The sequence below is a fragment of the Paramormyrops kingsleyae genome, chromosome 3, assembly GCF_048594095.1.
Source record: "Paramormyrops kingsleyae isolate MSU_618 chromosome 3, PKINGS_0.4, whole genome shotgun sequence".
In the NCBI taxonomy this organism is placed as follows: domain Eukaryota; kingdom Metazoa; phylum Chordata; class Actinopteri; order Osteoglossiformes; family Mormyridae; genus Paramormyrops; species Paramormyrops kingsleyae.
The window spans coordinates 14,962,259-15,033,662 of record NC_132799.1 but is presented as its reverse complement, the minus strand read 5'-3'; the positions used below and the strand labels follow the sequence as shown (position 1 = coordinate 15,033,662).

Genomic DNA, 71,404 nt, shown 5'->3' with positions numbered 1-71,404 from the left:
GCCTCAAATGGCATGTTGGCCTGTGGGGGTTTTTACAAACAGTGCTTCAATACTAGGATATGAGGTTGTGAATGAGACCAATCACTGTCCTGTATAGATCCACCCAGACCAGAGAGCCGCTATGATTTCCTGAATACTGCTGCATACAGTACATATCATGTATAATGACACACATGACCAAAACTGACAGTGCAGTCCGAAATAACTACATTTTTATATAATGTATAAATATTTTACACTCTGTGGGAAAACGTGTGTTTTAAAGTGAATATCCTGAGTTATTCTGGCGTTTATTGCGGAATGAATATCCAGCTGAACAGTGAAAATAAACAATTAATGGACTCAGCTCAGCGGGGCTGTGAAAGTGTGCCTGCAGCAGAGCTTCTCAGTGCGGGTTGTGGACACGGAGATGTATGCCTGCTTCTGGCCCAGTCCATCACCCGCAACCTCTTCCTTTCCTGTCGTAACAGACTAGTTCCCCAGCAGGGGGACATTTCTGAGGCTGTCACAGGTTTCTGGTCCAACTGCAGGTCAGCAAAAGCACATTGGTTCAGCAGTCCTTCTTCTCCTGGGTCACCGGGCGCTGGCTCTCGTCCAGGTAGAACGTTCTGGCACTGGATGAAAGCACCATGTCCTGATCTGTGTGTCAGAACTGCTGATCATTCGAGAGGCAGACCAGCGCTGTCACATGTTCTGTCATGTGTCACCGCAGCTGACATTGGATATAAAAACAGTGGTGATTTAAGTGACTGCTTCACAGATACCGCTCTGACAGCGGGGCCCTGCTGGTACTACTGGGACAAGCCTCAGCACCAGTATGGTGCAGGGAAAAGTAGCTGTGAACGGAAATTATAGGAAGGAGTCTAGCTTTGACTTATAGCTCACTTAGCTAAATTCAAAAAGACGTTATCAGGTGCTGCTGGAACAATGACACTGAATGCTGTGTTCCGGTAACGATGAAGCTTTGTCTTATTGCGCCTTCTGGGAATTTACTCTCAGGATCCTTATGTCCAAGAATCCCAATTGGAGGCCTTTTTGGGAACATGGTTCCTCCAGCACACAGACAGATACCTGAGATTCTGACATATGTTGCCTGCTCTGGGTCCTTCCGGATGCGGTTCAGCGTAAAGTGAATTACAGATACGGCTATCTGATCGGAAAATACTGTCAAAGTCCATATGTTCCGAAATCAAAGAACAAAAAGCTATAGCGAAACCCAGAATGTAAATTATATGGAAAGAACATCAGAATGTTTGACGTTTGTTTTGACACTGATTTTTTGTGAAAGATGGATGTTCGGCTCTCATTGTGGCTTGTGGTACATCTATCGCTCCTAAAAAGCAGTTCACTTATGTGTTTGGCGGTGTTCCAAATGGCGCCTTAATTTTCTTATTATAAATGCTGAGCAAACGACGGCAGGTCAGATGGCCTGAGTTGCAGCTGTCAGCAGAGGAGGGCTACATCTCACAACGATACTAACAATTATGCTTCATGCATTTGCCTTACTGTGAGCCTAAAATCACGTATTTAAACAGTGCATACTGAGTTTCGTTGAAAGCCTACTACTCCACCACTAATGTAGTACATACTGTATACATGCATAAGAACAGTAACTGCAGTCATCACCTCCAGGGTCCCCAACTTTGGTCACCTGGCTGGAATTAGATTTTCAGTTCGAGACAAGTCTGCACACACATGCACACAAATTTACATTTATGTAACAGTTTTATGACCTTGTAGATAGTCTGCAGGATTTGTGAACTACCCCAATGTTTTTGATGTAGCTAATTTTAGGTTTATAATAGAACAATATAGAAATACTGTGAGATTTCTTGCGTGAGTGACCTGCCAGATGCATGAGAGCTGGCAGCCCGGCATCTCGCACATTACCTGACCTGGATGTGTACCAATAATGTAGCTTGACCCTTCCAAAAGTTGAAAACTCATATTCAAGTCAACTTATGTAACTGGGTATTGTTATCTACTCTTTACTTTTTACAGAAATGGCACTTCCTCTGACATCTTGACAAAATAAAGTTCGGAGCGAGCAACATTCTTTGTCACTGGACGTCGCTCCAGCAGCCTTGTGGGGCAGCGTAGTGACCATCGGTTGCACACTTTGGAATTTCACAGAATGTAGTACAGTATGTCATCTGGTTACCATTCACCTACTGTCTCAGGCATACTGAGGATTTGGACATCCTGCGTACTTCACATACTACATTTCGCCTACTACACAGTACACAAGAATGCGATTTCAGATGCACACGTTCATAGTGGGGTACCGCAGGGTTAAATTTTAGGACCACTATTGTTCCTAATTTAGATAAATGATATTGACACCAATACATACAGTAAACTGGTTAAATTTGCAGATGACACCAAGGTGGGTGGTGTAGCAGATACTGATCTAGCAGCGGAGAGGCTACAATGGGATCTGGATTTAATTAGCAACTGGGCTGATACCTGGCAGATGAAGTTTAACATAGATAAATGTAAGGTAATCCATGCAAGGAGCAGAAATATGAAGTACAGATATTTCATGGGTTCCACTGAAATAAAGGTAGCTGATTACGAGAAAGATCTCGGTGTGTATGTTGATGCTTCCATGACCCACTCTCACTAGTGTGGGGAAGCAATAAAAAAGGCCAATAGAATGTTGGGTTACATCTCTAGGTGTGTGGAGTTTAAGTCAAGGGAAGTGATGCTACGATTATATAATTCCTTGGTAAGACCCCACCTAGAATATTGTGAGCAGGTTTGGTTACCATACCTTAAGAAGGACATTGCTGCCTTGGAAAAGGCGCAACGAAGGGCTACGAGAATGATTCCTGTTCTTAGAGGAATGTCTGTGATTAAGCTGAGATGAATCTGTTTAGCCTCGAGCAGAGGAGACTAAGAGGGGACATGATCCAGGTCTATAAGATTCTAACAGGTCTGGATGCTGTTCAGCCAAATGGCTATTTTAATATTAGTTTAAATACTAGAACTCGTGGCCATAAGTAGAAATTAGCGGGAGAACATTTTAAAATGAATTTGAGGAAGCACTTTACACAGCATGTAGTTAGGAGTATGGAATAGTCTTCCTACTAGTGTAGCACAAGCTAAAACCCTGGGTTCCTTTAAATCAGAGCTAGATAAGATTTTAACAACTCTGAGCTATTAGTTAAGTTCTCCCCAAACGAGCTTGATGGGCCGAATGGCCTCCTCTTGTTTGTAAATTTCTTATGTTCTTACAGTATGTTCTCAAATCTCTCCAGCAGTAATGTATGTACAAATGGGTGATCTCATCCCATATACAACATCCTCCATCTGCTGGTCATGTGAGGGTGTTGGGACCTCCCACCAAGGTGCACGCTTCTGAAATAAGCAAAGCGTGCATGGCGCTGAGCTATGAGCTCCCAGAGCCTCGCGGATGGCAGTCGCTGTGCTACCAAATCGAGAAGGTGGGCGCCCTTCACGTTCATGTTCTGTTAGCTGGAGAAGTTTTTTCTTATGACAAATATTCATGCCAGTTAAATTACAGGTATGAATCTTGATGTTTAAGCTAGCTTAATCCAATGCTATGTTAATGTGTGTTCTCTATACTGTTTCAGTCACATGTCTAAAAATACTTGGTTCCTCACTTGAATTTGCTTGTTTCAGTCGTTGGGAGACTCTGCACACTGGCAGAGGTTGAACACCCCGGTGCGCCTTAAATCCCCGCGCTACCCTATGTTTGGTTTAGAGAACTACAAAAAGTACTTCTTCAATGTCACTTCTGTGCACAAGTATGTTAGTCTTTGTTATCCATCTTTGAAAGGCTGACAGTGGCAGGCTACTGTCAGTGTGGCAGTTAAGGAAATTAAACAATAACCTTCAGGAGGCCCTGATGTTCTACCCTTGAACTTTGGTAAAGCCAAGCAGGTCGCATGTGCGAGGGCAGCGACAGAGAGAGTGCTAATCCACTTAATTAACAACATAATTCAATTACAGCTACATATGACATTTTTCTCCAGAGGACCTGAATCTTGGGCCCCCCTTGTTGGTCACCCTGTCCACATTTCCCTCAAAATGCATGCTGGGAAAGTAAATCCCTCAGATCATCCCGTGATGGAATGAGTGTGGCTCGCTGTACTTTGTGGATCAGTACAAAGGGTTCCGTGGCAATCTTAAAGGCTCACAGTCAGAATTACAGCCCAGGGAGCTCAGATGGGCTCATTTTCCATGAGCTCGATTTACAGTCTTTACCTCTCGATCAACATTTCTGTCTCACCCTCCCCTGGCCTAAGTTTTTATTTCTTTTATTTCTTTCTAAATCTTCAGCAGCAGCATGAGGCATAAAGGTAGGAATAGAATGGGCTGCCTGGCCTGCTCTAAGGAAGAAATGGAGGCGGAGATGAAAGAGAAAGGCAGGGTTTGAGGGAAGGGGCAAAGCACGTCAGGCGGCCTTCTCTGAGCATGCGCCACTCCTGCATACCTGTCCAATGAGGGCCTGTTAGGGACAGACGGGGCGGGGCATCCCATGTCAGCCCTTCTCATTGGATGGCACTCAAAATCTATATATATCAGTCAGACCTAAATATCTAGATTATAGATATTCAATTGCAGTAGGCAAGTGGCAAATCAGCACAATCGGCGAAATAGTCTCTGCATCGCTATCGTCCTCTGCAAATCGATTCTGCTACTCCTCCATCATGTGGGAGTACTGAGGTGCATCTAGACTCCCTCTAGCTGTGACGGCAGGAAGTGACTCCGCAAAACAATAACAGCACAGGCCAGGCTGGGACAGGTGCCGCCTTCACGTGCCCTGCTGTGCTGTGATCCGCTACCTCCAGCGTTCCCTTTTGCTGCAGGTGACAGCACCAAAGGCACAGAAAAAAACAGTCACCACCATGAATCACACAATAAGCAAGCCATTATGCACAGTGGTGGGCTGAGCAGACTGCCGACCACCAGGGGGTGCTGTCCACCTTTGTCTTTGTTTCCTCACCTTTGTCATATTTGCCTTGAGGATTGTATGATGGTAACTTAGTCAGGCGATGCTCATGTCCCTTCATTGTGCCCTGATCCTGATGATTTGAGATTGGGTTATTTTTCCTACCAGCACCAGAAAACATGCCCCAACATAGGCTCACTACTCTCAATATCATTTGTTCTTCTCTTATGTTCACTGTTGTGTTGATGTGTTTTCACTCTTCCTCCCATTTTTGTCAAACCGACTCCCTTGATTTAAGTCCCTTCTTCTCTGTCCCCTTCTCGTTGTCCAGTCCTCTCTGTCCCCTCCTCCCATCTCTCTTTCACATAGTTTTGTTCTCCATCCTGCTGAATGTGTCTTACTTTTTTTTTTTTTTACTTATACCAGTAAGTATTGCTACCAGAAATGTTTGAAAAAGGTGACAGATACATAGATAGCTCCACTTTATCTAGCATTGCAACAAACTAATTATTGTACATTCCTGATTATTTTTCTTTCCACAAGTTTTCAGTCATAAAAGGTTATTTTAAAAGTCTCCATTATAAGCCATTGATGTCAGTTGCTAACACAGACATTCATAACTGTGTAATTCAGCAAAACTGGCATGTTATAATGAAGAACAAATTCATCCTGAAGAATACGCAGCCCCTGATATCACACTGTGATCTTCTATTCAAACAGGCATAGGATTTGTAATCATCCGCCTCCTTTCAAAATTTGACAAGTACGATGGCTCCCATTTAGCATTTGCCCTCATAATAGCAAAGGTCTGGCAGTACCATTTCAACAAAGACAAGACTTTATTGTGTCTATATTATTTATGGAAAGTCAGTTTTGTGCAGTGGAAGGCAGCTGTGAGTGGAGACATCCCGGAACCTTCCAGAACTCGCAAACAAGCACACATACTCTCTCCAGGTCCAGGAGAGCAGGAGGAAAACCTCGAGAGATGAGGCCCTTCACAGCTTCTTCCTGTAATTTCGTGGACTATGGATGCACACACTTTAAAGTGGTTTTTAAAATTGCATTTGCTGTTTATCTGGTAAATAAAAACGGCAGAAAAATGCGTTTCTCATCTCCCGTGGAGGAACCGAAAGCCGAGCTCTTTGATCTCTGGGTTAGGAGCTCGCCTGACATCACTTTGATGGTGTTGGCACGCCACAGCATCTCCTGGGCAGAAAGGTACCATCAGAAAGGGTTATTCTGGCCAGGGGAAGCCGATGGCTGTGGAAGGGGGTTCAAAGAATGCTATGGATAGTGGAGGAACTTTAAAGTGAAACACTTTTCTTTGGGGAGGGACACGGTGTCCAGAAACCTCTGCCATCACAGGATGCTGCATAGAAAATGATCTAGAGTGAATATCTCGCATCAGGCGTCTCGCAATGCAGAAGAGCCATGTGGTTGACAGGCTGCTCCCCGCTACGGCCGCCCACAGTCCGTGCATGACACATTACACAGAAGCAGGTGAGGGAGAGGCTTAAAGCCGTGCATGCTGGGATATTAACATGTGAGCCACAGAGGCACACACTGTGCCATAGTGAAAAGCCCGTGCCTCTTCCAGGACTCTCTGGCTTAGCTCGTTCCTCTGTATCTGCAGCGTCTGTTTTTAGTCACGTGCTGAAATGGGGGAGGATTGGGAAAAAAAAAAAAGCATGTACTGCGGTCCACAGCAGCGAATGGTAGTGCCAACCTAAATATAGCGTCAGAACCCCCCCTCCCTTAATCATGCTGTGGTCATGCAGAAACGGGGGAAGACTGGATGATTGGTGGGGTGGAAAAAGATGGAGAGCAACCAAGGTGACTAACAAGGAATTTACTATCACTATTGCTTTGCTATTACTTATAGTGTGTCTTTGCTTTAAATACAGGGAAACACGTGTCAGTCTCAATTCAATCAGAACATTGCAGTCACTTCCTGTTAAGCCTCACTAGGTGTGTGTGTCAGTTCCAGTCATTTTCTCACATAGATGGAGTGGTAAATCCAGGCAATGAACAGAGAGAATAGAACACTGATACTTTATTCATGCCTGTGGGGAAATTCTTTTCACATATCCCATCTCCATGAGACACACAGACAGGTGAGAGCATGTTTGGGTGCCACAGCGTAGACCAGTGTCCAGCACCCATGGAGCAATTTGGGTTAAGGGCCTTGATCAGGGGCCCAATGGTGGCGACTCTTTGCCAGCCATGGAGTTTGGAGTAGCAACCTTCTAATTACAGCTGCGGAGTCTTAACCCACAGAGCCACACCCTCCCCCCCGCAGAGAAGAGTGACAACTTGGGTGGTAATTGATTTCAGGATCTCCAGATCAGCTTATTTACCTTGTGTTGCCGGTTCACAACTGATTTGCCGTTAGGACATCAAGCAAGGTGATTTTGGGTTCAAATATTGACTTCATCTAGATGAGTGAAAAAGAAATGAAAGCAGCTAAATCCAAGCCCTACATCTCTTTTAAATTTGAAGCCGTTGATGTGCAGTCAGCTGTGTATGCAAATATGCAAATTACATATATGTTGAATTACATAGTTATGTTTACTGATATATATATATGCAGAAATACCAGGCATCTTATTTTTACAAATATTTAGTGGGGGGAAAAAACACAGTTAAGATCAGTAAATGTACTGAACTCACATCTCACCCAGGGTGCGTCCAACACTTTGTGCTGCATGGGATAGACTCCAAATCCACTATTACCCTATACCAGATGTAAAGAAAATTAATAAGAACATAAAATCATTAAAGAATCCCCAAATTATGTAAATAATAGTATGACACTACACCTGTGATTAATATACAGGTTCACTAACAATAAAGCAGTAATAATGGATGGTGGTGCTGGGTGTTGAAGCGTAACGTATATGTGCCGCAACAACGCCATCTGGTGGAATGTAGATTGCAACAAGTGCTTTCCCTTCATATTCCGTTCTACTTTTCCTCTTCTGATTGTCCCCTAATCTTCAATGCATGGCATACCAGTGATAATACTTTAATACCATTTCAGTCATATTAATTAGGCTGACAGTGGACGTGGCTCAGAAGTCCTCGTGGTTCTTATCCCAAGTCCCCTGAAGAGCAGGTACATTCGTGTGAACATTTGGATGGGGAGGCAAAATTTGACATTTCAACCTGCTGCAGATAAAAATGATCCTGATAGTACGTGACCCATTCTGCTTGCTGCCTTTGCACTTGCAATATAGTGTTAATGTAGTACTCTTTGTGCACAAATGGCTAAGAAAATATGTTACTAGTCCAGATGGAACTTGATGATAAAGTTATGGATAACATTTGTTTCTACTTGGAGTATTAAAGATCCTGGTGATAAGTTTATGACATCCAAAAAATGTGCATCTGAATTGCTTGGGGTGACTTCGTTGGAAGCAATTGCTGTTTTCAAGCCATCAGTTGGATAGTTTGCAATATACAGGCAGCATTGGTAGTGATCCAGTTTGGGTCCTGATTACTGCTGGTGCAGTAGAGTATAATCATTCTATTAGCTATCACTATTATTAATTGTATGACATTTGTTGTGTGACATTTTTTATATTTTTATTACTCTACTTTAATTTTGTAATGTAGTGAATTACTTGTCACACTAGGACCAGTTCTGCATTAGTTTTATGTGACGTCAGCGCCCTCGTGTGGAGCCCATATGGATTTGAGGAGTGTTCTCTAAATCTCAGTACCAGTCTGCTGCATACTGTCAAAGGGGTAGTTTGATCCGTACTGAGTTCCGTTAAATACTTATTGAAATGTGATTCAAGTGTAAACTATTTCTGTAAGGTTCTGTTATTTTTAGTGACGGACAGATGAAGGCTCTTAGGTAGCGCCCCTTCATCTGGTTGATTTATCATGTGTCAGTCCGCTATGTGCATTAAAAGCCTATGATCGCTAGGTGTGTTCATTTATGAATATTATAATAATAATAATAATCAATACTTTATTGATCTTTACACCTCCCTCAACTTGCTCTTTTTTTTGTAGGGTAAGTTGTCTGTGAAGGGCAGACAACTGTAGTGGTTAAGGGTAGTTAAGGGCCTTGCAGATGTGCTGAGGCCTGAGACTGGGTTTGAAATGGTGACCTTCTGATTACAGGCACACAGGCTTAGCCCAGTGAGGCACACACTGCCCCCCCCCCCCATTTAACAACACCCATTAAAATACTGCAATAGGTATGTCATTTGTCAATATTGTATTACATTGTACCAGTAAATAATGAGTCAGAATAGAATAGAATAGAATAGAATAGATCTTTATTGCCCAACCATGGCTGGAAATTTGCCTTTGGTCTAACACTATAAAGTATTAAAATAAAGTTGACAAACAGAAAAAAGTTGAAACCATTGAACAGTCTTGCAGTATTATCGTAGCACAGTAGAATCCGCTTATTGTGATCACTATAAGCAATTTTTTTCCCTTTTTCTTTATGTCTCAGGGCAGATTACTATCTAATTGACATTTGCATATTTATTCCATGAATATAAGGTTTTAGAATGGACAGCTTCACTATTTACAGTACAGCTGTTTCATACGCATTTCAAATTACAGTACTGTGCAAATTAAATTACTGAACTATGTATAATTCAAAAACGCTGTAAAAAAGCAAAAGGGCGCTCTGACCTTTAAACAATCTACTTAATAATTTGTTAGAAATACATATTTGTGAAATCTTATGAATAACATAAAAGCTCATTATTTCTATCTTCCTAATTTTTCTTAACATGGCGGACGAAAACAATTTTACTTTCCTACTAATGCAAAAAATGGTTTGGTCTGCTCTTTTATAAGCTTTGAACTGCTCATTTGTATGTCGAGGCATGGCGTCGATTAACTTGGTCGGAGTGGACACCCTGATCCCAGTTTGTGAACTAGGCAGGCTACCACTCAGAAGTACGAGAAAGGGAGGGGCCGTGGTGGGATTGATTTCAGGTCGCCCCTCTGGAAGCCCGAGGTGGGGGAGAGTCTAACAAATATCACAATATTTGTACAATATTAATGCAATTAGTAAAATCAGGCACAATATGAAATGCTACCAAAGCATTCATAACACTGAATATCTAGTGTCACCGGCATATGGTCCCATTTTTTAGGGCTGCATGGCACAATTGCGATATGTGCATATGTGAAATTAAAGTCAGGGTTTTAGCTAACGGGCATAATTTGACATAATTTGTTGTTTTTTTAGGTACTATCCGGGCGTTAATTTACGCCCACAATTTGATACGCAGATTAGCAGCACGCCTAAAATACAACCCCATCTCCATAAAGTAAAAACAATCAGCTCATATAAACCCGTATTTCACTGAAAATAGAACAAAGACAAGATATCAAATGTTGAAACTGAGACATTTTATTGCTTTATGACAAATATACGCTCAATTTGAATGTGATGCCAGCAACACGGTTCAAAGAGGTTGGGAACAAAACAAAAGACTGGTAAAGCTGTGTAATGCTGGTGAATATATCACAACTGATTAGGTTAATTGGCAACAGGTCAGTAAGATGATTAGGCATAAATAGAGCCTCTCAGAGAGGCTGAGTCTCTGTGCAGTGAAGATGGGGTAGTGGTTCACCACTCTGAAAGACTGTGTGGGCAAATTAGTGCAGCAATTTTAAGAAGGATGTTCCTCAATGTAATATTGCAAAAATATTTCATCATCTACAATAAATTATACATGGTAATATCATTACAAGACTTATAACATAGCACTAATTATTATATTATTATCTTTATTTGTATTATTCCAAATGTGTTAACAATGGCAGTTGATGCTGAATGGTGCTTTTTTTTGCTGGTGAAGGAGTGGAGGGAAGGAGAAACACACAATTTTTGTTGGTGGGGGATGATGAAGGGGAGGTTCTCCTAGGGTGCCATGTAATCTAGAACCTTCACTGGCAGCATGCTCATAAGATTTATTGCCTTAGGAATAAACATTTGGTGTTTTTATTTTTTTAATAAATTGCTCTATTTGCCAGAGTTGTTCTAGGTCCTCTACCTGAAGGGAGTAACTGAACTTCAGAATGCAGAGGATGTGATCTGTGCATAATTGTCACTGCCTTCCTGTATCTTGCAGATTTCCCTGCGGGTCTTGTTACCCTAAACAGCCCATTTTTGTTGCGCAATGTTAAATGCCCCCTAACAAACAAATTTTATATATATATATATATATATATATATATATATATATATATAGAGAGAGAGAGAGAGAGAGAGAGAGAGAGAATCATAATGGTTATTTAGGAAAGAACATGCTCTTGGAACAGGGTATTTATTAAAAGCTATAATTTAAAAACTGTATTTGCTCCGATACGCTGGGTTTCAGGCGACTGAATCTATGGCTCACAATTTCACCAGCCTTGGAGAAGATTCTCTCCATGGCACCTAACATGGTGTGCAGAGATACTGACACTGATGGGGATAGTAAGTCTTGTGTATGGGCCAAAAATAGTTAATCTAAACCTGTAATGTGTGGGTCTTTTAAATGCCTAGATATGAAGAAGAGATGTCAATTTCTCAAAATACCAGTAGCATACAATAAACTATGATCCCTGCAAAATGGCACTAGTTGTTGTAATGGACATTTGCTGCTGTGCGTCCATGTGGCTGTCATGCATGCCCCAGAGATTCATTGCCTGCAGATGAGCTGAGGGCCCAGCTGCGGCAGCTGGTACTGATTCCTGTACTTGTGCACGGATTAGTGTAGTACATTCTTTTGTCAATCTTTCCACTGATGCCAGAACTCTGCCTGCATTACAGAAAAATATTCTTTAAATCTTGGGTGCAGCAGCTTATCCAGAGCTGTCATCCTAAGACGGAGCAGTCACCCAATGGAGAACTTCTGTCAAGTTAGCTTTGACATTATTGGCCAGTTTGGCACCAAATGTCACGTTGGATGTTCACAGGCTATTGCTAAGATGTTTCAACATCTTCATAAACGGCATGATCCTGATGCCGTTTTTCCCGGACAGCTCCACAGTGGCTTGGTGGAATGGCTAGAGCACTCAGTCACTGGTCAGGTGTTTCAAACTCCTCAGCAGATAATGGAATAAGGTCAGTGTTAAGACTTGTGAGCACTGGTCCCAGTGGTTCCCTCTGGTCATGCAGTCTGTGCAGTATCTCAAAAGTGCTGTCAGCCTCCTGGATTAGCTTCAGCTGTGGCCTGCCCATGTCTGCTGCTACCTTATATGCTCCACAATTTTGTATGCACAAGTGCTGATGTTTTGCTCACGTGACAAAACGTGAAGCCCGCCCTCGTTTTCCTCCTCGGTCGCTAATTGGTCAACGTTAAAACGTCAGAATCTACACTGGACTTAAGGTTACTGTGTTAAATATCACAAGCTTGAAAAAATCGTAGCAAAGGCTGCAAAATACATTTTCTTCATTTGCCAAAAATGTCCCCATTGCATTCTCCGTAGTAGGCGGAACGCATATAAGTTACCCGGAAACATCCAGAGATATGGTGTTACCTATTGCAGTCACGAATTGTGGCATCTGGAACATTTGGTTTCACTTTAGATTAGCGGGCTGTATATCACTAAATTTAATTTTAATTTTGAAAGAAAGTTCCAGAAAATATGCCATTTCTAGTTAAACTAGCTGATATTCGAAGTTACCAAATCTGTATTGACATTGCAGCTTTTATCGAAATTCATTTTAATTTGTACCGAAGTAGCCCTGTTCCACAATTGTAATACACATATAAGCAGCAGTCAAATGGAGCCTTTGCTTTTGGATGCAACTCCGACATGCACGGTGATTTTCATTGTACTACAACACCTACCGCCTTTAAACAAAACGGCATCCGCCATATAAGTCATCGTGCTTTGATATATGGGTGTCCCTTCGCCGAACAAAATGCAGTCGATCGTGGAGATCAAAGGCGTGAAGTCGGGACACAGCTGTGGCTACTGCGGCCATCCCCGGGGAAAAGTGTCTTACGGTAAGTGGATCCCGCCAAACCCCGGAAAAGCCGGCTGATGTCGCCGGTCAGCGTGCTTCCTCACACACCATTACAGCGACTGTAACGTTTCCACGAACCGCCAAACTCAGAAGTTTAAACACGGTATGTTGCTGCTACAGTAGATAATATTAGTTAGAGAAGCTGTAAAGCAGTCACCATGTCAGCACATGACAAAATATCAGCCTGTTACGTATATAGTCGCAGGTGCATGTAATTTACAATCTCCGATGTTGCATGTCTTTGGCAGACAGTATCTTTGAAATAACTATCCGCCTCAAAACACATAATTGCTTATATAGCTCTTGACATACTGACATATACTGTCTGTGCTGTAGTATTTATCCTCTGTCAAAATGCTGCTGCTGCTTCGCTTTACTAAATAATTGTTATTATTAATAATAGATATTGTGAATTAATTAATGATTGTGTTGTTGTTAGCTGCTGGATCCCCATTGTTTTCTAGTGTTGCTTCCCAGTTGCATATGCAGTATGTAGCACGGACAGGAGGAGGCAGGCTCATCTCCACCCCCGCTTTATTATCCGCCTCTTCCACATCGGCCTCTATGGTGCTTTCGCTTTAAAACACTGACGGCCAGTTCAGAAGGAATCCGGTTAAAGCATCAGACGGGGCGGAGATGGCAGCCGGCGGGTCGTACACCGTGGTGGAGTATTTCGGAGGAGAAGCAGGCTATCGGTGCGGATATTGTAAAAACGACGTCGGCAACTTTTCTCACGGTACGTGGCCGGCCGGTCTGCCGGCTCTGGGCCGCTCAGCCGCGGCCGGAGCTCCGGGGGCGCCTGGGGGTAGCGGAGCCAGCCGGCCGCCGGTTAGCGAGTATGCGCCAATATTTTTCAAATGCAGCGTTTATGATGACCGCTTCTAACATAATCGTTTCCTGTGAAATTGAACTTTAAAATATTCTTGCTATTTGTAGATATTTGCACGCCGCAGTCGAGTCTATCTAACCCCGGTCCATTCGGTCGTAGTCGAAAACGCACGATTTTAATTCTGTAAATATTGTTGTACTCAATCTACGTGTGTACCAATAGATATTCATACATATATTATTTTGATATTAATATTATATTTTTATGTTTCCATTTTGGTTTATAGATGCCTACTCAGTTTTATTTGTGGAAAGAGTACTTCACTGAACACTACTTATCTGAAGTTTAGTTTTTATTCTGTTTATTTTTGTTGGTTTTCACCTGGTTAAAGCGCTATTGGTATTTACTTATTTTAAAAGTTCTGACTGTCAACATCAATGAGTAGAAGTGTTGTATTTTCTATGGGGAACAAATTCAGTTTCATTACTCAGTGCTTGATATGGATTATGGACATTAATAGGTGACACTGAGCGATCGAGAGAGATGTAGATCTTTTGGAAATGGCAGTAAAGATGTCGCATCTAGTCACACGGCATGTCACTCTGCATTCGCACATCGTCTTGTCCTGTAACTGCTGACTCAGTGTAGTTGTCCTTACATCGTAGTCATTGTCACCCCTTGTAGTACAGGTGCCAGATATGAAGGCTGTTGAACACTAAAAAAGCTGCTTCCTAGCTCTGATCTCAAGATGGCAACCATATGCTTAATATTGTCTGGAGTGTTTTTGTTTAAGACTGATTCCCTTTTCCCAGTGCACACGCTGCTGTGTGCCTGTCGGCACAGTCCTTTTTGGACAAAGTTCTTACTAGCATTAAATTTTTATGAACTTTTTATTTATTTGGCAGAAGGTTTTGTCCAAGCGTGACGTACAAGTGAGGCAGATAATACTTTGCAAACATACGGCTGTCCAGGAGCCAACTTCACAGACAAGTGCTAAGTACCGGAAGAGCAAACGAATTGTCATAGAAGGACCAAGAGCTATTTGGACACTGCTTAAGACCTTACAGTAGGAAAGTTGGCTGTATTGGATATTTTACACAGGGTGGACCAGGGTGTCTTAGCCGTCTTGTGATTTAAAGGTGAATGACATTGGAGGTCACTGCCATATTCGTGCCCTGCCATATTCGTGCCCTTTTTCTGGAGATCCTTTTTAAACTTTAATTGAATTCATCCAGGAAATTAAAATTCAATCCAGTTGCTTGCTTGTGTCAGATATATGGTCAGAAAAAATGAATAAGAATGCTGATACTAGCTTATGGAAATGAATTCTGCCATATTCACTTTATTAAATAAAATGTTTGTGTGGTGTTGAAGCCTCTACTTATTACCAGCTGTTGATCTTAATGTCCAAAATGGCTGCATTTCAGGAATTATTCGCCAGCTGTTGTCAGCTATGTCCTTAGGCCTTGTGCTCCCCATTTTTCCGATCTTTGTGAATCTGGCTATTCCATTTTTTGCTAAAAACTTCTCTAAAGCTGGAGAAGTTGTGTGACGTTAAAAACGAGCCAGTCGGTGAGATGTTACCAAAAGGGGGGAGGGGGGGGGGACATAAATGTCCCAGCTGAATATAAGGTCATAAAACAGTGTCACTATTAATTTTATTGATGATTTCAAAATACAGTACAGTAATGCTTTTCAAATTAGTACTGAACAAATTAAATAAATGAACTCTATAATTCAAATACACTGTAATAGTGCAGTAATATACAGAAATATTCAATTCAGTCTTATTTATACAACGCATTTTTTCAGTGTTACATTGTATCAAAGCACTTAGTGTAGCTTCGCTGCTGCATCTGTGACTCATTTTTTGGCGGTTTATTGTAAGCTTTGAGTCTATATTTGTCAAACGTCATGTTTTCTGTGGATGCCGCATTATCCTCTGGTAGCTAGCTAGAAGCAGACTGATTACCGCAAGGCAAAGCAGGACAATGAAAGTTTTAATAATAATAATAATAATAATAATAATAATAATCACCGTAGTTTTAATTTTCTCCATAAGTTGTTTAAAAGACCTAAAATGAACACTGTAAGCGGATTACTTTATTACTATAAGCAAATTATTTAAACAGTATTTGTACAGGAATGATTCTGTCCATGCTTTTTGAGCTGTATAAGCAGTTGATCACTATAACTGTCATCACTATAAGCAATTTCCACTGTAATAGCCAATGAATGGAGTATTATTACAACTCAGTAATGTTATGCAGCAATACAGTAGTCAGCTGAGAACCTGATTCTACTGAATGACCAGTTTATCCCATCAATGGATTTTTCTTTCCTAATGTCATGGGCATAATCCAGGATAATGCCAAGATCCATCGGCCTTGAATTGTCAGAGTGGTTCAGGGAGCATGAGGAATCGTTTTCACACATGAATTGGCCACCATAGAGTCTTGACCTTAACCCCATTGGAAGTCTTTGAGATGTGCTGAAGACTTTACAGAGTGGTTCAGCTCACCTATCATCAATTCAAGATCTGAATGAAATGAATGCAGATCAGCATGTTGAGGTTGCATAAGCACATGGAAACAATGCATTGATGGAAGGTGGTCCAATGAAATATTGACGTGCGCAGCATTTTTTTTGTCCCAGGCAGTGTATATAGCACTGTTTTAACCATGGTATTTTAACAGTGTTTTACAGACCTTTTGAAAGACGTCTTCTGACGTCCCCTAACCCCAAGCCACTGCAACCGCTGCAGGTACTTCCTGTTAAGCTGTCCTTAGATTGCTGTTACAAAACTCATTTTTTATTATAAAATGAACAGTAACACATGTAAATCACATTTTTTCTTTTTAAAGTTAGAGCAAACTGTATTTTGTAAATATTACACATTACACCTATTTTATTATCTTCCAGCACCATGTCATATAGCTATTTTGGTCCAATCAGGATCACGTGAACATGCACGCGGTAAGAGCTAGGCTAGCTCGAGATGGATAACCCTCTTTAGTGTTCCAAATTGTCGGTGATTAATAAACCCCATAATCGTTTTCCATTTTCCAATTCAATGAAACGGGTATGAACTGAACCATGGCTCAAGAATCAAGGTCTGACCTGAACCCTGAATTTGAAGAATCATTACATCCATACTATATTGTGCTTTCCCTGGCTGTAGGTGGGGGAATATGGGCTCAGACATGAGGGGGGAGGCTTTGACACACCCGCTTCCGTCGTCTGTCACCGTGGCATTGACACCCTTTTTGTCTAAAGACAGGTGTGCTTTTGGATAACTGTACCTGTGTAAATAAGCGTCATGGCGACACCAGTGATGTCACACATAGACTTTCCCCTAGCTGTTAAAGGCCTGCCTTGTTTGTTTTGGGTTGAGGTTCAGCTTTATTATGAGGAACATCATGGTGAGTGCAGCAGTGCTAGTGGAGCCGCTCAGGGACTGTCACCCAAGGGAGGTTACGAGCATTGGTGCTCGCTTAAAACACAGAGCGGTCTGTCCTCTGTGTCGCTGGCTTGGTTCTCATGTGGAGCGTTCTGAAATGGTTCCGAGATCCATGCCTTATATGGAATATTAACTTTTTAAAAATGAAAATCTCAGATTTCAGTCCTTGTGGGGAATCCCTGGTGGCGTGGGGCTTGGCAAGGGGGAGGGATGCACATGTGAGGGAAAGGGTGGGTTTGGGAGGGAGATATGGGGGGAGGGGGATGCAGTGTTAGGTCTGTAGTGGAGTACCCCCCCCCCCCCACCCCCCCCGCTCCCATGAGTTGGACTTCATGTCATGTTTACGAAACCCTGGTTGCCAAATGAGCTGCCTGTGAGCAGGCCTCCGGCGCAGAGCGCTTGGAAATTGGCTCTAACCACACAAATCGATTCAATTTCGATTCACAAGTGCCTGATTGGATTCAATCTTGATTCTGTTAAATTTATGTTTGATACATTCACTAATGTGATATGTTGTAACAACGGAAAAAGGCACAGCCCTGTAGCGTTAAGTTTGCAGAAGAAAGGACCATAATTGTCTTCCATTATATGATGAAAATGAAACTGTATTTAATAAACATGAAATTTACTGTTCTTACCCGTGAATACACCAAAATATTCTGTTCACACATTTCTCTCTGCAGTTCTTGTACCCAGCTAGAAATAAATTATATTACTGCAGACGTTTAGGCACTTTCAGTTGCTTCAATGTTACCATGAAGTTTGAAATGAGAGACGGACCATAATCTCATAACTGACAACAGGTCACATCCAATAATATCTGTTTAGCCTTTACCTCATTTGGTTTTATTTCAGTTTTGTTCAACTTTTTATATGATGTTATGTCGCATCACCATAAGCAGTGTATTGAATATGACTGGTTTGAGAATAAAGCCCTACTTGACTTGACTTGTTTGCGTTCACGTGCTTGGAGTATGGCACTACCATGACTGACAATGCACCAAGATGGCGGCGTGAGGCGATTGTGCAATATTATTACAACCTGCCTGCTTTAGGTGAGAGAGAAGTAAAGCCACCTGTATAAGACGACCAATACAAGTAAAATTCAGTGGAAATATTTTCAAAGTCATGGCGAAAAGGCATAACTAGATTAAATAGATAATGAGGTCGATCTTGGAGTTTTGTGAGTTGATATTGAATCGTCAAAACCAGGATCGCAATTAATCATAAAATAGATTTTTTTCCCCCCACCCCCTAGAGAACCAACCCCAACACGATTGTGCTCACTATTTGGAAAGTGAAATGGGCGGGACTGTCTCACTCCTGGGAATATTGTGTATATTGGGGGTGGGGGTGGTGGAGGTCCCAATACGCCTGTCAGTCTATCTCCCCTCTCTTTCGGTCAGGAATGTGGGCTCATAGCATGACAGTGCAGGACTACCAGGACCTGATTGACCGTGGCTGGAGGAGGTAAGCTCTGCCTGCAGCACACTTCTTCCATCGCTCATTCTCTCTGCAGAGGTTTCTTGCTGTCTTGAGTGAATATGCACTCTGCAGTTGAAGAGTCTCTTTCTCGGCCGTTCACTTGTAGACATCCTTAAACACCATAAGCACTGAATCTCTCTTCTCCTCTTCGCAGAAGTGGGAAGTACGTCTACAAGCCGACCATGAATAAAACCTGCTGTCCTCAGTACACCATCAAGTAAGTTCTTTCTGTGGATGTCAGTGGTGCCTCAATGGGTGCAGATATCACCCTTCAACTCCCTGGTGGGTGGGTGGGTGTGTGTGTGTGTGTGTGTGTGTGTGTGTGTGTGTGTGTGTGTGTGTGTGTGTGTGTGTGTGTGTGTGTGTTCCCACAATACAACATGTTTTCTCTCAAAAGTTAGGCATAGGTTGGTGTAGCTCATCTAGCAGTGATGTCCTGAGCCAATATCGGAGATCAGAATCAGGGCTGATCAGGGTTTTTTTTTTTTTTTAATTGATCGGTACTGGGTACCACAGCCCGAACCAAAGCCTGATCTATTTAATTTCCTGTGTCCGCCCAGTTTACATTAGTTGTGCAGATTATAAGGTTCTGTCACACATAAAGGCTGAATTATTACTCTCACACTCAAGTGGCCCACACTGTTGCCAGCATTTGTTCCTGTGTGCTGGTGTGTCTGTGTTGCTGTGCAAATACACCGCCAAAAGCTTAGTTAGCTGAGCACAGTGTGTTTAAATTTTGCGAAAACTTTTTACTCTGTTACGGGAAACAAAACATAGCATTCTTTAGTTTTAATGAAAATTGTTCCATTTCAAGATTATCTAGTATATGTTAAAAAATCAATTCAAAATTGACTGCCGCTGCTTTTGCATGAACCGTTCGAGCCAGTCATAATCATTTTCAGCCTTGCTGTTTAAATCACTCATGGGTTTGTGATAAATTTTTACCTCCTTCATCTTATAAATATCGCAGTATTTATTGCAAAAAATCACATTGCGATATCTGAAAATTTCCAGTATCATGTAGCCCTAGCATGAATGGCTGCAACTGTGATTTTTAACAGTGTGAATAGATGCAATTCTGTTTTTTTAACAGCGTAAATGGCTGCAGCCGTGGCAAAAATGGGCTTTAGTGAGCTTTAGTGTCCCACACAAAAATCCTCCCAGCTGGAAACAAACAAGACATTTGCGTAGGAGGAAGTGCAATGTTACCAAGCTGACCAATCACAGTTGTTGCGATCTGCATCTTTTGTGACGTGTAGTTCGACATCAGCGTCAGAAAGGAGCCGTGTTTCCGACGGGAAGTGACGTTTTTCATGACATTTTTATCCGAATTCCGACTCTGAGAGAGATAATCGAACACAGGATTACATTTCTGGGGAGATGCGTGTCAGGTCGCTGTGTAGGATTCACGGCACTGGCAAACCTATGACGGAGTTTCCAAGCAGAAGGAAAAAAAAACTTTCAACTGTTCAGCACATGGCTTGATACTATAAACTATCAGTGTCAGCCATGTGGAAATTCTTTGTATCAGAACCTCAGAATAGCCTGTCTGCTACCAGCAATGTTTGCAATGTCATCCTTTCATGAGAAGGTACAGTAGTAACAGCGAGTTGGTTAATACACTGAATCTAATGGGGCACTTGCAGAAACATAGGAAGGTAGAATACTGCGAAATCACAAGGCTTACTCAGACTTAAAATGCAGCAACATCTACTGTGTGTGTGTGTGTGTGTGTGTGTGTGTGTGTGTGTACGTACACACACACACACAGTATTTTAAATATTTTAAAAGATTGTGTATATATATACACACACATACACACACACACACACACACACACACACACACAGTATTTTAAAAGATTGGATCAGGACTTGGAATCTGCGTATATAAATATTGAATTGATCGGATCTGGGTACCAAAAAAGTGCATTGGGACATTCCTGGTAACTACTTCAGTTGAGGTTTGTGGGAACACAGCCCAGTACGCGTCAGAGTCTAAGCATCTCCAAAGATGTGCTGATTCTCCTGGCCTGTGGGGTAAACCTGGCCCTGATCTCAGGCTGTCAGCCCTGCATTTGAAGCACAGGCCACATGTCTGCTTCCCATTTTGTCAGACCTTAATGAGGTAAGTGGACCAGCTGCTCCTGGGTTTTCTCCGTTTTAACTACATTTGACCAGCCCTTGTTTGTGTCACCTGTTGTCTGTCCTGCTGTTCTCCTCCTTTGTGGCCTGGCAGTTACATGTGTATCCTGTCATAATGTGCTAATGTCCTCTTCTAATAGTTTTGGGCTACGTTCAGCCAGTTGTGACGCAGCTGTTCAGATTTGAATTGAGCTTGTGTGATGCCGTGTCTGTGCAGGTGCCATGCCTTAAACTTCCAGCCGTCTAAAACTCAGAAGAAGATCCTTAAGAAAATGACCAAGTTCCTGTCCGGCGGGGTGATGCCAGAAGGACCTTGTGATGGTGAGTTTGTGTATATGTGTCTGTGTAGGATAAGATGCACAATGTATCAGTGGTCATATCTGGTCAGCTGATATTCATTAAAAAATCAAGATATTGGTATTGGTCTGGCGTATCAGTTTTGGCTGATGTTATGTGGCAATATTTAAACTTAATCAAGTTACCTGGTTATCAGTACTGGTTAAAATTTCCACATTGCCAACATGTTTGTCTCCTCCCCCAGAAAAGAGGGGGGGGGGGAAACACATCAGTGCTCCACTGTTTGTACCAACTGGTTTTTGGAAAATTATGAAATAAGATGGAGGAAGTAAGACAAATGTCTTTTTTTTTTAGTAAGTTACTGTTTGTTTTTCACACTAAAAGGGGAATAAACTGTTTCAGGGACAGAAAGGCCCATAATCCGTATTGACTAAAAAGGTGTAGGAAGTGAATTTCGGAGGTGGAGATAGTGAGAGGGTGGAGTGTGACGCAGGCCTATAGCTGGGTGACCGCTGTGCACGTCACAGACCCGGTCTGCAGGTGCATGGTGACTCGGGGGGGGAAACATGGTAAGGTAGCAGTGTGTGACGCACACTCCTGATGGCTGGGGGGAAGGTTCACCAAATGAGAAAAGCATAACCGATAATGTAGTTTAAATGGAGGGTTTTTTTATGTTGAAAGATTGGCTCTACATAACCAGGCAAATAACCTAAAGAAAGAGAATGGATCACAGAGCTTTGCAGGTGAACAATACAGAGTAACAGAAGACACAATGGGGGTGATACCTGCACAAAACATAATGTGATGTGAAAGTATCGAGGAGCTGATTGTCAAAAGATGGTTTGTAAGTGAGCCACCTGTACTGGGCGTTGGCACCTGATGATAACCAACGTGCAGAAAATACCTGTGATTTTCAGCCTTAAAAATATGTCTCTTGCACCTGCTCTGTTGATCGGCTTGGCTGTAGTGCAGTTAGCTGTCAGCCTTTGAACAATTATGGCATCGTCTTAGGGATAAATGCTTACGGCCAGATTTACTAAGCAGGGTAAATTTAGTTCAAATTACGGTCGCAGACGAGCACATCTGAGGAGGGTCCGGGTAATCTACAAACAACACAGATGCTGCTTGTACCTATATGACAAACAAAATATAAGCTGGAAGTGCTGGGCAGTATAATGGTTCATCTGGTATACTGGTTTTAATGTCCTGTGCGGTATAAATGATTTTGTCAAAGTAACACATATTTAAAAACATCCGCAAACATTTTATTGATGTTAACCAGTGTTTCCCAACCCAGTCCTCGGGGGAACCCTGGTCTGTCCACGTTTTTGCTCCCTCCCAGCTCCCAGCCAATCAGGAACACAGAATACCTGGTAAAGGTGCACTGGGAGCTGAGAGGAAGCAAAAACGTGGACTGTCCGGGGTTCCCCGAGGACTGGGTTGGGAGACACTGATGTAAACACTTGCTGCTTGGTAAAGTTCACCCTTACCTTGCAACTGCCTAAATCCTATACTGTGAAACAAATCTTTGGTCATACCACCCAGCACCAAGCTTAGGTGGACACTCGTGTAGACTCTGCCATCTCCTCCTAGCAGCAACTATCGCAGCCATATCAAGCGCAAAATACTGTAAGACCTGCTTTTTTTGGTGTTAAATAATGGCACAATTTGCAGAAAACTGCTTACCGCAAACTTTAGTGAATTACATTACGTGATTTATTTGAACGCTTTGAAATTAAACTTCTGCAAATGCATGTGCAATACAGCCAATCGCATAATTAACTGTCAACACTTTTTCACTACTAACTCTCCGCTGCACATCTTTAGTAAATTCTACCCAATCCGATCCCAGTACTAGTTTGACGTCAAATGAGGTTTTGCGCGGCACAAACTATTTAGAACGATCTGGCCGTTAGTTCACTTTGGATATGCAGGATTCTCATTTGAACTAAGCTATGCATTCACTGCTGGTTATTCATTTTATATGTTATCATGTCTAAGGTGTTTTGTTTCGGAATAACTTTTCCGAGGTTGGTTGAGACGGCATACAGTGATAAGTGTGTGTCTTCTGTAGGTGAGCCCATGGACTCGCACTGTGGGGAGGCAGTGCCCCCTGCTGGCCCCAGTATGAACCGCACAGATGCAAAAATCCCAGTCATCGTGGGCACCTCTGGGAAGGAGGAGGAGGAGGCCCCCAAGAGAGCAGAGCCTGAAACGGCACCCCAGGAGCCTCCGTCCGTAGCACCTGGCCTGACTTTGTCAGCCACCCCCAAACCCGGTAAGGACCTATGGTTAAAATAAATAAATAAATAAATAAATAGCCAAAATCACAGGACTGGGCTCAAACCTTCAGCTGCCCAGGCTTGTCTCACCTTAACCACTAACCTGGTCATGGCTCTGGTGGTTTATAGAAGTATCCAGTCAGCCTGGACCTTCAGAAGCTCAAAAAAATCCATCTTGATGTTCAGGTAGAAGCAGAGAATCAGGATCAGTAGCAATATTTCAGTAATTAAGGGGCATTTTATGTAGTACATGAGTATTACAACCCTGTACTGGAAAAGCTGGAATGTTGATTTATTTTGTTTCCATTTATTACCTCGGAAGTACAGCAGGGGGCAGCAGTCACCTAAAAATCAAGATGATGGAAACCTCTGTTAATGCGTGTTCCTCACCAGCCCTGTCATTTCCCACTGGAAAAGTCACCTTACCAACTCTGTTTGGCGTATTTAAACAAATCAATACAAACTGACATGACTTTTTTTTCTTTTCTTTGTTTTTTTTTGGATGTTAATGCACAAAGGTTTTATAGAAGCAAATTGTTTTCAAGTATAGCTGTGACTCTATGAGGGGAACAGCTAGTGATGATAAAGGTTAGACTGGCTTAAAGTGTGCAGATATGTGTAATAAATCAAATTAAAATCATTAAATGCACTTTAGGCTGAGATCCTCCTTTGTAATTCATGTGGGAGGCGGAAAACTTGGCCATAAGAGAAACCGGCTGCCTCCCCAGAACAGAGCGAACGTTTGGTGATGCGCATGCTTTAAAAAAAAATTCATTCTTTTCTGCAAGTGTGTTCCTGCACTTGAGGGTGTAGTGTGGTTTATTATTCCTAACAGGTGGAGGGTGTTGACACACACACACACACACACACCCATCCACCTCAGTATCACCGCTTCCAAAAGGCGGCTAAGTGTGTAACCAGCTTCCGTTCCTCTGAGGAGCTTTTTCCGGGCCGACTGGCTGCCGGGTCCCGTTTCGCCCCTGCGGATGTAGCCTTGGAGGGGGGGGGGGGACTGTCACTGAAATGAAGAGGCTGCTGTTTGCTGTCCGCCGGTCACTTATATTGCCGTTATAGATGTAGTTGTGACAGTTTGGCTGTCATTTGAAGGCCAGTCCTGGTGAAGGTTCCAGGTCACCTGCGATCATTTTGGCTGTTTAATGGAAAAAGGGGAGGGGGGGTCCACTGACGAGGATTGGGTGTAGAGCCTCCTATGCAGCCCAGTCCCCCCCCCCCCCCCCCCAAATGGCAGAGTGGGTGGTTTATGAGGTGTTTACTGCCAGAGTGGGTGGAGCTGAGCTTTGCTCACAGGAAAGAACCTGTCAGGTTTTATCTGCCCTTCCTCCTGGTGTGACAGTATTAAAAAAACAGCCAGTGCTTGGAGCGTGATGGAGATTGAAGACAGGATAGACCTGGGGGGTCGGGGGGAGGGGGGCTGCCGGCGGCTCGTTCCAGGAATCCTGAAACGGGCCAGGAAGTTGGAATGGCGCCGCGCCTTGGACCCATGCCTCACGACCCGGTGCCACTCGCAGGCTGTGTATATACTTGCTTTCCGGAAACTTCAGGGACTGACGCTGAAGAGTGTTAAGGTGGGGTGAGGAGCTAAAGGTGGGGGTTGAGAGGGGTGGGACTCCTGGCTCAGACACAATCCTGCCGCCTCCCCCCTCCCCCTGATCCCGCCTCCCCCTGATCCTGCCAGCCCTCTGCCTCTGTCTGATGACAGAAAACAGCAGCGTAGTTCCTCTTCAAGCTGAACCCCGGCCAGTCACCTGTGCTACTCAGCGCAGCTCCTCAGGCTTCTGCAGGCCAACACTGCCTTCCCGCCTCCACCTCTCAGGGGGCTGGACTGCTGTCTCTGCCCTTGACCTCTCACTCTCTCTCTGCTGGTCTTTGTCTGACGGCCATTTTTTCCACAGCTGGTTTGGTAAGGTTGCATGTAATGGGAAGCGAGATCTTTACTACCCAGTTGCTGGCATAAAAAGCCCCTTTACACCATACTCTGGGTCATATCGCCACCATGTGGATGAGTATCAGTCAGCAGTTACCTGTCTGTGTTTCTTTGTTTATTTACATTATATATAACAAATAATGATAATTTGGGGCTGTGTGTGTATTATTTATATATTAATGTATGTGCGTATTTATAATTATATATAAATACACACGTGTACAGACACACACACACACACACACACACACAAATTGATCAGACCTAATTCGCAGACCAGTCAGTGTTTCCCTCCCCACCACCAAAAGCACCTACAGTGGGCACATGAGTGTCAGAACTGGACCATGAAGTAACGGAGGAAGGTGGCCTGGTCTTATGAGTTTTATGTGGTCTGTTACATCATGTGGACAGCCAGGTGCATGTGCACCATTTACCTCGGGAAGAGATGGAGGCAGGATGCACTATGGGAAGAAGGCAAAGAAACGGAGGGAGTGTGACGCTCTGGCCAATGTTCTGCTGGGAAACCTTGGGTCCTGGCATTCATGTGGATGTTACTTTGACACGAACCACCTACTTTAACATTGTTGCAGACCAAAAAAAAAATGTTTAGGAATGGTGCCTGAAAAAGTTTAAGGTATTGACTTGGCCTCAAAATTCCCCAGATCGCTGTGTTTGTGTTTGTGTGTTTGTGTTTGTCTCTCTCTCTCGAGTTGGCTGGGAACAGTTAAACGGGAATATTTTTGCAGCTTGCTCACAGATTGTAGATACTTTGTAAGCCAAAAACAGTGCAGTAAATGATTTGGGTCACACGATCATATATTAATATTAGAAATACATAATATTTCTTAGTATAAGTACATTTTATATCTTTAATGGTAGAATCTCACATTTCTCTCAATAACAAACTTTTCTGTGCCATTAGTTTTGTAGTGCTCCCACTTTGTATGGTAGTAACTTTGTAGACCAAGAGGTGCCTGAATTAGATGGTTGGTGATACTATTACCAAAATAATTCGATATGCGAAGTATACAGTACAGTTCTGTTTGTTTAGAATTTGGTAATAGACTTTTAGTGTTATTGTTCAGGCTAGCAGACTGTTATAGGTTGCACTTAGGAGGTTCAAGTATTTGCAAATTTTCATGTTTGCAGGGAACCCTCGCAAATGTGAAGCACTTACTGCATTTAATATACACGCACACTTTGTATACCCATGCATGTATGCATTCATGCTATTTTTAACAAGGATAATCTGTCCCGTGACCCTAACCAGGATGAACGGCTGGTGAATGGGTGGACTAATCAGTGTGGATCTCCCTCAGGTATGGGCGCAGATCCTAACCGACCCCCCTGTCGCAAGGCCAAAGACCTTCGGAAAGAGAGGCGGCTGCAGAAGCAGCATGGAGGGGGGGCTGCCTCGACAAGCCCCGTCCTCAAGTCAGCTCCCCTCCCGCCTCCCCAGGGGAAATCTCTGGAAGACTTCTTTTCTGATTCTCTCACTGAATCCGCACACAGGCTGGAGGTGAGTGAGCCTCATCCCGTTTGGTGCTGTGATGCCAGATGAAGGAGGCGTCCTTGCTGAAGTTTGTGACCCTTTTTGTTTGATTTTTATTGCCTGACTGGCCTGCTGTTAACTGCATTACCTTATCAAACAACAGGGAAGTCAAACCTGTGATGTCATAAGCATGAGACGCTTTCTTCAGCTGCTGACTATCCCTCCTCTGCCCCTGCTGATATCCCTTGAGGCACAGCACCTTGCTCAGTAAAATATTTTTTTGCATTAATTTGTATATTACAGCTTGTCATGACATTTAACACAATCAATTTCACGATGATGTTGGAAGCTCGTTGGTCAGATTTACAAATTGCTGGATTGGGTTGATTAGTTTAAGTCTGATTCCAACAAACAAAACTGGGTCTTCAGAGTAACATCATTACTGTAGTGTTCTTGTGCTATGAGTGCTGCAATGAACCAGGGGGCAGTGTGGCCACACATTTTCACTCAGTCCTGCAGGGCCCCTTCCTGGATTTCTCACTGCTTCTGTCCACTTTCCAGTTAAATGTATGTTCTGTTCTTCTGTCTGTCCCCCTTCGATAAAAAACACCTCTATTTCAAGAGCCCTTAAAGAACTAAAAATCTTAGTGAGAGCTGAACTCCTTCTCAGACCCGATTGTGTAATTTTGCCCTCTTTATGGATGTTTACTTAAAGTTGTTTTAGTGTCTTATTTTCCACTGGACTGGCATATAAGTATGTGATAAATTCCAGCTAGCATGAGGCGGGGGCTGCTGGAGTATGAAATGGCACCGATTTCAGCTCCCCAGTATGTGAAACAATATTGTTACAGTAGAGTTCTGGCTCCCAATTCAGCTTTAAGTTTATGAGCTTTCTTTGGACGCAAGTTCAGGAGATGCGAGAGCTCACGTAAATGCAGTCCACTTATTAATCCCCAGCCCCCCGCCCCTCGCACCAGCGTCCCACCAGGTTTCTGGGGTCAGGGGACTCCTGCTGCTCACCTGTACCAGTTCAGTTCGCCTCAGATTTCTAAGAACTTCAAAATTCAAAACGCATGTAGAAATGAAAATAAGTGGCGTGTGCTGGAATTTAATTGTTCCACATTATAATCTGTTATAAACGAAAAGGAGTTTGTCCTTTCAGCGTATTTTACTGGCAGAGTGTGTCAGCTGACTGCGTTGTCATGGCAGCAGACTGATGCTGACGTCCCTTTGTTGCCTTTTACTGGATGCTGCCTGTCTCTAATAGTGTGAAGTCTGCTCTGTGTCTTCTGTGTCCCAGCAAAGAAGCAATAATGAAATTAACTGTTTTCCTCAGGTTTGTGGAATGCTGCATTTGAAGAGTCTTTATTTTTATTTATTTATTTTCTTTCTTTCTTTTAAACATACATGTGAGACAACCCCCCCCCCCCCCCCTCCACTAATCCCCTCCCTGCCTGTACGCTCTGAAGGTGAGGCTAGTGCGCTCCAGCCCTCCCAGCCTCCAGTTCAAAGACACTTTCGACGCGTCCTACCAGGTGTACAAGCTCTACCAGATGGCTGTGCACAAGGACCCCCCCGACAAACCCTCTGAGACACAGGTCAGGGGCAGGTGGGGGGTGGGGGGTGTTGGGGCAGCGGGGGGGGGGGGCGTGTACTGGAGGAAAAAAAGCAGTGTTTAGATTGAATAGACAATCAAGTAGGGCTGGACAATAATTCGATATCAATATATATCGCGATATTTTTTTTTTCGATAACGGTGATACGATTTTTAAACACATTTCCGATATTTCGATATACATTTACATGTATCACAAGTGCTAAACAGCGCGTATTCAAATCGCATTTGCATGGTAATTTGCTGAACAACGCAGCTGTGAAACGTGATCCAGGTAAAACTTTTTTAGACAGCATAAATAATATTGAAGCATTTGTTTAAGCAGACTGTTAAAAGCAAAAGCAACAAAGCATTTTAGACTTTGTAAAGAAACCATAGTAACCACGTGTATGATACTTTTCAGAGCTGCGTCAGAGGGAAATGACTCGTGAATTTAATTTTGACACTGGTTAGCTTTTTGTGAAAACAAACTACAGTACACCCCGCAGGTTTTTTGTGATTTTGTGAGCGATCTTTGTGTTTTCAATGTTGGAGAATATAATTAAAGGTTTGTATCAAGAAACGACGGTGGTTTTTATTGTATACTGGTAAATCTCTGCTGTTAGTTGGTGGTATGCCTTTTGTTAGCCAACATGTATGTCGGGGCCGGCTCTACGCTGGGGCAACGCCCCCTTAAGCAAACGTCCTGCCCCCTTAAATCAAACTTTTAGAAGTTGAGGAAGAAAATAATAATTACCCACAAACTGAATATGGACAAGATTTACTACAGTAGCTGAAAAATCCACTGAAAAAGGCACAAACGAGATGATAAGTTTCACTTCTTGTTCGCTCTTTCCCTCCGCGTTCTGTTTGTGCGCGGGCTCACGCAGCACTCGGCAGATCCCCCACTCACCCTCCCCCCAGCTAAACATCCAATCACTGTTAGTATGCAAATGAGCCAGTTTCTCAGTAGGCAGGGCAAAGCGAAATGAGCTGCGCGATTGCGGAAGGTTTGGAGGAAACAGCAATCTCTCTCGTCAAAATCATAGTGATTAGTGAGATCATGGTTCGAATTATTTTTGTCTGTTTGGGGGGGGTCTTGATCGGGGGGTACTGTACCCCCCAGTACCCCCCGATCAAGACCCCCCCCAAATAGACAAAAATAGCAGTTTGGGGGGGGGGGGTATTAACATTTTTCTTGTTTTTTTTTTTTTTAAGAAAGAACCTCACCTTGTAGGAAAATTTTATGTAAAACGATTTTAGACACCCCTAGTGTGGATCGTACCATTTGAACCACCTTGGCGCTAGAAGCAGCTTAGCCAGTCGGTTACGTCATTCATTCTCATTGAGCGACTTGTTCGTTGTGATTTCAAGATTCTTTATTCGTCACATACATAGTTATAACAAGTACAACATGTAGTGAAATGAACCCTGACCGATCCTATTTTTCAGTTTTATATTTCAAGACTCGGTGAATTGATTTTTTCTTTTTCATAACTTAGCCTACCCTTTTTAGTTTTGGTAATATTGGCAATAGTGAAAAGTGTTTTGTTGGGTTCAAATATGTTTGATATAGGCCATCCAATTAAGGTAAATGTCTTGTTTTTAATCTGATGAGGAATATTTTATTTTATTTTTTGTTTTACTTTTCAGTTTTCCCCCTGAGGGATTGCCACCTTACTGTGGTCAGGGGCTTTGCGTGCCTCAGTGACCCTAAGAGCTACACCAGCAGAAGCTTAGCCTTCAGGTGGGACACCCAAGTTGGACAGGTCTTAGGGCAGAGGCCTGACAAAGTGCAAACCAATTACATGACAAAAACAGTTATCCAGAGCACCACCCCACCCCTTTCCCGCCTTTGTCGCCACCATGTGCCCCCTTCACATTTCTGTCTGCCCCCTCATATATGCATGTCTAGAACCGGCCCCGATGTATGTACATATTTATAGCATGCCGATCGCGTAAAACAAATCGCGGCAATGCCAAAAACCCATGTATGTACATTCTCAGTTATTAACGCACATAAATACATTTCAAGCACATGCTAATATATTGCTGCCATATTGGTTTTCGGTTATCTCGATCATCGGTTATCTCGACGCTTTTTGGCAACCCCCTAGGCCGGCGACATAACCGGGTTCGACTGTATATGAATAATCAGCCTGTTCTAGTTTAAATGGAAATATATTATTGTTAATAAGCTGAGTCTGAGAGTTTTATTTATTTGATAGTTTATTTCACATTTCTTGTTTGTAAAGGCTAAATACAAAAAAAAAGTGAACCTTTTTTTTTTTGTACTGTTTTTATTTAAAAAAAAAATTATATAATTTTAATAGGAGGAGCCTGGAGGTATTATAGACTTTGCAAATTCAGTTTGCAGACAACCATTGTGCGTGTCCTCGGCAGTTTTTTCCTGAGGCTTTTTAATATTACCCATATCGATATCGGAATTATATCGTATCGACCAAAATTAAGAAATATATCGTGATATAAATTTTTGCCATATCGTCCAGGCCTACAATCAAGCATTGTTCTAGAACTTCTGAGTTCTCTTGTTACTTTTTTTTTTCTTCATCAAAAACATCGTTCTGGAAGTTTCTCCCGTGAAGCGCTTTTATAGCTCTTATGTCGATTTGGACTCTAGAGCTCGTTGTCGTTTTGAGGTGGAAGTATGAGGATGCTGATGGACCCAGCCTGTGGACTAGGCTGTCAGAGTTGGAGGGGGGGGTGAAACAGGCTGGGTGTAAACGGTCCCCATCGCCATGGAAACCTGCCTTGCGTAAGCGCGCAGCGTTGGATGCAGTGCAATGCCCAGGTCAGGTCGGGTGCTCTTGCAGGACATGTGTGTCGAATTCGCTTTTCTTTGTGGGGGCTGCTGACCTGGGACCAACATGAAAGAGGAAGAGCAGCACCTGTGCTTCCTGTGGCACCATCCGTGTGTGTTTGGGAGGGCTACCTTGTACTGTTGCTCTGAGCTGTCTTTCTGCATCGCTCCCTCTCTGTCTCTCTGGGCGTTTCTCATTACCACAAACGCAAAGATACTTGTGTTCTTGGCGAGAGCGGTCCTGCTGACAAGCCTCCAAAGAAACATGGAACACAGTGCATTGTGGGATTGTGTTCGTTGGTGAGCATGCATCTGATGCATCCTTAGTATCTGGGATGGATTAAGAACAACATCCAGGCATTTTTACTGTCCCCTGTTCTGGTCTTGAAGCTGTACTTCGACATTGGAAGATGGTGTCAAATGAGTACTACCAAGTACGCATATTGATAAACACCCTCTGTCTGTCGGGCTGGGAGGAGGTAGCATTAGCCAGTTAGCTAGTTAAGTACTCCTAGGTCCAAACCTGTGCACTAGCCTCACTTTCAAGTTCCTTATTCCTTTTCTTTGCCATGTTAGTTTGTATGTCTGTACAGCTGGATGATGTCAGTAATCAAGCCTGGATTTCCCCCCCCCCCCCATTACCTTTCCACCCCTGCTGTTCATCCCTTTCCCCCTCATCACCTCAATCCTCCATCTTATCACTCCTCTCCACCCCTCCCCGAAGGTGAGGCTAGTGCCTGTCAGTTTTGAGGATTCACAGTTCATTGCGTCCTACGACCAGTCGGCGGCGCTATATGCACAGTACCAGATGGCCATCCACGGAGACTCCCCCTTAGAGTGCGGAGAGAGTGAGGTACGGTACAGGACTCCGCCCCCCTCCCCCTTTATGACCTCACTGTTTCTCCCTGCCCCCGCCTTCTGGTAACGGGACCTGCCGTACTACCTCCGAGCACGGGTAATAAACATTTGACATTAAACAGGCCATCCGTTTACTGGATACCATGGTAACCAGCAGCAGGAATCCATTTTGGTAGTGTTGGTATTTGGCTGCATAACCTCTGCTGGGATGGGAGCTTTTTTTGAGGGTGGGCATGCAGGCCGGTGTGGGATTCCAGGGTTATGACAGCAGTTAGGATTTAGGTTCTCCTATGAAGCTCTGTCTGTCTCCGTCCGTCCGTCCGTCCATCCTGAAGTTCGCGTGGATAGTGTCACCGATCCGGTAATTTCTGAGCTCCGGTCCCAGCCAGGCATCCATCCCTGTAATGACGTCCCCTTACTTTCTGCCCGGGCCATGTTATTAAGTCATGCTCAAGCCGGCTGACCCCACAAAGACGGCTGTGAATTGGACCACTTTACTTAAGCCAAGTGACTCCCCCTCTGCCGCATTTAACCCTACTGGTGGAAGACTTATTACTCTGCTCCGTCATGTTAATGAAGTCCGTTCCGACAGTTTGGGTTCCGGGCCGACGAGAGTGACTGGTTGGTTTTTACGGCTGTGTGCTGAGGCAAATTCAAATTGAACCGCTTCGCTAGGGCGGGGCGATATCGCAAAATATTTTATCATGATGAATTTTTTTTCATATCAAACAATAGCTGTAATTTTCACCATGTAATTATTTCTTTATTTCAATTCTCCATTTTTTTTGTTGCTTAAATCTCTCTTGGAATTGCCCTGAAACAGATTCAGAACTTGGGAAAGAATGCAACAAATTGAATGGACTGCAAAACAGAAATCTGTATTTTTTTTCCTAAATAGATCATACAAAAATACACATTTTTGTCGTAGAGTGTGACACTAAAAATGCTGACAGTACGTTTTGTTGCTAGGACTGCATCGCTGTAACCTCCAGGAAAAGCTTTTGACTATGGCTGAGGGATACGCCCTAACACTATCACAATGTTTTCAGAGATTTCTCAGAATATCAATATTTATCACAATATTCTAGCAGAATTCATATATAGAATATGACTGGTGGTTTTGAATTTTTCTGATGATGATGAACCAATTGTTTTGCAAGTTATGGAGCATGTGACCAGGTATAATAATGAATTATTCCAACTGCCTTCATGGATTCATGTAAAAATAGAAAAAAAATTAGGTTATATCAGAATATTCATGATATTCAAGCTGGTGACTGTATGAATGTTTATGATCACGATACGATATTTTATTGATGCATCACCCAGCCCTATTGTTAGCCCTCAATGTGCTTATATTTGTGCAAATTCCTGCGAATGGCTAAGCAGGGAGGTGTGTGATACTGGAGGGGCTGATTTTGGAATGAGGAATGGGGGGCTACTTTCTCACATCCCTAGATCAGTGTTTCCCAGCCCAGTTCTCAAGCACCCACGGACAGTCTATGTTTTTGCTCCGTCCCAACTCCCTACCTGAGCCGGTGCGGGAGCAAAAATGTAGATTGTCTTGCATTGAGCGCAAATGGACCATTTGTAGTTCCCCGAAGACCAGGATGGGAAACACTGCTCTAGATATTGGAGTTTTAAGCTCCTGTGTGTGCGTGTGAGACTCTGAATATTCATGATCTTAGCTCTGGCAGTAGTTGGCAGCAGATCGCCACCCCTGAAGAACTCGCGTAGAGCCTGTGGCGTGAAACCTGGCATGGCGCAGCATCCCATCACTCAGTCACTGAAACGGGAGAGGTGGAGGTGTGTTTGGGTGGGGGCCGATGGATGGGGAGTCAGAGGTGAACAAGACGGCATCTCCAGTCATGGATGTTCTTCTGCGGCCGTCTGTACGCAAGGGCGTGCTCTTTGTTTGTTTCTCTTTCCTGAATGAGGAGAACGGATTTGTGTTTTCCAGGACAAAGACAAGCGTGTGTTTATGGCTTAACCACGGCGGATATGTTTACGTAGGGATATAGTCTGCATTGTCTTTGGCTGATTCAGGAGAGGGAGGGCGAGTGTATAGCTGGGGTTGCTGGCCGTTACCAATAACCTGCGAAAGACTTTTGTCCCGCGGACTGGAAAACTGGCCCAGGCTGCCAGCGGCATTGTGCCGGTCAAAATTCCCGGGCTCATAAAACCAAGAGGATTAATATGTAATAAACGCTGTTGGAGTCCCAGATTCCTTCTCAGTGCCCTAATACAGCCCCTATTAATAGATGTGTGTTTGCGCTTACTGCACCGGCCTTTCTGTTTTACTGCCTTGGATACCCCCATGCCCCTGCCCCTCGTCATGGTGGGGGGGGGGGTGCAAACGCCTACCTCGTAACCATGGGATTTCTGGTCCAACAGTGACTCCAGTTGCATGGATCGAAACGTTTAGCCACTTAGGTGCTGGCTGTGAAGTAGCATTTATATTAAACGCAAACTGGCGTGAGCCGTCAGGTGGCAGAGCAGGGTCTCCTGCTGTCCCCTGGCATGCTGCATGGGCGTTGCTGTAGTTTAATGCTGTGTACACAGGTCTACATGTAAATCACACGATGATGTTGCTGTGCGATGTTGCTGTTGTACCTTTCTTAGGTTGCTCTGGATGAAAATAGGTGACTGAATATAATATAATAGGGTAAATGCTATTCAAGATAAACTAGACTTAAAACCCTAGTTGCATTGAGGAGTGGTACATGACAGACTCCACAAACAGACTTTGTGTTTTAGGCAAGTGTACTCTACTGCCCCCTTGAGGTAGCAGGAGGTTTTGAAGACTGGACTGAGCCCTAGTCTTCCAGTGTATGCTGTACGCGAATATAGGATGTGGTGACGTAACTCGGGTGTTTTCATGCAGGGTTGTTCTCTGTTCTGCCATTTACTGCACAACTGGTATGTATTTAGTCTTGGGTTATATTGTGCTCTCCCAAGTGGCGCCCTCTAGAGGCTGCGTGCATTAAGCGCAGCTCTCCAGACTATGCTTGTTTGTTGTTAAGTGCGAGGCTCTGAGTGCAGTAGGTAAACAGTGCCAGGCTCTGGGAGGCGTCCTGCGTTAGTAGGAAAAAACACCCTCATGCTTCTTTCTGGCTCCCTGGGTCTGGTTACCCAGCAGGCCTTTGGGGAGAGCTTGCCAAAGGCATTGGAGTGGTCTGGGGTTTGGGTTTGGGTCTGGGCCGGGCTTGTGCTGTAGACATCCCCTGCCCTGCCAAAGGACCCTGTCAGAGATGGGCCGGAGATGTGGCCCTCAGCCATGACACGCTCTCCAGAGGAAAGTGGGTCATGATGTCACCTCGTCCAGCCAGCGCTGGAGCCGCTGCCTCGGCCCGCGGAGTCAAGGCGCCTCGTGTGAGATTTCTTTCCACTGGCGCGTGCAGCCCGGGAATGTTTACTTTAGGAAGCGATTAACGTCAGGAAGCCATTAGCATCCCAGCCGCTCCTTTCTCCATGCTCCTCCTCCTCTTCCTCAGCTCTGCGCCTCCGTCACTCTCCGTCTGCGGGAGTCACCTTCTGCCAGATGTTGGCCCAGGTGGGGGCGGAGGGGAGCGGGTATTTTTGAGGTGACCCTATGTGGTGTGGCCTGCAGTGTAAGTGAAAGTTTTTTGGCACTGTGGGTGCGTCTGTTGGAGTCTACCAGGTCTGCTCGCACCACCGGGGCCGCCTGGTCCTTCTGGCTCTTGGGCCGGATGTGTCCTTCGTCCTTGAGTAGATGAGGAACACTTCATCATTTATTTTTTCTGCTTGTCTGACTCATGCTTGCCACACTGCGAGGGGTACGGGGTAAGATGGTACTGCAAGCCATCATTAGGGGGCGCTTTCCCTCTTTGGTGGTTTCTGAGTCGCCAGTCTGCCCCCTGTCCTTGAGGTGACGCGGCCTGGCAGATGTCACAGCTTGGCAAAGGGTTTCCAGGTTGGAGAATGAGGTTCTGCTGTCGAACCCGGGGCTCGGCGTCTATTCGGTCTCAGACGCTGGTAAACCCTTTATCTGAAAGCCTTCAGACCCTCTGGTTTGAAATGTGGGGGTTGGTGTCGTGTCAGTTCTGCGACTCTTAGGTCTAGACTCAGAGCTCACTTTAAGTAACTGACGACTCTGTATGTAATACAGCTGTTTTACATGTTAATTCCCCCCCCCCTCCCCAACCTTAGCGTTTGCTCTGTGTTTGGTGTCTTGAGAACAGCTTAGTGTGAACTGTGAGAGTCATGCTAAACGCGTTGCAGTGTTTATGATGGCTCATCATGTTCCCCGGATGTCTCCTGTCGTGTTGCTAAGCTGTTACCCTGCTCCTGTTCCCTGACTGCCAGCCACGGGGTTTTATATACCGCCCTGCTGGCACCATGCCCGTGGTACACGACTGAGTGTGGACATCTGTCCCCAGGTTAGGTGATTTACCGTTCAGATATTAACCTTCTATGAACAGAGATGCTGTCCATTAAAATACAGGCACAGATGAGGGAGAATGTAATATTTCCCTGCAGGGGGCAGTAGCGAGATTCGTAATTTATGCACCTATTTGCAGTGTGTCAGGCTTCAGGAAGCAGAGAAAGCTTAACTGTAGGAGCCTCATTGTTGACTGCTGAGTCTGGGGGGCTCAGTTTCACTGCACCCCCCCCCCCCCCCACCAGCAATTCCCTCTTGGGCCCCTAAGGGGTGCTGCATTGAGCGGATTAATAACATACACTCAGGGACCTCCTGGAGTCTGGACCGCTTCCTCTCTGAGGCATCTGAGGAACCAAATGCCATAATTAGGGGGTGGGCTTCCCAAAAAGTTTTCGAGTAAGTGTGGCCTAGTTGGGGAGAGAAGTGCATTTTGCGTAGAACGGGATGCCTGCCAAAGTGAAAGCTGGTTCATGCTAACGGGCGTGTTTTAATAATGCAGCTTTAAGGCGCATGTTGACAGAAAGGGAGCAGAGCTCGTTACCTAAAGATTTTTAGCTTCTTTTTTTTTATCGAACTGTATAAACATGACCTAAATGTTATGAGCCATAGGGACCTTCAGGGGGCCGTGTGAGGGGCGACCTGCATGCCTCGTTGGCCCCTTATCAGCCCCAATCTGCATGCTGTAAATACGTTTCCGAGTGAAACCATCCGAACCGACTCAGTGGCTGGTTCCATGTTATCAGCCTCAAAATAAATAAGGGTAGTTTCCTGATTGCCCTGAGATTTACCCCCAGCAGGTCTTATAGAGGTCTGTGACCCCCCCCCCCCCCTTCCTGGATGTTGAAACAAACAGCAGTGGCCAGACAGAATGGGGCGCCGAGCTCTGAAGGGGGTTTCGGGATGCAGTTATGCGGAGTGGCTGGAATGACTTCTGGCTGCCGCCTTGTTTGTTTAGTACAGTTTGGGGGGGGGGGGGGGGGGTAGCTAATGGCCACAGCCTTTTGGCTAATAACCCTTCACATGCATAAGTGCTTCCTGCTCTATGGAATAGGCTCATTTGCCTCCACCCCCTCTAAATCTCCATTTTCTGTCTGGAAACTGCCTCCTCTGTGTTTTTATTATGATTATTTCACTGTTACTGAGGTGGGGAGGGTCATGAACATGCATCATCTTAGGATTTATCAATAACCGTGGGCTGTAGCATTTTTTTTTTGCCTGCGTAATGTGAAGCGAAGCTTGGAGCTGGAGCCCCCGTGTGGCACTGCTTGGTAACTACCTGCTGTTTCTCATTATGTCCCCGTGTCCAGCCATGTGACCATGGAGTTTTGGTCATGTGACATTTAGTGGGGTTAAAGCAGAAGTGGACTGTCTGTGACGCCACAAAGTCATCTTCTTTGCTGGCTCACACGTGGGGTTTGGCATTCAGGCTGGCTCAGTGCCAAAGGCCACTGGTTGGAGTGGATGATGTCATTTCCTGTGTGAGCCTTCAGAAATGAGGGAGGAGGCTTTCCTCTGATGTAGAGATTCACTTGTGATTGGCTGTCAGGGGAGAAAGTGAAAACACAGCGCCGTAGCGCGTAGCGCGTAGCGCGTAGCGACTCCCGCGGTGCTAGCGATTGATGGGCACCATACTTGCGAGATGGGTGTCTCTGGGCCACTGGCCATATGATCTCCGCACTTTCTCACACTTTAAAGCGTTCGTCTGTCATGATTTATTAAGTCTTGTGAGTTTTTTGCAAACTGAAATCCCAAGTTTGACAGACCCCTTCATAGAAACTACAGTATTAGGAGATCGGTGATTTAAAAGATAGGCAGTAGTTGTAGCTGATAAGACTTCATTTGATGTAATTGATCACATTATCTTTAAAGTTCTTTCATAAAATAAAACACTGATAATAAACTCTTTGTGGGGTCGTCTCGGTACAGCCTGTAAATGTTTGCCTAGGATTGTTGATCTGTTGACTGTTTTGAATAATAAACTTACTTTTCTCTTCCGTTTTTTTTCATCTTCTCCGGATACTTGTCCCACAACAGTTCCGGAGGTTCCTCTGTGATTCCCCTTTGGAGGTAAGTTGTCCTCTTAATGAATGAGTGTTCTATTATTTTTCAGCTTCAACAAAGACAAACAAATAAATAAAGTTCTATCTGTCTGTGATACTTGATTTTATTTAGCCTTGTGTGAATGTCTCCTACACACTTCCTAAAGGAAGCTTCTAGAAGCGTGGGGGGGGGTGGGTATAGTTACTTACTTATTTGGAATGGTTGAGACGCAGACATGACGATGGAGGCATATGCTTGAACCCTCCCTCCGCCCCAAGGCCTGCTAACTCTGGATCTAATGGAGATCGTTAGCGTTTATATGAAACAAGCTTTTATCACCTCGTCAGGACTGGTGGCCAGAGGCCCCTGCCGTGCTCCGCCCTCCCCATCACTGTGTGGGGCCACGCCGGTCCCCCCTCCCCTCCTATCTGTCCCGCTCTTCTTGTAGTCCCTCTCTCACTGTCTTCTTCCCCTGAACATACCCTCCATTTGCTGTGGTTTTACCACACAGCTCAGTCTGTGACCAATTAGCGAGGGTCATTAAACACATTTCTGCTGCATACTTGCACGGGGGCTCCCGTCGCCTTTCCGTCGGTCCATCCATCCATCCGTCCGTCCATCCTTGCCCCTGCACAGGAGGTTGATGGCTAACATCTGGCGCAGAGAGCTTTTCCGTGTGTTAGCCCTTTTTTTTTATATATAATATAGCACCATGTCTTCTGGCAGCGGTGAGTGGCTCCAGAAGGCCGGACAGGGATGGTTCTTGGCGTGTGTCGTGCGCTGCTCCGCGTGCCGTCTGTGTGAGTAGGCGGTGTGGCTGATAGGTTGCGGTCATCACTAGTCGTCTCCTTCCCGGATCCACATCCCGTGTTGCTGGCGGTTAATTTTCTCCTGGTTGTGTTTAATTGCCTCGCGGCATGCAGGCGCAGAGCCGCCTAACGAGGGTGTCGTGTAATTAGTAGCTGCGGCTTTTATGGGGCCTCGTTAACCTCCCCGGCGGAGGCTGTGGGTGACGGCGTGGGCCTACTGAGGCCCCCAGCTATCTGGGGAACCCCAGGTGCAGATGTGTGGGGCTTGCCCTGACCTGGGATCAGTTTGACAGTGTTAGGAGTATCAGTTACGCCATGATTCCAGGGGTTGTGGTTGCTGGCACCGTGGGCTGATAGCGAAGGACAGAAAGGGCAGTGCTGTATAGGGCTGTGTGACTAGGGGACTCCCAGCCCCCCCTGCCTTCACATCCATCTGCTTGATGTTAGTCCCTGCTGCCTCAAGGCTATATTATACTTCTGTGACGAGCCAATGCAGAGCTTATGCTGTGGCCTACGCTGATGGGAGTGTTTATACTTGTGTGCAGTCTGTGTCGTTGTAGCGTGTAGTTGCGTTTCTGGGTAGGTGCACGTCAGCCCACTACGTAGGGGACCGGCATAGGGTGCGCGGCTATGACAAACCTACGACGTAGAGTCTGCACAGAAGGATAAATCGGCCTTCACTCTTACAAGACCCATCATGACTTGGAGAGGAAAGGTGGCGGGTTCGAGTATAGGGGAACGGAGTTAAAGGGAGTCACATCCTCTTGTGATGGCCTTGCTCATGGTAGCATGCGAAGTAGCACAGAGGAAGGAAAGCAGATTTTAATGCACACTGACAGAGACACTGGAGGTGGGGTAAGAGACAGTTATACATGCTGACCAACAGGGGGCAGTGTAGTAGTAATTCATCGACAAAGCGTAGCGCAGTGCTGGCCGATGTTGGTGTTGGCTAACTGCAGGTCTATGGAATGAGAGAGGAAACCAGAATAATTAGAGGAAACCCACACAAGGAGGACATTCAGATCTCATGCAGAGTGGGAGTGTGATTCGAACCCACCACCCTGGAGGTATGAGCCCGCAGAGCTAGAATTTTAGAAAGTTAATTCCTTTTTGCTTGACTTTGCTGGTTCCTGGTTCTTTCTGGAATTGAAACCAGCAACCTTCAGGATAGAATGTGCCTGGTTGATGAGGTGGGCCAGACCACGGTTAGTCAGATGCAGGCACCTAGAGTGATTGTTAACCATACTCGAGTACAGAACACAGACACGATGTCAGTGATGTGACTGCGCCGAAAGTGTCACTGCTCTTTGCCTTTCTTCGCAAAGGAGGGAGTCATACCCCTGGCAGGCAGGAGCTTCTCTGCTCGTTCGTTTTGCCATGTATATAGTGTCAGCCTCCATGGCTGAGCTTTATGAACCAAAATGGCACCAGGAGGTGGAGCTGAATACAGATATGGGCTGGTGGGGGGAGACGACTCACAGCCCTTTGGGATGGAGAAAGTAAGTTTATTCAGGTGGCTGTTTGGGTAGGAGGGTCACACGGGGTGCAACCATGGTAAGAGTAATGTCACGTGGGAGCCCCCCTGATTCAGACTGACCATAATAGGTGAGAGAGCCAGTGATGGCTGACATGCCCCCCCCCCCCCCCCCCACTGGAAATTCCCAAAGACAATTTGCAATAAAGCCACCCCCCCCCCCCCACCACCTTGAGGTGGAGGTCTTGTGATGAAGGCTGGCGGTGGGGGGGCGAGGAGGGACACTGTTCTCTGTTTTCACACCCCAGGTCAGAAGCGTTCTCGCACTGTGCCGATGATAAGCTGAGTCTGTGGGCTTTAACTGAGCCCAGATGCGCCAGACTGGGGGGTGAGTGGTTGGGAGGGGGGGGGGGGCGGGGGTGGTCTCTCTCTCATCTACAGTTTATGTCTCTGCGTCGCTTTTGACGTCGTGCTGAGACCCCCCTGAGCCGTCGCAGAGAGAGATGAAATTGTTACTTTCAGAAGGACAAGCAGGGTGGTGATCGATGAAGGATTTTTCATTACCCCTCCCCTCTGGGGTGCTAGTGCATGCAGATTCCCAACCCCCCCCTCCCCCCCGCCACGACCGTATTGCAGCATGCTGGACCAATCAGAGGAACTAGAGTCCCGTACAGCATGCCCCCCCCAATGTTTGCTTTCCAGGCTGGAGCTTTTTTAAGCTGGGGGGCTGGCCCGTCTCGCATGGCCTGCTGCTCCACCCGGGGGTCCAGGGTCTGCCTGGTGGCACTGTGGTCCTGAGACCGTCCTCTGAAACACGCCCCAGCAAACATCGCCAGGGAGCACTTAGAAAATATAGAGACGATTTTATGAAGTACTTTCCAGAATATGGCTGGCTCCTTTTAAATGCAAATGGGGCTTGTTGGTTCTGATTTTCGAGCCACATCAGGGCGTGAACGGCAGGAACCCAGGAGAGACGGGATGGGAAGCCACCAGCACCCCCACGCTGGATCTAGCCCCACAGCTGATTTTCACAGACTGGGCCTTGCCAAATAATTATAAAAAATTCCAGGTTTCCATTCTTGCAACCTCCCATGACATCACTTCCTGTTTGGGCCACCCCTTCAGTGTTAACGACGTGCTGAAGCTGACAGTGGCTCTCGGCATCATTCTTGGGGCCTGATGGCCTGGCCCCAGCTAACCGCGTAAAACAGGACTGCGTCTTTATAGCTGTATATTCAATCATCTTTGATGGTGATACAGGGAAGTAAGTGCAGCAGCAGGAAGTGTTCCCCTAACTTCTTTGCTGGTCTTTGCCCTGCGGCTCCCAGTATCTTCCTGAGTCTTGTATCTTTCATCATTTCCTGTCCCTTCTTTTCTGCCCCTCCCCCCCAGGCTGAGAAGACCCCCGATGGGCCGGACTCAGGCTATGGCTCCTTCCACCAGCAGTACTGGCTGCATGGACGCATCGTGGCTGTGGGGGTGGTAGATATCCTGCCCTCCTGCGTCTCTTCAGTCTACCTGTACTACCACCCTGACTACGCCAGTCTCTCGCTGGGCTCCTACTCTGCCCTCAGGTGGGTGCGTCCTCCCCCCCGGCTGCGTGACCCTGCACCCCCCATCCCCATGCTGGGCTGAAAACGTCTCCTGAGGCACGTTTGCCTTCCATTTCTTCTGGGTAATTAAGGAATGAAGAAAAAATGTTTTAGGTGTACATGTGAAAGGCCGTGAGGAGCCGATCGGCCCACAGACCGATGTCTGTGCGTTTGTGGGGTCCAAGTTTTAAGCTTCATTTGACAGAGTGGAATGAGTTACTTTTTAAAAGAGAATCTAATAGAAAATTTCAGCAAGTATTGAAATATAGGTGTGTGTGTGGGGGGGGGTTGTTTGTCTGTGTCTGTTTGTCTCTCTGTGTCTGTCTCTCTCTCTGTGTCTGTCTGTCTGTCTCTGTCTCTGTGTGTGTGTGTGTGTGTGTGTGTGTGTGTGAGAGAGAGAGAGAGGGGCGTCCTCACCCTGATGTTTGCACACAGACACCCTGTGCTCCCCTTAGCAGCCATGCCGGCTTGATTAACTCAGGCTGAATAAACACGCTGATCTCCGGCCATGAAGCAATGAGCTTTCCTTTCTTTAACACCCTTATTATTGCTAAGCGCTCGACTCCAAGATCAACAGGCTTTCCAGGCTGTGTGTGTCTGTGTGACTGTGTGTGCAAACCCAGGGCAGGAGTGGAAATACCCGATTGCCGAGGGGCGGTGTGTCCCCACGGCCGTGGCCCTTCAGGCCCTGCTTCCTCCGGGGCTCCCATCCCATCGCTGAACCTGAAAATCATCCCTGCAGATCTGTAGCACTCAGACGTATGTGTGTTAAACACTGAAAAGGACAGTGTGCTTCACTGTGAGATTGGGTAGACCTCCTCAGGACCTGCCTTGGGGTGACACACCCCCGCCCTTTGTCTCAGCATTATCCGGAGGTCCAGCAGCAGAACAGGCACTTTCCCTGTGTCCCCCTCCTCCACCCCCCTTTACAGTGTGAGGATCTTCTTGGGTGGATATAGGTGCAATGCAAATAGCAGTACAGCAGGGGGAGCCGTTGGGTGAGGTAGCACGCCGGTGCTTACTGCATTTCCATCTCAATGGTAGTGGCAGGCTGTTACCGTGGCGATCCCCCTTTCTCCTTGGGCTTTCAGGGGCGCGTTAAAGATTTTGTGTGTGTGTGTGTGTGTCGGGGGGTGTGGGGTGTCGTGGTCTTCAGAGCAGCTGCTGTCAGTCGTGTGCTTGCGGAGTATCTGCATGTGTATGTGTGTGGCTTATGGCTGGTCGGGCACCTTTGCGTGTTCAGCAGCCTGCGGTAGCACATGTGATGCGTGTTCTTGTATGCGTGTGTGTTTTTGAGAAGAACATGGAGCAGAGCCCGGATGGGGCAGCCTAACCACGTTCACCTCACCCAGAAGCCCCCCGATTTGGCCTGTGCTGGGGTGTCAGGTCTGTGAAAAGGGATAATGGAGGACTCTGCTGCCTTAGGGGGGTTGGGTGGGGGGGCGCTCAGCTTTTTTGTGAATGGGAACCCCCCCAACACCCCGACTCATTCATGGATGGTCCAGGCTTTGTCAGGAGGGGATGGGAACCGGCAAGACCGGCTGACCTTCTGTCCCCCCCACCTCACCCCCATTCTCTCCCCCCTCCGAGACCAACAAAAAGAGCCACCCCCCCTGCCCAAGCCCGAGATGTGGTAAAGCAGTAGATGGGTATAATGGGAGAAGAAAAACAAAGGCGGGATGGAGGGAGTGATGGATCGATAATTAAAGTGGACGGCGATTCAGAAACGGGGGAAGCTAAGTGCGAAAGCGGTAAATAAAGCGTTTTTAAAGCGCCCAGAGCACCTTGGACCGCTGCTTTAAATCGCTGTCTCTTCTAGCCAGTTTCTCGGTTGGGGGGCCTGTTTTCACATTTCTCTTCCCACCATTGTTTTCCTCCCCCCTGCAGGGAGATCGCCTTCACCCGGCAGCTACAGAAACGCACCCCCCAGCTTTCCTACTACTACCTGGGCTTCTACATCCACTCCTGCCCAAAGATGCGTTACAAGGTATGCCCCCCCGACTGCCCCTGTGACACCTGAACCCAGCTCAGCTCCAGTGGCATCTGCCTGAATAATTTAACAGAAACTGACCATCCAGTGGGGGTGGGGGGGGGGGGGGTGGGGCTCTGTGCCTGTGATCGGAAGGTTGCTGGCTCGAATCCTAGGTTCGGCAGGCTGATGCCACTCTCAGGACCCTGTGCAAAAGCCCTAACCTCTGGGGGCACTGCATGCTGGCTGCTGTGAACCCCCACCCCACCTGTATGTCTCATGGAGAGCAAGAAAATTTCCCCATGGACAGTAGCAGTTTGGTTCATCAGTGATTCATGGAAGAAGATTTTTCTGAAGATGGAGTAGAACAGAAATGGCATCCATCCACCATAGCCACTTACCCAGTAGAGGTTCTCCGTGAGCCTGAAGACGCCCTGGACCGGATGCCACTCTGTCGCAAACACGCCCAATGCTGCCAATTCAGAGAGAGGTTCTCGACGTGCTTTTAAGACTGTGGGAGCAAATCCACGCAGCCTGGGGTTGAACACACAAACCCCGCATGCCGATGGCTGGGGTCCAGAACTTCACTTGGCACTGAACGTTGCGGCCTTTGGGTGGGTGTTTGCTCTGGACCGTTATTTACAGCCACATTAACACACGAAGGTCCCCAGAAGGGTGAGGCTAAACTGCTTCTGCAGAAACAGGCCAGCTGCGGCGGGGACCGCTTTCAGGATGACCCGGGCAGAAGCTCAAGGCCTGCGGGGAGTGGGGGCTTGGAGAGCGGTCCGACATTAACTGCTGTACAGTCTGGATTGCTCTGGGACTCACCGTCGTGTCCCTGCGGATACGCAGTGTATTCTTGATTATGTAAATTGTGTGTGGGGGGGGGGGGGGGAACCGTCACTGCTGCAAGCAGATCCATTCGGTCTTTACAAAAACTGAGCACCCATTAGGGAGCGTAGATCAGTGTACTTGGATCGCCTTTGATCTGTTGCAGGATTATTAGATCAATAGACGAGAAGAATAATGGGGGATTTCTGGGGAGGAACTTCCTAAGGGGGCTACACACGTGTTGGTGTCCCTGTGGCGCAGGGTGAAAGCAGACTGCCTCATAACCTGCAGTGTCATTTCTTTAGCATTGGGGAGGAATTTGGACATGCTCCCTTACAGTCTCTATCCTTCACTAAACAGCAGGTTGGATCTTTTCAGGGTGTTTATGGTTTGAGATTCTCACTTTTCCACAATACCATAAAGAACTCTGAGCTTTATGGATGTGAAGTGATGTGGCATTCAGTTATAAACTTCAGCAGGTGTTTGTGGTGAGGCCTCAGGGAGACCAAGAAGCAAGGATGTCCACAGTCCTCCTGTAACCAATCAGCTAGAGGTGTGAAGCCACATGGTACCTCTGCCGTATCCCTCCCCCTCGTGAGAGTGGTGCAGTTCTATGTTATAGCTGCGGCTCTGCATCTTACATTTTCATGTTCTCCAGCCTTTTGGGGAGAGAATTTAAGGCATAAACGCTGTGTTTTTGGATTTTAGTATGAGACACTGGCGGAAAGTTCTCTGTGGCCTGGTTCCTCCATCCGCTGACTTACAGGTGTGGAGAGGGGAAAGCCATCCTGAGCGGCAGGCATGTTCTAATGGCAATAACATTGCTGTAAAACCAGACTACGCTGTAAATCTGGACGGGACCAGAGCTGGAACGGAAGCAAAGTCGAATCCACACGATGGAACCTGAAATGGCTTCTCTCTGTGCAGTGGCCCACGTCCTGCGTGCGTAGGATGTAAATATTGTAAAGTGAAGCTGCAGAGATGTACATTAATGCCAAGGAGGGTGCAGGACCTGTGAAGGGGGTTGTAGGGCTGGGATCTGAGGGGAGGGCAGCTGGCCGATTGGTCGAAATGTGTCAGCTGATGGTGTCAAGAATGTAAATATTACTGGAGAGCTGAGGAACGTACCAGGTGGGGATTGGTGGGGGGGGGGATGAAGGAGCTGCTGAAGCCATTAGCAGTTGAGGGAAAGGTCAGAGATGGGATGGCTACCGTAACTCAGCAGAGCTGCAGTGGAGAGTGGCTGTCCAACAAATTTGAGCACACCGATATTCACACTGTTCATTGTGTTTGAATAGCAAAAAAAGAAAATCATGTGCATATGATTGCATGCACCCCCATATACAGTTTAAGATGTGCCCACAGAGATACGAAGGGAGGTGTGTCACAAGGTAAATAGTCCGCAGCTTGTTTTCCTGCTGAGAGGAAGCTTCCTTGTTCATTACTCCTTTCATTTATTAAGGCCTCTCCTCCCCCCCTTTGGTCGTTCTGACATGGCAGCCAGTGAATGTGTTTTCCCCCCGATGCTTAATTCCATCTATAGATGCCGCCACATCCACAGCCCCCCCCCCCCCCACTGTGTGGCTGGTCGTGTGCCGTGTGCTTAGATTCCTCAGCTCGCCGTTGTCATTCTTGGACTGATCGCCAGACACCCCCCCCCCCCCCCCCCACACCCCTCCCGGCCCCACAAACTCACAGATTCAAGCAGTTCCCTCCATTCCAATTGGTTCTGCCAGTTGATTCAATACCTGCATCCCCGCCCCCTTGCACTCTACGGGAGATTGCAGGGTGAGAAGGTCGCCCAGTTCCCACCCACAGCCCGAGGTTTGTTCCATCGCCGATACAACGGCAGACTTAGCAAGTAGCTAATTAAGGCTGTGCCTGGCCTAGGCGGCTGTTTGCATTCCAGAATGTTCTGTGCTGGCAGGCGCATCATTGGCAGAAACCGTTTCCCAGCCAGAGCGAGAATGTCCCCACCCCTGGTGAATTTTCAGACCTGCATGTATGGCGGGCCTGCATCTGATTGGCTGTTGCTCCTGCCTGGGTTCCGCGTTCTTCCCCGTCTCTCGTCCTTGTGGCTGGTTCTCCGCTTGATTGGAAATCTCAGTCAAACGTTACAAACCTCAGGGCCTGAAAACTTCGTCTGGCACTATCCCCACGCCGTGTCTCTGCTTCCAAGTCTCGCATCCAAGATGGCCCCTTCTTCGATGCAAATCTAAAGTGTTGTCTAGGCGGTGTATCCTCCTGTCGAAAAAATGTTTTAATTCTAATTTAAAAAACACGCACCCATATGCCTGCACGCTACTGAAGTCGGCCCCTTTCTTCCTCGCGGCGATCTCCTCCCTCGTTTGTTTTTCCGACAGCCGTCGGGCTTTTCCTGGGCCAGAAATGTGTCCGATCAGCTGATAATGAAGCTGCGAGCAGTGGTTTCGGTCTGGAGCTTCTCTCTGAGTGGGGGCCAGCTCCCCCGAGCTCGCGCGCCTTTTCCTGTATTCTCTCAGCCAGGTGTTTTGACGTCCCGGCCTTTCACAGGCAAGGCACGGCCAAGGACAGCAAATGGAGACTCTGCCAGCTCCCGTTTTTCCCGTACGGGGCTGGACGGGAATGTGCGGGTATGTGGGGGGGAGATTCGAGGAGCACGCGTACGCGTTGGGGCTCTGACTGCGCTGGGATGTCATCCGGGTGGCTGGGGCAGGTGTACATCGTACATCCCCCTGTCCTGCGGGAGGCATTTGTTAGCACTTGAAGACTCTGAACAACTGTACTTATAAGCTTTAAGTGGGTGTCTATCATTGTTCTAGAGAGAAAAATTAAGCTGACTTGAATGTGCTGTATCGTAACACCCAAGTACTGCTGCTTATGAATAACTGATTGTTTTTAAATGACTTAATGTAACATCAGAGACCCTGCTGGGTGTTGAACCCACAGCCTTTAGGCCAGGGGTCTCCAACTCTGCTCCTGGATAGCTACTATCCAGTAGGTTTTCTGTCCCACTTGGCTTCTGATGAGCCATACCTGCTCCTGGTATTTACCTGAGACCTGGTGTGGCTCATCAGAAGCCAGGTAGGATAGAAAACCTACTGAACGGTAGCTCCCCAGGACCGGAGTTGGAGACCCCTGCTTTAGGCTATGAGCCTAAGTTCTTTATTGCTATGCTACCTACTGAAACTCTAAATCATCTTCATCTTGTAACCCAGATTTTAAAATGTGTATTCTGCTTCTTTCTATGCCTAAGGGGCCCTTATTGCACTTAAAATGGGTGATTAACTTAAGCTAAACCCATTACATACCTGCAGTGTCCTACATGTTATGTCCTGCATTCTTCATGTAAAGGCATCTTTGGAAGTTGACCTCTGGTGGTCACAGATGGGATTGCACAATCCTTCTATGGTTGTATAGACGCTGGTGCAGCAGTATTTTGCATGTTGGTCTTTTTGTGTAGAGCTCATTCTTAAGCACATTTGCCCATTTATGCAGTGAAACATATTGTGTCAGCTTGTTCTATAATTTTCATCGCACAGCAGGTGGCGATTAGGGCTTATGTCAGCTTCTTCAGCAATGGAAGCTGGGATGTTTTTGTGGGAAACAGTAGATTGCATTTGGGGGAAGCAATAACGTATGATGCTGAGTAGAGCAGCCCTGTGTGCAGTATGCTTATAAAATCTGTGACCTCCTTAAGGTCATAACTACATTCAGTGCACCTGGGACTTCAGCTAAATCCAGTGGTGGACTGTGCGGTTTCCTTTTACCCCCTAGCTGCACTGATGGGTATCCTGCTGTCGCTGTTATCCAGACTGCCGTGTGTTTCAGTGGGTTAGGGTTAGAGCACTGGGCCTGTGATCGGAAGGTTGCTGGATCGAATCCCGCAGTTGGCAGAGGGGTTCAGCCTTTGGGCCTCTGAGCAAGGCCCTTAACCCCCATTTTTTCCTAGAGATTCTCTGACCCTTGAGGAAACGGCATCTGCTCAGTAAATAAATGTAAACTGCCCCCTTTATCCCAGGGCCTGTATCACGAAGCTGGATTTTTTGGTTAACAAGGTAACTTGTTAGATTTGACGTAGTTTGGGCTAAGGTGAATGACGTTAAAGTAAAAAAAGTTAATTAAATTGGAACTGAGGTTCCTTAAATCAAGCAAGTTATCTAGGTAACCAAAAAATCTCACCCCGAGAGACATTCCCCAGTTCCCCTGTTCCCTGTTCCCCTGCAGGACCTTGAGAACCTGATGGGAATTCCTTTGAGGTTACCTGAACCATGCTGAATGAAATTGTTCCTCTCTCTTTCTGTCTCTTGATTTTAAAATAAATAAATAATAAATAAAAATCTTAATTTTACAGTGTTTTTGGGTAACGCGCTGTGCCATTTTTAGTTTATTTGCTGTAGGAGGTGTGCCGTAGCTGAAGCATGGCTTTAGAGAGAGAGCTGTGATTTAGTGAGGATGAGGGGTAGCTCGTGGAGCGTTTACACAGCCTGCTTGGCGGCACGGCGACGCGGCGCCTCCGGCTGGTGGGGCAGGAGCAAAGACGCTCTTTTTCCGACTCCTCTCACTCACGCACCTCGGTGTGCAAACCTGGCCAAGTAGCGAATCGGCCTGCAGGTTACATAAATGCCTTTTTATTCCCATCATTGTCCCCCCTCCCTCCCCGTGTGAAAGAATGTCTTGGGCTTAGCCAGTAAAATTTCCACGGTGGGTGGGAACGAGAGAGGGAGCCGCAGATGAAAATGGGAGGGTGGATAGTGGGTGAGGTGGGGTCACTGTTTCCCCGGGGTGGGTGTCAGGCTTCCGCAGCTTCCTGCGGCCTTGGCGTTCTGAGCCCAAACCTGCCTGGTACCGCAAGGCCCATAAATGTCCTCGCCTCCATTACAGCCCCAGATTGTAAATCTGCCGAGATCTTCAATCAGATGCTGCCCAGGTCGTGCCTCCCAACCCGGTAGGGTGTTCTGAGGACAGCCAGCTTCAGCTTCTCTGAAGTTTCCCTTTCTGTTTTCTTTATACCGCAAGCGACTAGTGGCCTCGTGTCGAGCACTGCTAATCTACTGACCCCTCAATCAGCACAAGGAGGAAAACACGGAAATCCAGACTTTTAAATGCCTGTCTGCTGGGCATTGTGGGATATGCAGAACCCCGCCGTCCGTTTGTCTTTATGCTAATTCTCCGCATTCCCGTACGCCAGTCCAGCAGGGACAGAGTGACTCTGCATGTCTTTTTCCTGGTGCCCCAGCCTGGCACGCATTCCTGTTTGCTAGGCTTCCATGTGACTGATATAATAGTTTCCCCCCTCTGGTTCCCAGGTTGCCCCCTGCCCTTCCAAAGCCGTCTGCATGCTGGGTTTTGCCCACAGGGCACCACAGCGAGGCCCCCGTGATGAGACAGCCCTTGTACACCCTCCTCCATGTGCACTGCTCCTCTCTCACCCTCCCCTTGCATGACATTCTGATCCTTACAGGTAACTGCTACACCCCTCCCAGATCCCCCCCCCCAAGCAGTGCGGTATGTGCTGGCATGCAGGGACACGCGTATCAGATGGTGAAAATTCAGTCGTGCTGCTGCTTTTCTCTCCTCACTGCTGTCAGCCTGTTTGCTTGTGTGTGTGTGTGTGTGTGTGTGTGTGTGTGTGTGTGTTTGTATGTTCTGCCCCCACCTGTGTCCCTGCATCAGTCGTGGCCACCACTCAGAGCCCAGTCCCCCTCCCCCCACACAGTCATAAAGATGCCCCACAGGGCTGCAGAGAGAGGAGCGAGGGAGGAAAGGCGCGAAGCGAGAGAGAGAGAGAGAGAGCCACATTAGCAGTCGCTCCGGCTACCTGTCATGTCTGTCGCGTCACTTGCACTTTCTCTTTGTGTTTTTCTCTTTCTCCCCCCCCCCCCCCTCCTTTAGCTCACGCCTTCCCTTTTCTGCGGCGTGGCCCGTGTGGCTCTTGCACCGACCTCTGATTGGAACGGTAACAGCACACATTCATGAGCACAAAATCGCACACACACACACTTTTCACACACCAGCTGCTTTGCTGACGGGCCCTCTTTTCGGGGGGGCCCCCGCGCCGAGGCCTATCTGCCGCCCCCACCTCCCGCCATCCCCTCTCCTTCCAGGCGCCTTGAAAATTAAAAAAAGAAAACGCTAAAGCGCCACGTCCAACAAGATCAAACGGCTCAGGACCCATTTTGGGTTTTTTTTGGGTGTAAAATAAGCCTCCCCCCCTGGCTGCTCTGCCTCTCAGGCTGAAGCCTTCTTGACAGAGTGATTTCCCCCCCCCGCCCCCCGTCTTCTATTGGACCACCTACTGCGGCGCTCTCTGCAGACACACCTTGGACGTTCATGCTTGTATTTATTTTACTTTTCTCCCCGTTTCACACAAACGGCCGACTCCAGCCATGAGGCGGCTGAGGAGCAGACACCCAAGCGGGGTGGGGGGGGGGGAGGTCAGGGTTCAAGCGTCGGGTCAGGGGGATGGAGCTGAGGCCAGGGGAGGGGCTGGGGTTTGAGGGGCAGGGGGCTGGGGGTGGGGCAGAATGAAAGGGAGAGTTTGGCCAGGGCCAGCCAGCTGTCACCTTGAGGTGTTTGCTTTGCGATTAATCCCCCCCCCCTGGCTTGTTTATTTTTGGCTGCCTTCACAGCTGGCTCTAGCTCGTCCTACAAAAAGCAGACGCGTCCCTGATCGGCCGGGACTTTCGGATCGAGGCCGGGCCGCACGCTGGAGGATGCCGAGTGCCGCCCCTATTCGCAGTTCGCTGAAACATGGTCCTGCTAAGATATTTTCACGTCATTAACCTGTCAGCCCCTGAAGAGCCCCCCCCCCCCCCCCCCCCGACCCACGTGGGCATGTGCACACAGGTCTCTGCCACCTCGCCCTCCGTCTGCAGTCCCCCAAGCAGCCAAAAGGCTTGGCCTCATGTGGAGCCCCACACGACCAGTGACACGGGTTCGAGGCTCTGGAGGCAGACGGCACATGTCTGCCTCCCGGGTAAAAGCTCAGGGCCGGAGCAAGGTGACGTTTATTGCTCTTCGATCGCTGCTTTGGGAGATTCTCCACCTCCCAGTTCAATGGGGGTGTCCTCCCCTCCCCCCACCTCCCTAAACCCCTGAGTGTTTGCTTTAGAGGTGTGATGTCATCACCAAACAGGCCTGTGTTTCTGTATCAGACCGTGTCTCCTCCTGTAGGCTACAGTGCGCTTGTGTGCACAGGTGAGTGTGAGTTTGTGCACGTGTAGGAGTAAGAGGCACGGGTGTCAGGGTCACAAGGTGTAGGCTGTGTAAAGTGTGTTTAAATTAAAAGGTACTTTTGTTTGTTATGTGTATCTTATTTCCTTTCTTGATCTATTTTCTGCTGGGGGACTTTTTGGAATCTTAAGGGGTAACAAGTCTGGAAATAAGTGACAGGCATGTCTCCAAGCCTTCAAGGAGATAGTCTTGGCGTTACACAGGAACAGTAGGGTGTTTGGAATATATTCATCGTCCGTGCCGGGTGCCCCCGCTGTCCCAACAGGCCTCCTGACGTTGCGATTCTTCTGATAGTTTTCATATCTTGAATGATGGAAAATATTACGCAGCTGTGTCTTAGAGGTGAAAACTGTTTGGGGGTGGGGGGTGAATATAGGGTGTAAGTTTTCATGAGGATTCCAAGCCTGAAAGCCAAGAATTTATGTGTGATCTGTGTCTGTGTCTGTGTGTGTCTGTCTGTCTGTCTGTCTGTGTGTGTCTGTCTCTGTGTCTGTGTAAGCACAGGTGCTCCATCAGGCTGACACAGGGAATGGAACAGAGAAATCTGTCTTCTCCCACACTTCCATCATTTTCCCTCCATCCTTCCCCCAAGCCAGCCCCCCATTCCTCATTCTTGCCCCCCCCCCCAGCCCTGTCAGACCCACAGACCTCTTCTGGCCCCCCATCCCTAACGCCTTCGTGCTTAATGACTGCCCCCTGACCCAGCTCTCATTTTTGCCTTCATCTGCCCCCCTCCCTTCTCTCCCTCCCACCCTCCTCCTTGGAGGAGCCCATTATTCCTCCCCCTGCTTCCCCCCCCCCTTCTCCGTGGGCTATCCCTTACTGTCACCTTGACATCAGCTCAGAGGCAGGAGGGAGATGGGATGTGGAGAAGGATGAGTGGGGGAGTGTGGGGGGAGTTGGGAGAGGATTCTGGGTAACTGAAAAGAAAAACACAGGGACTTGATGAGAGAGGATTTAAAAACAGCCCCCCCCCTCTTTATCTGTAGTTTCTTTGTGTTCATTCACACCCATGGCCGCATGCATGAGTTGCAGTGATGAAATGAGGGATGTTGCTGCTCTAGTTTAATGTGTGTGCTCACATCCATGCACGTGAGCCCTGTCTTAACACTGATCTAACCTGCAGGGGCGTGTGTATGGGGGTGTGCACTCCTCGAGCCTGCGGAGGGGGTCATGGCGATGATCTCGGAGCAGGAGCCCTGCGCTTATTGCTTTGTCCAGTGAGGCCAGGTTTTATACAAGCTGCAGAATAACAGGATGCCCCCCCCAGATTTTGTGCATTTTCAGATTCACCTGTCAGAGTACTTACTACAGCCCTGACCGAGATAAAAATCTCAGCTTGGATTCTGACCCTCACTCGAACTCAAGCTGACTCCCCCCCGCCCCCCCCGCCTTTTCTGGAGCTGGTCGGCATGGGTGGGTTACGTTGCACACGTAACATACATATCTATTCTCTGGGAAAATGTGTGTGCAATCATGCTGAGCCCTCCAGGGAGACGCCAGCCCATTCGGAGCGGGTCTGGGCCTTGGCTGGCTCTTGGGTTCGGATTCGGACTCGTGGCATCTCTCTCCCCTTTGGCTCTGCTGCCCTGCTTGAGTGCATCTGTTGAACACATAAACGGTAGATAGCAAGTGCAGATACATAGGAGGGATTCAATAAAACTGTCCTTGGCAGAGGAACTCGTGTTTCAGCACCTTTTGGGAAGCAGGTTCAGAATCATGTCCAGTTTCCCGCGGGTTGCGGATGCTGGCTGCAGAGGTGCTGTCTATTCTCCAGAGTAGAGGTGGCCTCAGTCTCGCTGCTCCTTTTTTCCCTCCTTTTGCATTTTGCTCTCGTTCCTCTTTGACGGAACTGAATCATATAGCCTGGGAAGAGAACGTAGGAGGGAGGTGGGAAATGTCCTTTTGTTGTAGTTGGGAGTCTTGTCTCAAGTCCGGCACGTTGTTTACTGGAGAATTAGCTTAGCCTGTCGCAGGCTACATGGCTCACGTTCCAGGGTCTGTTTATTTTTCTGTTTGCTTCAAAAAAAACAAAGGATTCAGCTCCCCTGGCACCCGGGGGAACACGCTGGCCAGCTCGTGCAGCAGTTGAGCCTTGTACACGCTTTGGGGAGCACAAAAAGGGGGTGCAGTTTAACGTTACACCACACATGCGTGTGCTGTAGCACGCAATACCAAGGAATCTGGTAGAAGGGTCTCCTGACTTTTCTTCTCTTGCGGCTTCCTCCGGTAAACAGGACCTTGTTTTGTTGTAGGGTGGTTCACTACCCGCCTGAATGGCCACACAGTTCATCTCCACTGACGCATCAGTCTCCCCCCGTGTGGCTTCCGTCTTTTTTTAGGTGGGGAGGGAGTAGGCGGTCTATTTTCGCACTGCGACAGGCTTCTGTAAACAAACTCAGAGCTTTCGCCTGTGCATGCCGACAGACGACCCTGGGGCATAATGGACTTTCTAAGTGAAGAGTGTAACTTGGCAGAAATGTTTGACCTGCCCACCCACCCCCCAGGCATATATGGGCGTGTTGAGGGAAGTAACGTCGCCCCAGCGGCGGTGAGCCCCTCTTTTTCTGACTCATTTCAGGTGGAACATGCTGGTCAGGGCGAGTGGGTGTCGGATATCGGGTCGGGAGATCTGCATTCCAGCCCACCTGCTTAAGATGGCATGAGGAACATCACGACGCGTGCTAGCTGAATGCTAATTTAGGGTTTACTTCCAGTAACTTCACAAAGGACCCGTTGACCAGATGGACCAAAGCTGGTTTTCAGTTCACTGCCCAGATGTTTTTTGCTGCCCTTATTCAGGGTTTCAGATGCAGGACAGTCAGAAGAGATGGTTTTGTTTATGGCGCAAGGCTTGCATTTGAGGCCTATGATTGAATCCAATCTTCTTGTCAACAAAAGGCAGCCGGTGGCCCCGATTCTTCACGCAAGGCCAAAATGATTAAATCTGCAGAGAATGTGACTTAGCAGCACATTAAAGTTAATCCAGCGTTCAGTCAGTCAGATAAGGCCTCTATGTTTCTACACCTCACACCAAAATAAAACCTGAAAGTTCTGGAAAGGGCCTCTTTATTTAGTAACCCCTCCTTTGTTTTGTTGCTGTATTGACTTATTTGTGCTTCTGCCCATTTTCTGTAAAAACATTTTAATATAATTTGGTGCCAAGGTTTATGACTCTAAATAAGCATGCATTAATCATATTTTATATTTCATGATACATGATTACAAAATTAGGTAAATATAATGTTAAACATGGTTTTAGTAGGAATAAATTTATGGTGCAACTCTATAAAACAAATTTAAGCCTGTTAAGGTCATTTTGTGACTTCCATTTTTCTCATTTGCTATAATCTCTCCCTCAGTCTCTATGTAAAATGTGTCTGTGCTGTTTTCTTCTCCTTTCTCCTTCTGCCTGATACCTTTGGTTTTTGAGGTGGTGTGTTTGGCCAAAGAGTGTCCATGTCAGCTGCAGATTGGAAGGTATCACATTCTACATAACTATCACACACCTTCAGACTATTCTCCCTCTCTGCCCTCATCTGTTCCAGGGTCAGTACAAACCTTCGGACCTCCTGTGCCCGGAGACATATACTTGGGTGCCCATAGAGCGCTGCCTGCCACTGCTTGAAGCTTCGGTTTATGCCCGCCTTAACCAGGACCCCGACACAGGTACTACGACCATTTGTTTATAGGTATCCGTCATGGAGGCAGAGGGTGGGTTTTAACACATGCTGTCAAAAAAGAGGGATCAGTAAGGAATTGCATTTAAGTCAATTTTCTCCCATTGAACTGTTAGGCTACCAGGCTACGAAGATGATTGATAACCAGCAGGATGTGGTTCTAGGCACCTAAAGCAAAGACACTGAACCAGGGGTGAATCTCAATACCAAGAATGCAAAGACCGAGATTCCAGAACCATGACCCTGTTGTCAGGCAGACTTTCAACATGCCAGGTTCTGTCAGTCAGTTGTTCTACAGAATCAGTTTGTGTTTTATTCTGACTTGTTAGTTATGGGTTATGGCAGCATCAGAAGCCACCAGAGCATCTTTGCAAATATGCTGGACTGGGATCAGTTATGGGAAAGTCAACATGTGCTAATGCTTACTCTACATGAACATCTCCATTGGTCATTTGTTCCCAGTGTGCTCCCTGTCTTGTTTTATAGTGCGTACATGAAGTTCTTCTAGGTTCTAGCCCATTACCTTTCGTTCTTTCATACCCTTCTGGTTCTAGCCCGGTTGCCGGTGAGCATTGGGTCATTGAGGCAGGGGGCAGGCACAGAATAACAAACAGTGTCGCCACAAGGCGCCGCGATGTGTGAGAGAGACGCCTTCACGGCTGCGGTGTGCTTTCGATCACCACTCCTTCGTCTCCGCTCCAACTGGCCGTCGCCTGCTTCAGCTCTAGGGAGATTTCGAAAGACAGTGCAACCTCCCTCCCCTCTGTTCCCTTTCCCATTGCTGCACTCCCAGGGTCTCCCTGTGCTGGGCTGCCCACAGCCTCATCCGTCTAACCGGCCCCATTGGCAATGACATTATCAAAATCCAATAAGAACAGCCAGATCCAGCCCCACTTTGCCCCCATGTGCCCAAGATTTCCTTCCATCTCTGAGGCTATTGTGTTCCCTCTTACTGGCTGCGAAACTGATGCTCTTCCTTTGCTTGGAGTTACCCATGTGTTTGGTAAGAAGTCAACAAGAGTCTTCAAAGTCCCTTTGGGCAGAAGCTTTTTAGGAACAAGTTGAGTTATTGTGGCCTCCGACTGTAGACTGTGTGGGGTACCTTGTGTGGGCTAGACGGTGGCTGCTGGGTCTTAGGTCTTTCTTGTAGTTCACCCATCCACATATACTCAACTTATACCATGACACCAATCTCCCAGTGATCAAGCCTGGCTCGAAATAGCTTTATGTTTATTTTGGCAGACAAATGCGGGAAAGTAGGCTTGGTGGAGCGTCTGTCTCTCACATAGAGGTTTACCTAACCTGACTCTTGCTCCTTCTCCTGCCAACTGGCCCTAACAAAAGATAGGAAAGCACAGTGACGATGTGGGGGGGCGGGGGTGCTGGAGCTGGACGACCTCCTCCAGAACGCAGTTCATTGTTCCAGCGGTAAAGATGGTTTACTCTTCTTTTGGCCAACATGGTGATGTCATACTTGGCATGGCTGCCTTGCATGGAGGAAGAATGATGGAGAGGAGAATCCCAGTCCTTGGACGAGGTTGCCATGGAAAAGTTGACCCTTCCATCCTCTTTTTCTCTGCTCCTCCTTTCTAGGCGGAAATTCCCTGTTTGCGACCTCTTGTTTGGGTTTTTTGCAGTGTGCTGGGATTTGTAGAGGCTTTTTGGTCAAGCAGAAAGTTACGTGCATAAGAGCTGCAAGGCCTTTCGGCTGAGACAGTTGTTCCAGAAGTTGCATTCTGCCTCTGTTGCCTTGTTTGAAGGGTGTGACTCTTGAGTCCTGCTGCGGCTTGTTTTTTGCTCGTAGGTGGTTATGCCCCTCCCCTAGACTCTACATTTGCACTGGGCCATGGTGCTAGTAGCTTTCAGTGAATGTAATGGTTGAGATTAGAGAGATAAATGTCCCAGGATCAGTGGAGGTCTTGGCCGGAGACCTTGCCATCAGATAGCAACAGTTTTTTTTAAAAGGGGTTTCTGCACCAAATCCTTTGTCAGCAGTGCCTTCTGGGTAAGCTTATCTGCTTAGTCCTCCTGTCAGGGTCTGGCTTCATTTAATCATGAGTCGCGTCAAAAACATGCATTGGAAAAACACCCGCGGGACTCGGCATCAGTGAGAGCGCTGCAATTAGCGCCTTTGCAGCCACTGAGATTCCGCTAACCGTTCTGAAGCAGACCCTGAACCAGCACTGAAACAGCCCAGTGATTTTCCCGAGGCATACAAGAGACGAAAGGACTCTGAGGTCAGGGATTTCTGTAAAGGGGACTAGTAAGGGCTTTGTATCTTCAGTTTGTTCTTTCATACTTATTATATATTGTAATCTATTTATTTCTTCTAATCTATCTTATCTTTCTATGGTCATTTATTCACTGTTGAGTGTCCTGAAACTTTGGACGGACTCACTGATAGCCTTCTGACGCATACACAGACAGGTTCTGAATCCTGTCCATCTGCGGGGACTTTTCATTGACGCTGACTTGAGCTTTATTAATCATTCTTGTCCTCATCCCAGAAAAATCACCTTCAGATATGGGGACTGACCTCAAGCTGCACTCGTTTAGCCTTTTTTATAACCTGTAAAAGAACAGCAGATGTCATGAAAACTGTGTCCCCATCGTCTGAAGTTTTTGCCTTACGTCTTTCCCTCCTGCTCTGAATTTGTCCCTCCGAACATGCTGGGATGCACGCACACCACGGGAGGACTCAGGCCCATTCCCACAGCTATTCCTTTATTGGAAGCGTATGGGTGGATGGATGGTGTGTGCGGGTCTTGAGCCAAGCCGCTGATTTGAGGGGGAGGGGAGAGGAACAGAGGGATTCTCCGGATTGGCTGGACAGGGTACAGGGATTTCCGGAAGATGAATGCCCCCCCCCCCCCCCACTGCTGCAGCCCACGTCTCTTTTTGCTTGAGGCGTGTTAGTGCTCACTTGAACATCTTCACTTGGTCAATAAGAGGCTTGGGAACATAGCTCTGGCCAGGGCTGTACTGCCCTTCTGGCATACCTGGCCATAGGGTATATCATGGGGAAACCCCCCACCCACCCCTCCAGTTTGCAAAATTTACCGTGGGGCCATGGGGGCACCCTAAGTCCAGGGCCAGGGTTTTAAGGAGTTCAGCCCTGGCTTTAGCTCATAGCGTGGAAGGCGGGAGTCAGCCCACGGGAATCGCCCCTGGGAAACAACTATGGAGATTGGGCAAGTAGATGTGCTGATGGGGATCTTTAGGTTATAAGATGAAGGTCTCTAGATGGCTTTTTGTATAGATGGTTCAGGCTTAGGCTGTCTTGAACTTTCGGGGCACTGTTTCTGAGAATATGGCAGGTGAAGATCTCCATGATGGGTAGGATCTCACTGCTTTTACATTCATTGGTCACCCTGGGGTTCTGCTTCTGGCCAAACCAATGTGGCTGGGAATGTCAAGACTCCTATGGACGATCTCCTCTGACCTTGACCCTTGCCCTTAAAGACTGGTGTGCCCGAGGTGAACCCAAGGACGATGGAGCCTCCGGGCCTGGTGGAGGATGAAGGTCTGGTGTTTTTCAGAGAGAGAGAGGGAGAATGGGGCATGTTTATACCCTTTGCGGATGTTTGGACTGCCCCACTCTGCTCTCTGGACAGCCCTGCTCAGTGTTACTACTGAGGTTAATTTTGCAGCTAAAAGCTTTTTAAATCACTGTTTATTACAGTTGTTTGATTTTCCTTTCTTCTTCCCTCCTGATGTGTCGTCGGACTTCCATACTTTTTCATCCCCTTTGGTATTTTCCAAATGGCAATGAGTGGATTTCAGTGCATCGCAGTTGTATCAACCCAGATATTAACATCTGTGTCCAGAAATTTGCAGAATACACGCGGATCGTTTCAGAAAAGATTTCTTTGTTGCTTTTTATGTCTTCAAGCTGCATGACGTCTTTTCACAGACCGCTGGTTCTGGATGTTTATGGTCGAATGTTGTCTTACCACGCTGGCTAATTTTACTCTCCGGTATCCGAGGATGGGGCTGACTGGATGTTTTTGAGCAGCGAGGGGTGATGGAAAAATAGGAGAGAAAAAACGAAATGCGGATGAAATAAAACGTCAAGCTGTTGACAGACAGTCTAGATGTACCTGGTCTTCATTTGCATTCTGGATAAGTTTAGGGATCCCAGAGGCATTTTCTGGCATTTACTTTTTCAGAAAATCCAGCAAAAACCATTTCTGAAGATGTTTGGCTGACGGGGGAGGGTGGATGAGAAGTAGAGCAAATATCCAAAGATTATTCTTTTTTTGTGATCAGATGCATGCCTCAGGTCTCCTTTCTACTCTGTTTTTTATTCTCTCATAATTTGGTTTAATGTCTTTGATGGATTGTTTTTTGCAGTATTCTGCCCCCACTGGAAAGGGAGGGAGGTGGCCTTGCACCCTAATCAGCCAATCAGAACCCGGGCAACAGGAAGTGGAAGGCGGGGAGGGGGGGAGGTTGCAAGTCCTCGTCTCCTCAGCCTTTTCTCCAGTCTCTTGTTCTCCTCTTTTATGTTTTTTTTCCACCTTAAGAGCTGAAGGACGGCAGTTGGACTATTGGAGCATTTAGTGGCGTTACTTTAAAAGCTGGGTAAAAAAGTGCAGGCAGCTTCCTGTGTATGTGAAGGGACACGTGAGAGTGAGCGTATGCGAGAGCACTGATCCTATTCAGCTGGGCACCATATGAGCACAGCTGTGCTCTGGCCGCCGTCTTTGACTCCAGTAAAGGCATTACTGAGGCATCACCCCCTCCACAGACACTATTGACATGACAGACTAGTAGGCTGATGACTCTGATCGGAATAAAGCTGTGCAATTTTTTTGAAATTTAATCTTCATTTTGTAATCTTTTTTTCTCAGGTTTCTGCCAGGGGTTTTTAGTTTCATTGTGATTTGGCTGCTTCTGAAGACCTATAGACCACTGAAAGTTGTTTTTATATTATGTCAGTTTTTTTGCCCCACTGTCATTGAAGCCGTTATGGATGAACATTACCCATAATCCCCAGCCCGGTGTGGTGCTGCGGGGTGTGCTCTCCTCTGCTTTATATCGGTTGGCCGTAGGGGGTAGGCCGTTTATCATGGCTGCTGTCATCCCCTTCAGACCTAGGTAGGCCTTTTTGTGTGTGTGTGTTTTTTTTCCCAACATTATTATATTCTACAAACAGTCCCCATAAACCCTTGCGTTTGGCTTAAACAATGTTCCTTTCATGGCTCTTCAGGGAGCGTGGTGGGAGTTTACAGACTGTGTAATGAGTGTTTTGAAAGTGGCAAGGAATGAGAACCTGTAAACAATCCAGCCACCCTAACCCTGCTCACCCCAGGTAATATGGAGGGGGGGGGGGGGGCACTGTTATTCATTGTCTTGCTCAGATCTTTAGTCTGCAGAAAACACTCAGCCTCCCCCCGTCACTTTTTTCCATCCCATGGGGCTTCATATCCCAGTATGCTACCGTGCTAAGGAGAACAGAGCTACGCGCCGTCGTCGTTCCTGCACAGCATCCAATAGCACATGGGGTCATAGGTCGGCACGGGGCAAACCTGAGGCCGAATGGCTTTGCTGGGCCAAGCAAGGAATGCAGAAACAGGAGTATCGGATATCGTGAAATCGGTTGTTTGCATGTGGAAACAATGTTCTTCCGTTAATGACTGGGACGTGTTGAGGAATGTTACCAGGTACCTGGATTCTCTGCGACTGCCACGGCCACCCTATTGGGTGACACAACAAGCCCTCTGATCCATATGTCTGCCTGTGTTTTCCAGGGGAAGAGAATGCGCTGAAGAACATGGATCAGGCGCTGGTGCTCCACCAACGCAGCGTCATGCCCTACCGCATCTACAAACGGAAGTGTAGGGGCTCCACTGATGAGCAGGAGGTGGTGCAGTATGCCCGCCTCGTGGGGCAGGCCTGCGCGGAGAGGATGCTGTTGTACAGAGCATGACCACCAGAGGGAGCTTCTGTAACCTTTGGTGGGAGGGGCAGAGCTTCTGTGACCTTTAGAGGGGGTGGGACTTCTGTGACCTATGTCATTTTTTGTATATCTCCATTTCACTCATGTCACCGCCTGGAGTCTGTCACCGTGTTACCTTGATACGTTAAATGAATGTTTAGAGTCTGTCACACCTTGCAAACGGGCAAATTCCTTTACGGTTGAAGTCCCGCTGTTAGTAATCTGAAGTCACTGAGCTGTCAAACAACAGACCATTGTCCTTCAAATTGGTCTGTAAGACTTCAGATGCTAATATGCTTTAAAAAAAAACACACACACACATATCAATTCCTGTCTCTTGAATTGGACTTAATTCTTTTCAGTAGAACGAGAGTCCAGAAATCCCTGGTAACAGTGTTTTTCAAATAATAATCAATCTGCTGAGACATTTCTCTGCTCTCAGCATCCCAGCCTTGGTCTGATGCTTTTCCTTCCAGCTTGTTTCCCTAGTTGGGGCTTGACTGCCTCTGGACGATAAAATGTTTCGTAGCTCCTCAAGCAAGCCAATCCAATGTCAGCAGTTCGATGAGGCCAGTGGATGGAGCAGTTTGAAAGGACACGCCGCAGTCTCTCTTCTTCTGGAAGATTCCTATACTGTAGCAAGGGTGGAATAATCTTCAGATCCTCAAGCTGTCCAAATCCAGCTCATTGAGGTTTCAGACTGTGCCCTGGTGGAGCCATCCCATCATGCCTCATGGCTGCCAAACAAGCGGACAGCAGACCTCGACTGTCTGCTTGACTTTTGCTTTCATCTATGGATGAAGGGGCAGCGTGAGGGCTGCTGGGTAATATGGGGAAATGGACAAGGGCCTCTTACTTTATCCCTGCGACACGCCGTAACCCTGAAACGGAGGGGCTGCCCCTGGTCAGGCCAGAATCAGAACGAACAACGTGGGTGGGACTCAAAGGCTGCCGTCGTGACTCTGAAGTGGCCACGAGCGGTCAGGCCTTTGGTTACAGGCGGAAAGCTCTACATGACTCAGCCTCATACTATGAAATGTGAAAGAAGAAGAAAACCACAGAATTTATCTTCATTTGGATCAGTTGAAGCTTTTTGTCTCTCCTTGAAATATGGCTTATTTGCATCATTTTTTTTTCTTTTAATGTTATAACGCAAACAAAAATAAATGTTTAATTTTGCTTTCAAGAAATATAAACATTGTACATGTAGTACACTAAGGGAGTCTCTTATGGTCAGGGGGAGCAGGGCATTGTGGGAAAAGAGCTGTGGCCTGGATGTGGCAAAGAAAGGCAGGAGGGGGGAAAACTGCCAATGAGGCAGGAATTTCACATTGGGTTAAGCTTGGAGGTGGAATTCCACCCAAAAAGTGTTTTCTTTGTCATAAAACAGTCTGGTTTCCAAAGTAAATGTTACCATGTGCACCTTGAACAGAGACCTAGCATGAGTCCCTCCCCCCCCCCGACCAGAGCGGGATGCATTTATCATCTTTGTGCTGGATGGTCATAGGTCACGGCCTTTTGTCCTGCACGTCGTCTGTTTTCCAGATTCCTGGAACTGCCACCTGCCATGCGAGTTTCTGACACACTTTGTGATCCTCAATGTAGCTGCAGTTTAACAGACTTGTGTAAAGAGAATGGATACACGTCCCACTCGGGGTTCTCCTTCCTCCGCGGCTCACCAATCCTCTGCCTTATTAAGCTGTATGCGGCCTCAGCCGCCAAAAACGATGCTGGAATTTCATGGGACTGCCAACTCTCGTCCGAGCCGCGAGTAGAACAGGATCGTCCTGTTGCTCATGAGAGTGAGAAGCGTTTCTCGGTGTCGGGTGCTGTTGTGGAGAGAACAAGCACGGAGCGTGATCCGGTTTAATGGAATTCCCCTGTAGCTGTAACCGTAAGCTCTGTGGCGACACGCGTGTAAAAGCTGAGGCCCTCCTTTAGCCATGTTTAGCTAAGCAGCTGTCAGATTGAGCCGTCCGTGCACTGCCAACAAATCTCTTGGACCTGGCTGAGCTTGGCTAACGGGCTGCCCTTTCACCCCGAAAGCCGCCCGTCTCGAGCAGGGTCACGGCGGCCTGCTAGTCCTGAACGCAGACCAAACCGAGCCACACCCGCAACACAGGGCTCGTGCTGTCTGGAAGCAGACAGAACCTTGGCCAGTTCCAGCATCGGTGGGCCTGACAGGTATGTGAATCGGGAAAGCGGAGCATTGTTGGGTGATAGTCCATTTTGGGGGGGGGGGGGGGGGGCAAGCCTCCAGCCAGAGGAGGTAATTGGACTGAGATGTTAATGAAGGGAACAGATTTATTACGTGGACCTAGCACAATAAACACTCTTCATGTCTGACAATGAGAACAGAACCCAAAGACATTAATCCCAATAATCTACAACTGGTGTGTGTATGTGTGTGTGTGTGGGGGGGGTCTTTAGACACTCCCACACCTTGTGAAAACCTCAGGTCAACAAATTGTTTGTTTCCATAGGAACAAAGTCCTCTCCCCCAAGGAGCAATAAAGTTGGATCAGTCCAGCCTGCTAGCTGCAGACTCTGCCTTCCTTGCCCGGTGTTCTGTCTCGAGACTGTTTCAAAGCCCCCACCTTAAACCCCCCCCAGAAAGGTCACCCTCAGCATTGGAGGTGCGATAGCTGACCGTCTGAGCCAAGGCAGCCCGGCTCTGCAGGCATCTTTCTGGGTGACCGGCGGATCATTCTGGAAATGAGCTCTGGCGAGCCCTGGCTGGAATTCAGTACCTGGCTTCGGGTCCCATTTGTTCCCGTTCCCCAGTCCTGCACCAGTCACTCTCCAGTGTTACCAGTTCTGCTGGCCCAACTCAGCCAAACAGGCTACAGCAGCTTGTTCAGAAGGTTCCGGGTCTCTGATGCTGTCGATCAGGTTAACTATATATATTAGTCACCAAAATTGTGGATACACCTAGCATTTTTGGCATTACGCTTACAAAAATTACTATACAAATATTGGTGATGATGTTTCTAAACCGTCAAAGAATGTTACAAATATACACTGGACGATTAAGTAACTGGAGCAACAGTTGAATGTAGTTCTGCAGTTTCTAAAAACTGAGCGTGTTTCCACAATTTTGGCCACTAGAGTATATGGAGAATCTTCACTGTCACAGGTGAGGTGAAAGTGCACTCCCTAAGCGTCTGGCAGTAGCCGGGTCCTGCACCGTGGGTCTTGGTCACCCAATGGCACCGGCTCGGATACGGCGTGCCGAGACCCAAAACGGCGCTCGCACCTTGGCTCCGCTGGATTTACAGCCATGTTTCCTAGCAGTTATGGAAAGACCAGCTGGTTATGCGGACTGTTCCAGAAAGGGGGAGGTAAGGGAGAAGAAAACATGTAAGAACAAGGAACGGCATGAAAGCAGAGTGTCGTTTCACTGCGGTTTTCCCGGTACAGACACACATGATTTGCCTGCCCTCACTGAACCCCCTAAACCACCTCCTCCTCCCCCCCCCCCCCATGCTAATTCATTTTAAAGCCCTGAAGCAATCTGCCACGTTATCTGTCAACCTTGTGTGTGTGTGTGTATTTATAAAAATAAAATATTTACACGCACAATTCTGGAAATGAGCTATTAAAATTACTTAACATGTCCCAAATGATGTAAAGTATCCTCCACGTTCAGTGAGCTCGGGTTAATTGTGTTTGCAGCGCCGGGATGATTCCCGGAGCTCTGACTGGAACCTGGGCAGGGAGACGGCTTGGCCACCGTAGGGCCCCGCTGTGTGCTCCCAGACAGCGGGGTGCCGGGGCTTCGGGATGTGGGGCTGTCTTTGACGTGGGGAGGCCAAGCCCCCGGCCGCTAGTCACACACACAAATCTCAATGTAAATAATGGCATCAGGGGACTGGCGCACGGGCCTGTGGTGCAGGAAGCTGGAAAAAGGCTACCCCCCCTCCCGCAAGTCTTTTTCCAATTTTATTTTGAATGAGCCACTTTAGAGAAAAATAGGTTTGGAAAAGGATGGTTAAGATGGAATAGCACAGTGCCTCTAATTCAATATCCTTCACACGGACATGCAAACCGACGTCACGTTTAGACGATGCTTATTTTCCCAAGATGCGGAGCTGGTACTTATGTTGGAGTCGGCGAGGGGGTGGGACTAGGCTGCAGTGTTGACAGGGTCCTGTTTGGCCAGCAGGATTAGGCTCTGGGGCAGGGGCAGCCCCGTGATTGGATGGGTGGGTGGGTGGGTGAGTGGTTTATGGGCAATCAGAGAAGCACCCACTTCCGTACTCTCCTGGTCCTGAATTCTTCTCCCTTTCCTTGTCTTTCTCATCGACCGTTTGCTTTGGGTACCCAGTGGAACCCCAAATGCACGTTGGCATTGTGAGCCCCCCCCCCCATTAAACGTGCAGCAGAATTAGTGTGGGCCTTTCTCTGGGGGATTAGAGGATGGACTGGGGGGGAGGGCAACCCTTCTCACTGGGTGCTGTCAGAGAGATTCATCACACTAACCCTTTTGGGGGTGGGGGTGCTGCTGCTTTCAGTATCTTCCTTGTACTAAGATGGGGGGGGGGCTGGGATATGAGGAGGGGGGTGTCGGTACACCCTGGTGAGGGCTAAGGAGTTCAGCCTCTTTGGTTTTTCATTGATGTCTAAGACGTTGGAGGCCATGACTGGAAGTTGGATGGAGAGAGATCAGGCGGGTTAATGGAAAGGAGATGAGAGCAGGCTGTCAGAACAGGGTAGGAGTGTAGCCCTGTGCTTCCGTGCTGTAAGTCCCGAGCCAGCACAGGCCTATTCTGTGAATCACGAGGTGGGGGTCACCTGACGAGGCGTGTTCCAGCGTTTGGACACGTTGTGATTCTGCATATTTCCGCACACTGCTCAACAGCGCCACCCCGAGGCCAGGGCTGCACCTTGGTGCTGTGCTCCTGCAGCTCTCTCAAGATGGTGCACAAGCAGCCCCAAAATGCCCCTAAGAGGAACATTTCGCCCATCTGACCTGCTACTTTGTCTTCCTAACGCTAGCAAGTTCTCTGATTTCCAGATTTTTGGAAAATTAATACTAATAATCAACGAAAATAAACTCAGCAATTATGTAAAAACAGTCACTGGCGACTGTATAAATGTTTATCCAGCCGTAACAGAAAATATTTTCCTAAAATATCGCTGCTGTGTCTTTGGGGTGCTGGATCTCCGTCCATCATGAAAACCCAAATCGAAAACAGGCCTCTGAGCCCAGTCCCAATCGCTTCTTTTGTTTCCTGCTTCTTTGGATTTTTAACGTGATTATTGGTCTTAAAACCCCCTGCCTTGAGCTGGGGGGGGGTAAAGACAGGTTGGGGCCACATTTATAGCCATGCCCAGAAAATGCTATGTGCAGGGTGACGTGGGGGTGTGAGTCCAGGTCTGTATTCCGCAATTTCTCGACCTGAATCCCACTCCCCATACCTGCCACAGCCCCCCCCCCCCCCCCCCCCCGCCCCATAAAGTCCAGGTGGAATCTTTGACTCAGCCCAGCGTCTCAGCTTGTCCGCGGCTGTTCCTGAACTGCTCATCCGAAGGGTACGTGACGAGTGGTCCATTTTGAGGATGACTCATCAACCCCCCCGACCCCCAGGAGCCCAGTCCCCTCTTCCAAACCCTGCGGCAGTGTTCTGGCTCCCCCGTGCACATGTATATTCGCAGAATACTGATGCCCACAATGCAAACTGGGGGCAGGCGGACCGGCCGCAGAACCGGAGCCCTGCTGTGCCCAGCTTCAATGCCCAAGCCCCCCCACCTCAGACTTTACCCCAGTTCTTAGCCATCCTCTTTAATACACAAAATTAACTTTTTATGTCAAGTTTCAGGTGCTAATGGCCACCAACCCCTTCCCTCCGTGCTGTTTTTAGAGACACCGTAAACCCTGACCCAATGAATGCTTCTCTTGTTGCTTTGGGAGCGCCTGGCATCGCCACGGCAACCTGCTGGGCCTGAGGGAGGAACTGGCTTTGACTTTACTGGACCAGAAAAATAATACCTGTACAATTAGACTGATAAAACGACAGATATTTACAACTTACTGGGCCTATGAAGGGATCCAGCAGGGCTGGCAGTCTAAGCGCTGTTTTTCTTACTGATTCATTTCATGTTTTTTTTCCCCCTCTCTATATTCCTACGAACAAAATACATATAAAGAGCATTTCTTAAATATTTTCATGTTTTCAGTATGGGTGTGTGTGTTTTAGAAAATTTATAATAGCACACACTGGGTGGAAAAATATCTGCATTAGTAGATCTTTCTTTTTTACGCTCCCCTTGCTCTCTCCCTCTTTCAGGGAGGAGGGACTCGTTCTCATCCTTCATTTTCTTTGGCTCTCGTCTCTCCACAAAGCCCCTTGGACTTTTCTTCTGATGGTCCTTGTTTGTTCCTCCCGGTTCTTTCCTCCCTGTGTTCCTAGTTTTTTTGTTGTTGTTATAACGCGTTGTTAATTACTTTCAAAATAATAGTCATTCCAATGAAGCGTGAGCAGTTTTTTTATAATTACCACGTTTGTTGTTAATTGTTTCTCATATAGGCATGCAGCTGCTTACAAATTTAAGATGATTGCAATGTTGTTGTTATTTTATGAAATGACGCTTTGTTTGCCATTAGCACACATGCAGGTTAATTGGCATGCTTATTTCACATGTCCCGTCACACACACATATACACGCTTACATACAGAAGCTTGGGGACTAAGTGCATGGTCAGGCCATTCATCTGACATCCCAAGAGCTTTTTCGCAGTTAAGGGCCCAATGGACATTTTTTGACATTTTTTTTTGACAATTCAGCCAAGGATGAGATTTTAGAGGGGCCTTCTTCCAATCACAGCCACAGAGTCCTAGCTGAGCCTCTGTAGCCATGTCCTGATTAGCTGTCCAGATCCCTTGTTTAAGAGTGGCACAATTTCTATAATAGACTCCTCCAACCTTAGCCGGCAGCCCCTGGAGCCATTCTGGCCTTGCATACACAGGCACATGCTAAGTGGCAGGCTGGATTAGGGGATGCATTTTAGAGATTTCAGAAATGCTTTGAAGTCCACGTTGCGTCACGATCTCTTAAGCCCGGTATTTACAGGGGTGACAAATGCGTGGAATGGGGGCCTCATGCCAGGGCTGCCTTTGTAGACCCTCCCCACGTCCTTAACTGCCCTGTCACTCTCTGCCACCGGGCTCCCATTGTTCAGGACCTCTCCGGCTGGCCATTCGCATGCGACACGACCCCTCATTCCGTCTGGATGCCTTTACCGCCATCCAGTGCGGCTCACGGCGCCGGGGTGTTTGTCGGACACCCTTTCTTCGCCCGCTTTACTCACCCTGTGTTCATCCTCGGCCAGCATTCCGATCGCTCGCACGCCAGTCAACGACCTGGCTAATTACTGACAGTACTCACACCCCACGTCTGTTCCCCGCGTGAAAAAAACAAGGTGTGGAAGAGAAAGTGGGGGGCGGCCAGTGGAGGACTTGCTATCCGCCGATCTGATTTGTCAACGCCGCAACTGAGATCTTGGGAAGTCAGTGGGTTTGAGCCATTAGCTGCGGCAGACAGTAAAACCGCACCACTAGCAGTTTGGTGTCTAATATGTGTGGTTTAGCACTATTTTCCTCCCCTTTTTTTAAGTGGCAAATCTGGCGTTCTGGCAGCACCCGTCTTGAGAAACCTTCCCAGCCTGTTGCTGATAGATTTAATAAAATCTGGCCCTCCTGGCTAAGGGATGTGCAGAAGAAAGGAAACTCTCTGAGACCTCCTTTAATGGCCAGGCCTTCTCTTTATGGGGTCCAGCTTTCTGACGTCAGTGTATATGTTTGTTTCCTTCCCATTGTTGTTCGGGTGCCTGTACCCAAGGGGCAATGCTGTTTCTGCTTGACAGTTAGTGTCTGGCATACTAGAGGCCGGCTGTGACCCGATCTGCGCCACTTGCCGTGTCCCCATGCAGAAACAGTGCCCCTCGCCTCACTGCGGCCGCCATATTGAGCCAGGCGGCCTGTTTTTTTGCTCTGAATGAAGAATCACCGCAAAGGTTTGAACAAAGACTCTTTTGAAACAGTGGCTTAAGTTGAATGGAATTTAGTCTGGGTTTTTTTTTATTTTATTAGGGGTGGGAGGGGGTGGGAGTGGGGGGGGTTGTTGTTGTGCTAGGGGCAGAACAAAGTACCGTGTGTTGGGTATTGGTTGACACGGCCCCGAGTAGAGCCCTCGCATCTCCGCGTCCTGTGTGCCGCTTGGTTATGGGGTCACACTGTTTTCCCTGTACGCCATTTCGGAGACAGCGCCGACCCTTAATTATCGGTCCTCTTTGCCAAGCAGCCTCTCTGCTCGAGCCCTCGCAGAGCTCGGGAATTCCAGGTTTCGACCGCAAGCTCCATAAATCATGCAGAATGGACAGCAAGTGTGTCTGAATCGGTCGCCTGCCGCCACAACTTCTAGGTTCCAGACCACATTCGAGATCAGATGCACTCAAATCTTTTACTTCCATACCCCACCGGCCGCGGAAGAAGAGGTTCTCGTTTATCCGCTGTGGGTTTTGGACTTTGCGAGCTGAAAGGGCAGCTTGGCGACATCATGTTGGTGAACAATACAGTTCGGAGCCTGGGTTCTAGAGCTGAGTGTGTGACTCAGTGACCGACGCTGAGTCAAAGGACTTCCGGTCTCTCTGCAGCGACTTCTCTTCTGGCTTTAAGTATGAATCAAGTTACCCTGAAAAGAGGCCCTGATTTATCTTTAATGGGGGGGTGGTCATGGCTGTCTTTGGTCTCTGCCTCATATTTGAGGGCGTAAGTCCAGGGGGCACCATTGTGAAGATTACCTAGCTTGGCACCAATGGCTAAACCCTCTGTCACTCCAATGTGGATGTTCGGGCGTGAGATGGATCCAGGGGCGGGGCTTACGCAGGAATCCTTCTCTGTCACTCCAATGTGGATGTTCGGGCGTGAGATGGATCCGGGGGCGGGGCTTATGCAGGAATCCATCTCTGAAATCCTAACTTCCAAACCGTGGTTACTTGTTCTCCAGCTGATGCAAAGTACTGATTAGCAGCTGGGCTGTAGTTTTGCATTATTGCTGCAACAGCCTCTGTCTGTCTGTCTGTCTGTCTGTCTGTCTATGTGCATGTGCATGTGCATGTGCATATTTTTGTGCTCTTGTGCCCATACAGGATGCAGTTAATAAAAGCTGAATGTTAATTCGCTGAGTGTTCAGACCCGGCCCAGCGGTTCTGCGTCTCCGGTACTGAGAGCAGGAGCACGACGTGTGAGGCTCCAGCCAGGAGGGGCTGCTGGCTGGGGGATCCATCCCAGGCATATTCTTGATTCGCTCTCTCTGGAGTCACACCGG

General features: G+C 47.2%; 1 protein-coding gene across 4 annotated transcripts; it reads left to right on the top strand.

Moving 5' to 3' along the window:
- Nucleotides 1-12,265: 12,265 nt before the first annotated feature.
- On the top strand, nt 12,266-64,608 carry LOC111839983 (arginyl-tRNA--protein transferase 1). 4 transcript variants are annotated; one of them, XM_072709716.1, is made up of 13 exons: nt 12,267-12,894; nt 18,610-18,673; nt 18,843-18,905; nt 21,050-21,153; nt 23,204-23,407; nt 26,676-26,875; nt 28,318-28,446; nt 38,558-38,590; nt 42,239-42,420; nt 44,326-44,425; nt 56,002-56,122; nt 61,887-64,258; nt 64,558-64,608. In XM_072709716.1, the coding sequence occupies exons 1-12, from the start codon at nt 12,786-12,788 to the stop codon at nt 62,063-62,065; spliced, it is 1,488 nt and encodes a 495-aa protein (XP_072565817.1). In that variant the 5' UTR covers nt 12,267-12,785; the 3' UTR covers nt 62,066-64,258; nt 64,558-64,608. The 4 variants fall into 4 exon arrangements, with proteins under 4 accessions (XP_023660116.1, XP_072565817.1, XP_023660118.1 ...); XM_023804349.2 differs by lacking the exon at nt 64,558-64,608 and adding an exon at nt 13,379-13,650 and having other exon boundaries at nt 12,270-12,894; nt 61,887-63,270; XM_023804348.2 differs by lacking the exons at nt 28,318-28,446; nt 64,558-64,608 and adding an exon at nt 31,988-32,116 and having other exon boundaries at nt 12,266-12,894; nt 61,887-63,270.
- Nucleotides 64,609-71,404: the final 6,796 nt, after the last annotated feature.

Coding starts and splice junctions, on each gene's coding strand:
- LOC111839983 (XM_072709716.1), top strand. CDS start 12,786: ATGGGTGTCCCTTCGCCGAACAAAATGCAGTCGATCGTGGAGATCAAA. Junction 44,426..56,001: donor GCCCAAAGATGCGTTACAAG/GTATGCCCCCCC, acceptor CATCTGTTCCAG/GGTCAGTACAAACCTTCGGA. Junction 56,123..61,886: donor TAACCAGGACCCCGACACAG/GTACTACGACCA, acceptor TGTGTTTTCCAG/GGGAAGAGAATGCGCTGAAG.